At 36.3% G+C, this 70,348-nt stretch overlaps 8 protein-coding genes and 1 pseudogene across 12 annotated transcripts in view; 4 read left to right on the top strand and 5 right to left on the bottom strand.

The window, feature by feature from the left end:
* Positions 1-2,736: 2,736 nt before the first annotated feature.
* LOC132292711 (transcription termination factor MTEF18, mitochondrial-like) lies at positions 2,737-5,315 on the bottom strand. Its single transcript, XM_059790391.1, has one exon. It carries the CDS (start codon positions 5,052-5,054, stop codon positions 3,312-3,314), a length of 1,743 nt encoding a protein of 580 aa, XP_059646374.1. The 5' UTR covers positions 5,055-5,315; the 3' UTR covers positions 2,737-3,311.
* Positions 5,316-5,595: 280 nt separating this feature from the next.
* LOC132289114 (myb family transcription factor PHL5-like) lies at positions 5,596-8,779 on the bottom strand. Its single transcript, XM_059789911.1, has 7 exons — positions 8,040-8,779; positions 7,775-7,967; positions 7,624-7,700; positions 7,475-7,514; positions 6,621-6,675; positions 6,388-6,460; positions 5,596-6,012 (listed from the first exon to the last, which is right to left on the bottom strand). The coding sequence occupies exons 1-7, from the start codon at positions 8,583-8,585 to the stop codon at positions 5,815-5,817; spliced, it is 1,182 nt and encodes a 393-aa protein (XP_059645894.1). The 5' UTR covers positions 8,586-8,779; the 3' UTR covers positions 5,596-5,814.
* A 4,450-nt stretch (positions 8,780-13,229) lies between these two features.
* Positions 13,230-16,284, top strand: LOC132292727 (KIN17-like protein; annotated as a pseudogene).
* A 3,478-nt stretch (positions 16,285-19,762) lies between these two features.
* Positions 19,763-21,577, top strand: LOC132284912 (uncharacterized). Its single transcript, XM_059787058.1, has one exon. The coding sequence runs from the start codon at positions 20,707-20,709 to the stop codon at positions 21,292-21,294; it is 588 nt and encodes a 195-aa protein (XP_059643041.1). The 5' UTR covers positions 19,763-20,706; the 3' UTR covers positions 21,295-21,577.
* Positions 21,578-27,955: 6,378 nt separating this feature from the next.
* LOC132292759 (protein EMSY-LIKE 3-like) lies at positions 27,956-45,164 on the top strand. 4 transcript variants are annotated; one of them, XM_059790393.1, is made up of 10 exons: positions 27,956-28,253; positions 40,175-40,377; positions 40,472-40,581; positions 40,681-40,924; positions 41,044-41,220; positions 42,082-42,150; positions 43,388-43,627; positions 43,821-43,892; positions 43,977-44,040; positions 44,736-45,164. In XM_059790393.1, exons 1-10 carry the CDS (start codon positions 28,226-28,228, stop codon positions 44,927-44,929), a joined length of 1,401 nt encoding a protein of 466 aa, XP_059646376.1. In that variant the 5' UTR covers positions 27,956-28,225; the 3' UTR covers positions 44,930-45,164. The 4 variants fall into 4 exon arrangements, with proteins under 4 accessions (XP_059646376.1, XP_059646378.1, XP_059646379.1 ...); XM_059790394.1 differs by having other exon boundaries at positions 27,957-28,253; positions 43,824-43,892; XM_059790395.1 differs by lacking the exon at positions 43,388-43,627.
* LOC132292743 (uncharacterized) lies at positions 45,006-51,282 on the bottom strand. Its single transcript, XM_059790392.1, has 3 exons — positions 50,790-51,282; positions 49,901-50,624; positions 45,006-48,685 (listed from the first exon to the last, which is right to left on the bottom strand). The coding sequence occupies exons 1-3, from the start codon at positions 51,146-51,148 to the stop codon at positions 47,495-47,497; spliced, it is 2,274 nt and encodes a 757-aa protein (XP_059646375.1). The 5' UTR covers positions 51,149-51,282; the 3' UTR covers positions 45,006-47,494.
* A 4,505-nt stretch (positions 51,283-55,787) lies between these two features.
* Positions 55,788-57,294, bottom strand: LOC132292805 (uncharacterized). The gene has a single exon (XM_059790397.1). It carries the CDS (start codon positions 57,143-57,145, stop codon positions 56,048-56,050), a length of 1,098 nt encoding a protein of 365 aa, XP_059646380.1. The 5' UTR covers positions 57,146-57,294; the 3' UTR covers positions 55,788-56,047.
* A 2,256-nt stretch (positions 57,295-59,550) lies between these two features.
* Positions 59,551-63,662, top strand: LOC132292848 (non-structural maintenance of chromosomes element 4 homolog A). Its single transcript, XM_059790400.1, has 7 exons — positions 59,551-60,060; positions 60,197-60,277; positions 61,034-61,283; positions 61,372-61,462; positions 62,421-62,637; positions 62,747-62,838; positions 63,236-63,662. Exons 1-7 carry the CDS (start codon positions 59,892-59,894, stop codon positions 63,494-63,496), a joined length of 1,161 nt encoding a protein of 386 aa, XP_059646383.1. The 5' UTR covers positions 59,551-59,891; the 3' UTR covers positions 63,497-63,662.
* A 507-nt stretch (positions 63,663-64,169) lies between these two features.
* Positions 64,170-70,348, bottom strand: part of LOC132292822 (enoyl-[acyl-carrier-protein] reductase [NADH] 1, chloroplastic-like) — a 6,891-nt gene continuing 712 nt past the window's right edge. Inside the window, exons 2-14 of one of the 2 annotated variants that reach the window (XM_059790398.1) lie at positions 70,140-70,222; positions 68,873-69,187; positions 67,676-67,785; positions 67,521-67,576; positions 67,334-67,418; positions 67,193-67,240; positions 66,668-66,742; positions 66,407-66,518; positions 66,223-66,274; positions 66,080-66,131; positions 65,926-65,983; positions 64,898-64,996; positions 64,170-64,542 (exon numbers count right to left, since the gene is read on the bottom strand). In XM_059790398.1, coding sequence (XP_059646381.1) covers positions 64,391-64,542; positions 64,898-64,996; positions 65,926-65,983; positions 66,080-66,131; positions 66,223-66,274; positions 66,407-66,518; positions 66,668-66,742; positions 67,193-67,240; positions 67,334-67,418; positions 67,521-67,576; positions 67,676-67,785; positions 68,873-69,149 — 1,176 coding nt within the window. In that variant the 5' untranslated portion in view covers positions 69,150-69,187; positions 70,140-70,222 and the 3' untranslated portion in view covers positions 64,170-64,390. The remainder of the gene's footprint in view (positions 64,543-64,897; positions 64,997-65,925; positions 65,984-66,079; positions 66,132-66,222; positions 66,275-66,406; positions 66,519-66,667; positions 66,743-67,192; positions 67,241-67,333; positions 67,419-67,520; positions 67,577-67,675; positions 67,786-68,872; positions 69,188-70,139; positions 70,223-70,348) is intronic. The other variant, XM_059790399.1, reaches the window with a different exon arrangement.

Genomic DNA, 70,348 nt, shown 5'->3' on the forward strand with positions numbered 1-70,348 from the left:
GGGGAAAGTTTTATATTTAACACTCATACCCTAAGAATGCCATACTCGAGGTGAAGAAATATAGATTACATATTGGGTCCCACTTAAAAGCTACTTAGCTCATCAATGGATGACCCTGAACCACACGATTTGAAGAATTCAAAGGGCACGTAACTTTGGATAGTTATGTAAATGAATGGTGTATACACATTATGTATAACTCTCCATAGGGTAGATTAGAAATTTGTTAGAGAATCTCACGCGCAATCAGCTACAGTGGAGAGTATTATTCTTGACAAATTAGTACTTTCCTATAGTACTAATAATGATAATTATGAAATATTTTTTTTATTCTCTTTTTTGTTTTTTTAAATATTTATGCAAGAAATTACATTATTTTTAAAAACTTAACAAATACATAACTAAAAAGTTACAAAAAGTAATATTTTATAGAATAAATATTTTGCAATTGCCATGTTATCCAAATGGTTGGTTAGAGCCGTACACCCCCCTCCCCTCTAACCCTAATCGTAACATTATTGCCATTAAAAAAAATAAAAATAATCATTTTATCCTTTTTTTACCAAAATGTCATTTCTTATATATATTTTGACTTCTAAGTGAATTATTTAAAAAAAAAAAAAACTGAAGACCCTTCTATAATTTCATACTTCATCTATTTGCTCTTATAAAAGTGTAACGACTTAATATTATTATTATTATTTAAGTCATGTTTGACAAATTCATATTTTTTTGTTTTGAAGTGAAACACTAAAACATGTCTAGTTACGAATTTAAATAATATAGAAACGCTTTCAAAAAGAGATCAAAATTGAAAGTATCAAATTGATATTTTTTATTGCTTCAAAATGTAGCATAAATACTATAGCGATGAACAGTACCAAAAAAAATCTTTAAAAACTTTTTTTAACTATTTATTTTATTTTTAAAATTTACAATACTTTTTTTATCAAATATGTTTTCATATTATTACTTTTAAAAATCTTGTAATAAATATTACAAAACATATTTTTCATTACTATTGAACACACTCCAAATCAAAGTTACTTCTATTTTGGATCAAAACAAAAGGGTTCCATAATTTCGTATAAATTTTGACATTTCCACTAAATAATGTTATAGTTAAAAATGTCATTTTATAAAATTTTATTTGTTTAAATTACCCTAGTCACGTTCTTAGTGGTCACATTTGACGACAAAAAAAACCTAATTAAGTTGTGAGAAAAACATAAAGAACAATTATCCCAATTACCCTTTTGTTTACTTTATGAATATTATTTTCAGATTTCAATGAATCAATGAAATAGCCTTTCCAGATAAATATATATATATATATATATATATATAAAATAAATAAATAAAGTTGTCACTACCTTTGTTCCACAAGAATCCTATTACACACCACAATGTTTTTATTTCCCCTTCTTTCTCTCTAAACTATGAATCATTTTCTAGCTTCATCGCTTGAAAAATCATTTTCTGACTTCACGGGACTCCTTATGTCCTTTAAGTTGCTTCACAGTCATTAAAATTTCATTCACCAATAATATGGGATTGTTCTAAGAAACTAAATCCTCCCATTCCAATCTCATGGACTCTTTTTTCTTTTTTGGGCAAACATAAGAACATTGTGGTATCTTTTTAATTTATTTTTGACCTTTCACTCCCAAAATGAAAATATACACACACAATGAGACAAGAGAGTAGCAAAGTTTACGCATTTTATTGAAGCGCGTGAAATAACTTGTGGAGGAAGACTTCAATCTTTGTGAGTTCCCAATCAAATTCAAAAAGGTCAAATCCTTCCCATCTAAATATAATAACGAATTGACCAAGAAGTCCCCATCTTTCTCACTCACAAATATGACCTCCCTCACTGTTTTGAGGCTAACTCTGTCTTTTTATCTCAATGAGCCCACACGACCTATAGGTCCCAAAACAAAACCGTTTAAAAAATCAGTCACAAGAAGGAAAAAAAAAAAAAGGTCAGGGGCTCATTTTCCATTTTTTGTGATGAGCAGATTTCCCTCTTTTTTTTTTCATTTTTTTTTTTGTTTTTTTCCTTCTTGTGACTGATTTTTGAAGACGGTTTTGGTTCTTACGGAGTATAAATTTTGCATATTTCTTAAATTTCAAATTAATCTAAATCATGGTGACAGAAATGCCCTTACATTGTTGGGCTGTCTGTGTCAGACCCAGACTGTGGGCCCACATCTGAGCTGGTTTCAGTAACTTATTAGACTAAATTCTTGCTAACGATTACTAGGCCAAGCCTTTTTATGCAAAGGCCCAAATAGTTTCTTTCTTCAAGAATAAATGAAGGACCACGCAAACGAATACAATACTGTGGTTTGGTAATGTCTCATTTATACAAACTAAGCAAATAAACGATTTCACCGTATAAAATCTCCTTATAAGTAAAAGTCTATATTACTCCTCTGAACTAAAATTTTAGCAAACAAATACTAAAAAATAAAAAATTTCAAGACACTCCATTTCATCAAGTTATGGTTAAGAAATTAACAATGGAAGCATAACTTGATGAAATGGAGTGTCTTGAAATTTTTTATTTTTTAGTATTTGTTTGCTAAAATTTTAGTTCAGAGGAGTAATATAGACTTTTACTTATAAGGAGATTTTATACGGTGAAATCGTTTATTTGCTTAGTTTGTATAAATGAGACATTACCAAACCACAGTATTGTATATATATATATTCTTCTTCTTCTGACAGGTTTTGTGCAATTGATTTTAAGGGCAATCCAATAATTTAAAGATATTTTTCAAGGTCACGTAACAAAAATTAGGTTGTCGGAATGCAAGTTGTCAATACTTCATAACATTAACTCTATTCAAGGGGTAAATTTTAATTTATGATAATTCAAGAGGTTTTGTGTAATATAAAAAAATAAAAATAAAATAAAAAACCAAAATGCTATGAATTGATTAATTATACAAATCCATCCACCTATTCTTCTACTTCTTCTTCTTCTTCTTTTCTTTTAATTAAAAAGAAAAACTTTATATATGATTTTAAAGAACACCGAGGTTGACTGTTGTCCCATAGATAGCAGCTGGAATTTTAACAGCACAAGAAATCAGGCCCGCCGAATCAGAAGACCGCTGTGCAACTAAATGTGTGCAACTTTTATTCAGTTTTGTATGACTTCTTCTGATTAGCCGGACAACTTAATAATTTCTGGTATGGAAGAACATTGCTTGCTTCGAGTTAAGAGTAGAAAATCATGTAATGTATACAACCACCAAAGCATTCAAAATCACATATAATGTACTCATAATTTCTGATGATTTTTAATCAGAATAAATCTCTGCTTTCAGCTTCTGCCAAACTTCAGGGCCTCTAGGGTGAAGATTTACATAACGATTCATGAATATATTTTCCGAACATGCCATAATAGTGCTCAAAGCCAACTTGGGTTCTACAGTCCCTTGATCTTTGAGCCAATTATACATTGATAACCTAAGCTTAACACTCAGAATTGTGTAGTTAAGACAAGCTGGATATGCCACTAAAAATGATAAGGGATAACCCAGTTCATTTACAAAATAATCAATCTTCATTTTAATCACCTCCTTTTTTTGGTTAAGAACTCGAGGGCATAATTTGATCATATCCGTAACATCCTTCTTATTCAAACCAGCATTCACAAAACAATCAAATCTCTCCTGAAGTTCTCCTAGTTTGCCATGGAACACTTTGAGAGTTTTTCTCATTTCATTCGAGTCTTCAGCAAATCCCAAGTCCAACAAGAACCTAATCCTCATCATCCTTGACCTTAGGTCCTTTGGCAACGGTTTCACCCTTGTTCCCCAAACCCAATTCTTCAGTTCTTGTGGGTTCTTTTTGATGATTTCACAGAGTCGCTTCTTCCTAGCTTTCAAGGTAACTACTACGGTCCCGACTTTCTTTAGATGACATGAACCCAGCAATACGGGGTGTGAACGAACAATCCTCCCAATCTCTTCAACTTCCATCTGAATTTCGATCAAAAAGTGATAGCAATGTCTCAAATTGCAAATGAATTTCTCAAGCTGGACTTGTGGGAACTGCAGAAACATAGAACATATCTCATTCGTTGTGGCACCAAATTTCATTAAGAACACAACAACTGAAAAGGACATATTTCCAGAATTTTGGAATAGAAGTCCGGGATTCTGACAGATTAAACCTTTTAATTGCTCCTCACTGCAACCCAATTTGCTCAATAAGCTTAAAAGCTCAAACATATGGCTCCAATTATAAGAATTCCCCTCTAATAAATGACCCTCAATAAAACCATATTCGATCCCAACACACTTCAGTTTTTCTAATATCTTAGGAAGCTCCCTATTTGCATCCCCAATCAAAAGATAAGGACTTGAAGAAACAATCTTGATTATAGTAGACTGGTTCAACCCCATTTCTTCAAAAGCACCAAGCTTGGACCGCAGAACACCATCATCATATTTAAAAACTTCGGTTGCTTCCTTGTAAATCTTTCCGATCTTATTCGGTGCAATACCATAATTACACAAAACATGAAAATTCTCTAGCAAAGTTCCATCATCATTCAGATAAAACAAGGTACGAGGCAGAAGTGTAGAATACTCGGAAGGTTTTAAACCAATGCTCTCGAAAAAGGGTTCAAACTCATTAATGGGGTGGAACCGCAACAACCTGCTTATGGAGCGCCTAACATCCACTTCAGTCTTGACCTTCTTTAACAAATTTTCAAGAAAAAGTGGTGAATTTCTGCTTATATTCTCAGCATCCATTAATTGCAAGTTTCTAGTGGAATGCAGGTACTCCAATAAAGCAGCTTGGGCTTCTTGCCGAGAGGCCCGAGAGGCTTTGCGAGCAGAAACTTCATCCAATTTTTGACCATCCTCAGATTGAACAACTCTTTTAGTTCTGTAATACCTAGGGTATTGAGCAATTTGTTGTGACCCAGTCACCCAAATGCTTGTTTTTGATGATCTAAAGTTGCTTTCATAGAAATTTAGAGAAACCCATTTGAGCACACAAGGTATTTTAAGTTTCAGTAAATGGGTCATGGATGGCTATGAGATTTTCAGTGTATGATGCAAAGGAAACAAAGAAGGACAAGTCTAAACAATACAATAGCCAAATATGTATAAGCTCTTTAGTTGATATCTCACCTCAAATTTTGATGGGTTTCTTGGCCTCTCTGCTACTGTTAGCTAGTGCTTCTCTGGCAGCCATTTGAGGAGTGCGCAGAAACACTAGCTTCAAAAGGGTTAACGCCGTTTACTTCTTGGGGGGGTTTTTCTAGGGCTTTTTATGATTAGGGTTTGGGGGCGCTGAAGAGAAAGACATTGGAACGACGCTTTTTGGTTTGTTTCTTTTAAACTAGAGAAAAACTGCGTCGTTTTGGTCTAGTATATTGTTTTTATTGGTCTGTCAAACTTAAAAACCCATAATGACTAAGTGTACCTCATTGACTTATGATCATTAACCAAAAGCTAAATAAATAAAACAAAAATAATAAGAGTAAATGAACATGTGCATTATACAACCATATATATGTAATTAAAAGTCAAATGAACTGAATTCTAGAAGATATATTATGCACCAAATTGTTTTCATTTGAAGTTTTAGGTACATTCACCATGTTTTTCTTTGGAAGGATGTAGTAAATACATTGCTTTTGTTTTCTTATCTATATATAGCAGCAAGTGTGGCTTCTGTAGTAGGAAGAGCTCTCATTAGAATCCCCATGGCCATGACTGCTTGCTTATTTATGAAAAAGTCAAATTAATCGGTACCTATGTGCTTTTGGCAGCTAACTTATCTTCAATGGAGGTGGGTATTTCCAGAACCTTCAGGAATTGAAATTTGCATGTCTACAAGACTAGTTGATGGGTCATCCCGGGATTTGACACCCGAATTCTGCATCTCAAACAAGGTCTCGCGCGTTTTTTGTTGCTGGTTGAACATCATCTGCAGCTGCCTCCCCTGTTCTTCAATCCTCAATTGCAAGTCTTGCTGATTCTAACCCCCCAAAAAACAAGAGAACATTTATGTTGTGGGAATAAATTTAAGTACATGACTGGAAAACCATTACTTAAAACCTCTGCATTTCTAATTCTAAGCGATTAGTCATTTTATCATTTTTATGGAAGAGAAAATGTGGATAGTTTGACCATTTGCACTAGTAGAAAAGAAAACATTGGTGAAATAGAATTAGTTAGTAGTGGTATTGTCATTGTGTATCTTAGGAGAAGATGGTGATGTAGGATTTTTGGCCGTTTTCATGAAGAAAAATCAAATGGCAGATTTTGATCTTTTATCTAGTTTTATTGTCTAAAAATTGTAATGAGACTAACAATTAACTAAATATATCCCACAGAAAAGTGAACGACATACCTCTAACTGCTGGTGAAGACGCCTCTGCACATCCAGTTGCAATTGCAGTGCCTCGTTGATTTGCAAGCCACTGCTGAAATTTATGAGAAGTCAGTGTCAGATCAAGTTCTTATGTAGTGTATGCTAACAAATAAGTGGAAAGGAAAAAATGCCAATTTTTTTTTTGGTTATAAAATTTGAGGTTGGAGCTTCAATTCATAATCAAGACTGGAGAGTTTCATCACAAATATTACAATATTGTGGCAATCTGTACTGCATCATTCATGTCAGTCCTTTTCTCGGATTTTGCTGCAGTAGAAAGAAAATAAAAGATATATAGTTCAGTATCAGAATCAATTCGTAAACTAGTTAGATTGAATCACTATGGTTTATAGATTTTAAAGACATAACTGGCATAATAAAGTCTGCATCTCATCACATGTAAAACTTCAGCCAAAATATTACCTCTACTAGAATTATAACTGAAAATTTATCTCTTAGATTATACAAAGTTAAGCAAGTTTTTTGGGATTTGGGAACGAAGTAACTCTCTAAAATGGTGCAAGACCATGTTATAATTGTTTTCGTTTTTCTTTTTAATAATATATAATCATCTTTAACTCTACTTAAAATCTTAACCTAGGAAGCTCCTTGCCAATGCTTGATGTCTCTGATGCCCATCCAGTGCTGTAGAGATGGGCATAACACTGAAACACTGATCATACATTTTCTCATCCCGAAAAAGCAAGGCCAGCCTAAGAGGTGTTAATTTCAGTGGGATTAACCGGCTTTATAAAGATAATACACAAGGCCAGAATAAGCTAAAGGTTCTGACATAGAGGCAGAATTTCGAGAACATGAATTGCGTAAAAATTTATAAAATCTCAAGAAGCATGATTAATTTTGTCAACAACACAAGGAGAACTCACCAAAACATTAAGTAAAGATCTCATGACAAATCGATACAGACATGTAGACCAGGATATATAGAAATGAAACGATCCAACTTTTATTACACTAATGTGCAAAACCAACAGCTCAAGCAGATCATAATAAAATATAGCACTCTCTCTTCAAGAATCATCAGAGCTAATTAAGGAGCTTTTACCTTCTGCAAAATGTGGCATGTACTTGGCAGCTCGATATTTCTACAAAGGAAATGGACAACTAAAGTGAAAAGAGTGGATTTATATTTCTATACAGAAAATACCAAAGAAGATCTGAACAACAAAGTTCGTTACACACATATATTAGTACCTGCAAGTGACTCTTCACATGAAACATAGTCAATCCTTCTGAGCCCATCAGCTTCAGTATTGCCTTTGGTGTTGCCTCTACAATAAAGGAGAGACACAATGAATAAATGTAATTTTCCTTCAACAGATCAAAGCTATATTAAGTTACTCACTCTCGGCACCACCAAGGCGATTCACACACTCAACAAACCGATCATGAAGATTATGTGTCCATCTAATTCGTGTTTTACTCGGGAAAACTGCTCTGAAATGACCAGAGTGATCAGAAGCAACAGAAACATTTCCAGGAGATATTGCAGACTGCCTCAATAGTTCAAACTGAAAACCATTCAGATTATTTGAGGCCTGTAGGAACATAACAGGTATGATTAACAAAAAAAGGTTTGTCACACGAAGAAGAATAATACAAGTACTTACTCTAAGATGCTGATTTTGATCGAAAGGAATTGAAATATGCTGCCTATCTGAGATCTCAATAAGATCACATGACTGCTTGTTCTTGAGCTGGAAAACGCGTTGGCTCTCAGTAAGATCAATGGACGGACTTTTGTAGGACTTGTCTGAAGAAGTGCAGTGTTGAGTGGTATAAGAGTGAGATTTCACAGATGACTGTTGGGAATTTTGAGATAGGGAATTGGGAGCAGCAAGCTCTGGCACATTAATGTAAAAAATATCCCTGGAAGATTGATATGGTGGGATATGCAGATCATAATTCCTGGACAACTGGGAGCTCAGAGGGAAATTATTACCAACTTGATTCTCATATTTTGGAAAACTCATCAATCTTTCAGTTGAATAAAAAACAGAAGATAGTGAACCTGTACGGCTCATAATGGCACCGGAGGATGAATTGGCATGCCCAAAGTTTGGCTGTTGTGATCCTCCGGAGGATGAATTGGCTTGCCCATTGTTTGGTTGTTGTGATCCTCCCTCATTTGGTGGTGCTCGAGTGAATATTCCCATGTCTTAATTAAAGAGTTAAGGCTGTTGTTGAGTACGAAAACTTTTCTGTTGGTGAACTACTCAAAATTATAGTCATTCATGGGTCCATGGTTGCTGAATTCATTCTTGGCAATCAATCTTCTGTGTGTGTGTATCTACAAAATGATCAAAACTGAAGTCCAACAATATATTGCTGGCTTTTGAATTACTATTAACCAGACCAATTATATAGATTGTTTGACAAAACCGAAGTGTTCGTCTCTCCTTAGTAAATTACGACTTTAATACAATGAAACACCAGAAACATAAAAGCAATTTCATTATTAATGTTTTAATGTTTATTATATTTATTGGATACAAAGAAGGTTGTCAATATTATTGTATTTGATATCACCATCACAAAGTGTTACTCTCAGCTATTGCGTTTTGGGTAAAGAGGTTAAAAAGATTAATTCCTTTGTAAATATCACCATCTGGTTATAATTGAATTCCTTTTGATCGTCCAAACACATTATACAAGATTCTTTCAGGTAGTTCGCTTCACAAGTCTAACATGAATCATGTTGTTGAAAATCATTTTATCATTTCAGTGCTATCTAAGAATTTCAATCCTTATTATTATTATTTTTTCATTGGCAGGAAATTCATACCCTCACCTATGGGAACTTCAACTCTCACCCACTAGGCTACAGTCTCTTTGGGAATTTCAATATAAAAATATTTTGCATAGTACTTTTACCTCCTATTTGAAAAAATGTGCTAAGAACACCCCTATTCTTTTAAATTTTGTGTGAAAAGATCCTCAATCAAGCATAAAGTAATGTTGTAATGTTCGATTTGCCCTTTTCGAATTTGAGAAAATGCTCCGAGGGGGTGTGCATACTAATAATCTAATAGTATAAGTGTGTTATGTGCATATTAACTATATTTAACCCATTTTAAAAAATTTTCTCTCACCTTTTCGAAAAAATAAATTCTCTATATATTTCCACTACAGTGTATTCTCCCTTAAAAAATAAAATAAAATTTGTATTGTCACAATTGTTAGATTAGTGTACAATATATCATATGGAACGAAAACTTTTGTTCTTAATAATTATAAAAAAGAAAACAAATATTCCCAATTAAATTTTAATATAGTTATCAATTTTCATTAAAATATATAATTAAAAAAATAAATTATAGATACTTATTCATTATATATAAACATTATGCATTTAATTTTTCAAACTTTAGAATTTGTAATAAATTATCAGAAATATATATATAATTTTACATAGCAACAAATGAGTATTCAATCTTTTTTGGGAAAAAATAAACAAACAAATGGATATTTAATCACCTATTGTCATTATATTATTCAAATCATGATAAATTACGTTCTCAATTAAATCTAACTGTTAAGATCAAAAGATTCAAAATAACAATTGATTATAAAATGCAAAAAATACTCATATAATATGTTTACAATGCGTATTACACCCTTCATGTATTTCATCATTTCATAAAAATGATTCTTTAAAAAAATAATATATAACTTAAAAGTGTTAGGAGGGACTTATTTACGCCAAATTAAAATTGTAAGAGTTTTTTTTGCACACGAAGGGTGTGATACTATACTATAGAGGTGTTTTATGCATCGACCATATATATATATATATGTATGTATGCTTGTGGGGGATTTCCTCTATATATATATATATTTTTTTTTTTTTAATTGATATTTACACACACATGCCTCCACCAATCCTCGAACTCCTAACTTCCTTTTAAAAAATAAGAACCTGTTAGACCACTGACCTATTGATAATTTTATCTGTTTCTACTTTCAAACCGTGGAAACAACGCTCACAAATTTAACTAAAGAACATGATGCAAGCCATGATGACAGTCCATCAAGGATTGATGGTAACTAGTTATATTTGAATTGGTGCATAAGGTAAAATTAGCTAAAAGACAGTAAAAATATATATTTATAAAAAAAAGAATATATTTTTCTCCTACATGAGGAAAAGAACATAATGAAAAGACAAGTGGTGGTAATACCTATTAAGGCAACAGTTTTCATGAAGTAATAAAATATACATTTAGATTTAACCTTTTCGATGGAGACTGCCTAGTGCCTACCAATGCAGTCTTGGTCGTTTTTCATTTCAGAAGGGTACCTATATCTACGTCCAACGTCTTAATCGAATTCTTTCTTGTTAAACAATCTCTTTCTAGTTAGGAGATTCTCTAGAAGAAATACTGAGGTTTTGCTTCAAACGGCACAATGGTATTGGGGTGGATGGTGGTCCCGCTTTCTCATGATTGATCGATCATCCTGATCAAGCATTCAAGACTAGAAAAATAAATATAAAATTATGAACATTCATTTCTTTTATACTTGGAATGAAAATGGTAGGGTAAAATAATTAAATAGTTATAATATCATTACTCATTATTTGTTAATTATTTCTCCAAGTAAAAATATTAAAACACCCCATTTTGGACTTTAAAAAAAAAAAATTTGAAATTCACTCACAAACAGGTGAGTCAAGTAGGTAAGGCTATTTTTTTTTAGGATAAATTGCATTGACACTTCCTGAAATTTCGGTCAATGTCACTCAGATGCTGCTCAGCGATTTTCTTAACAATGACATCCCATGTGGTTTCAAATGTCATATTTGTCCCTAATTATTTAATTCAATTAATTTACAAAATAATAGCCCTGTTAATTAACGAAACCACCTTCATCATTAAGTCTATTTTTCTACCATAATCTCTAACTTTACCCCAAAATAATAGCCCTGGTGGTCGATGAAGGGAAACGTAACTGGCGGTAGAGGAGATAACAACTAAAGCAAGTTAATTCACAAACCTTAGGGGGGGAAATATTGCCGTGTGGTGGTGTTGTATTTGTGATTGAGATGAATAAGGGAATAAAAGTGTGTGTGAGATGAGAGAAGATAATGGATGGGAATGTTGAGATAAAAACAGCAATTGTTGTTTTAAATTCTATTGTGGTAATGGCTGGTGGTGGTGGTGGTGATGGTGTTTAGGTTGGACGTGGCTGCTTATTATTATTATTTTTTCCCTGTTGTGGTGGCCATGGTTGATTTTAATTTTTTTTTCTACTCTGGTGGTGGTTGTTGTGGTGTCGTGGTGGTTATGGTAGTGTTTAGGTTATCAGGGGTGTTTTAAAATTTTTATTTTTATTTTTTCTATTGTGGTGGTGGCATGGTGGTTATGGTAGCTTCGGGGTGTGTTGGTGTTGTCGTCTTAGCGTGGTGGTGGTGGTGGTGTCTTGGTGTTGTGGTGGTTCTGTTGGCGTTTGGAACGTATAAGTATGGATTGGGAATGATTGTTTTCAAATTTATTTATTATTATTTTACAATTTTGGTGTTTGGATGTGGTGGTTATGGTGGTATATAACTATCTAGCTATTTCAAAAAAATAATATAAAATAAAAATAATAATTTTCTTTTTTTATTTTTTATGTTGTGGTGATAGTTATGATAGTATAAGTATTATTTTATATAAATTATATCTATACCTATGGAAGAAATTGGTCCATTAAATTTAATTAAGAGATTAAATTTATAATTTCATAATTTAAATAGAGTTGTTGATAAATCAAAGGGTTAAAATGTAATTTTATATGATTTTTGAGGTTAGGATGGGATTTCACTGCATATTTTTAAAACCTCAAGAGGTGTCAATATAAAAAAAAGTTATTGATCATTTGTCAAGTAATGTTGACCAAAACCTCTAAGAGTGTAAGTGCAATTTACTTCTTTTTATATATATATATATATATATATATATATATATTTTGTAATGGAGAGAATCCTTTGGAGGAGTAGGTATTGAATGCATTGGGCATTCCAAGCTATAGCCGGCCAATGAAGCAAGTGGCATAAAGCTCACATTCGGGATCAATTCCACAGAGTGGGAGGATTTTTTTTTTTTGTTGGAAAGAAACTCTCTCTATTGTAATTTCCTTTTAGAATGATATTCTTTTATGTGAATAGAGAGTCCTAATATTTCGAATTAAAATTTCTTATTAAATTATTTTTATTATATTTTCTTTTATATAAATATTAATTATATATATATATATATATTCATAATTAGTATCAATTTATCATAAAAATATAAATAATAAATAAATTTATAATTATCATTTTCTAAAATATTAACTTATGATTAGAATTTTATTATTTAAAATAAAACTTATTAAACCCATATTAAACTTTTTTAACATATTAAAAATTAATAAATTACTTAAATAAAAAATACTTTCTTTTTTCATATAATATATTCATAAAAAATTAAGAAATTAATTAATTTTTTTAAAAATTTTGTATTTAAGATATTTATTTAAACAATTAATATTAAAAATTAAAGATAAATTTATGCAAATTTAATTTAAAAAAAACTTGTCTTTAAATTAGTCTGAATTTTTTTCATAATTTATTTTAATAAAAAAATAAATATAATTCAATAAGAAATGACATTATAATTTTTTAATAAAATATAATTTAGACATTAGAATATTACTTTTAGAAACTTTAAACATAGTTAAGGGTTTTATTTATTTATTTTTGGCGGCACTTTACTCTAAAATTAAATAATCTTTCCTAAAGGCCATTTTCGTAATCTTTCACTTACTCTTACCGTCAAGATCACAAAATTGATTGGTGTTTGAAAACAAACCCTAATCGTCTTCATTCAGAAACCCTAATTTTTCTGTAGATTTTCAAGTTTCGTTTCTTGTTAAAAAGGGCACGTGTCCAGTGCCAGAACTGGTTAGTTTTTCTTCATTACCATCTCGAATGTACAATTTTTCATATATAATGTGTAACTTGATTGATGACTTTTTTATATTTTTAATGACTTCTAAAGCATTCCGATTTATCTTCGTTTCATATAAAAGGTCGCATTGTTCAATTTCTGTTTCAAAGGATAAATTAGGGTTACTTTCGCTGTTTAATTCAATTAGGGTACGCGAGCAGCATAAAATGTTGTATGGTTCAATAAAGTGCGATTTTCTTGGTGTTATGAGATGGATAATCCCGTTACTTTCGGCTCTTAATTTAAATTTCACTATGTGGACTGCATGAATTAGATTCATGATGATGTAACTGTTCACTGTTTTCAATTTCGCTATAAGTTATTGGGTTTTTGCTCTCTTTAAATAGCCATTAACCTGATTCCCTTGTGTATTGGAAATTTTTTAAAAATTAAGTGACTATGAGATCTTGAATGATTCTTTCCATTTATTTACTTGTTGAAAGCATCAGTCAAGCAATCATGAGAAATGAAATTGCCTCACTATTTGCCATCGTGTTGGAGATATGGTTTTTAATTTTCTTTTCGAATTTCTTGCTGCCATACATTACTTGATAGTTTGGGTATGGGATTTGACGGACAAATCCAAACCAGACACGTCGATCCTAATATATATAACGATAAGGCAAGAAGTAGTTCAAATGTCATAGTGGAGAGATTTTCCTACTTCTTACATGAAGAGATGGTAAAGTCTTTTTCCACTTCACCTTATTTAAGTTAAATTTCATTCAAGTATTTTCTCAAGTAATAGTAACATCCTGAATTACAATGGAAATATAATAGAGTCCAATACTTAGTGTTGTTCCCTGCATATTGAGAGTGTTGGGAGGGACAAATTCGATATAAACGTAACATTTGATACCATCTACACATACTGGTAGTCTTTAGACATGGACCTGCAGTTTTACACTTGATAGCATGATCTTTTACCATTGCATCAAGTAATATCCCTTAAAATTGTATGAAATATAATGATTCTTGAACACTGATGATGCAGCTAGACTGGAACTTGAGCCAATCTCAAACACTATTGCTGCACCACCTAAGCTAGCTCAAACAGGCTTTACCTCTGTTCAGCTCGTTGACATCCCTATTTCCGGTTATGTTATTTGTATGATTTTAACATGAAGATTTGGAGTGAGGGCTTGTCTTTACATCGATGCTTAGAAACGGGCTTTTGGATTTTTTCTGATTTGGTCGCCCAATAATTAGGTTGGTTTTGGAAATCTATATTAGGGTTTCTTTAACATTGGCATAAAATTATGAGGGTTTTCTAAATTTTGCAGCCAATCTGTGGAATAGTGGTCTGAATTGATCCATCCTGTTCTTGCATTGACAAAGTTCTGGCTTTGCTTGGGAATTTCAATGGGAAAGAACAAATTTTTAACACCCAAGGCAAATTGCGAACCAAATAAAGGCGAAGGGTCTCCAGAATCTTCAATGATACTGCCAGATGTGTCAGAAACAGTGCAGGGACGAGAACGGCTTTAAGTGCCATTGTATGAGTGAGACTCACCAACGCCAAATGCAGGTCTTTGGCCAAGGCCCTAACCGAATCATAGATGGCTACTCCAAGGAGTTTGAGAACACCTTCCTTAAGCACATGAAGTGCAGCCACCGTTTTAGCTGTATCGCAGCCACCGTTTTAGCTGTATCGCAGCCACCGTTGTATACAATGAATATAGTTTGGATCGTCATCATATTCATATGAATTCCACTCAGTGGACTACGTTGACTGAGTTTATGAAGTATTTGGGTCGAACTGGCAAGTGCAAGGTTGAGGAGACCCCGAAAGGGTGGTTTATTACTTATATAGATAGAGACTCGGAGACCCTTTTTAGGGAAAGGATGAAAAATAAGCGAATTAAGGCTGGTGTTGTAGAGGAAGAGAAGCAAGAGAGGGAAATTAGAAAGCAAATCGAAAGGGCAGAACAGTTAATGACCGTGGCAAATGGGGATGCACAATCTTTGGGCTTTGCACTGCTGCCACTGCTAAAGTCAGAGGGTGGTTAGAAAATTGCATTTGCACTTGGTTCCTCTTCAAAACAAATTGAAAAAGAAAAAGGCAAGAGCTCCAATTTGGTATTTGAAGAGGCGGAGAATGATGCTAACAGAGAGAAAGTCAAAGACAACGGCAAATCAGTAAAGGGTTGGGGGAGGTAGTAAATCTGCTTTGGATGATTTGATGAGAGAGAACGAGAAGGCAAAGGCGCAGACTAATAGAAAGGATTATTGATTATGTGAAGGAATCATTGTTAATGTCATGAGCAAGGCACTGGCTGAAAAGGGGTTCTATAAGCAAAAGGGTGTTGTGCGTAAGGTGATTGATAAATACGTGGGGGAAATTGAAATGCTTGAAAGTAAGCGAGTGCTAAGGATTGATCAGGAAGAGCTCGAAACAGTGATTCCACAAATTAGGGTTTTATTGAGAATAGTTAATGGGGCATATCGGGGACCAAGTGCATGCTTGCTTGAGTAGACACAGAATTTTTGTGCCAAGGTGCAGATTGAGAAGGGTTTATATGATGGCAGGGTGCTCCAGTCTGTTGAATATGAGGATATATGCAAAGTTTTCCAGTGAGATCTTCATTGGTAGGTCATTGAAATCCATGATTGCAAGGCTTCATTATGAGTTTAATTAGGATGTTGCTAACTGTGCTTCAATTCTAAGTTTGTGAGCCTTGACTTCTGTAAGGTTAAAATTGTCTTTTTAGTATCTCATTATTTATTTGTCATAATTCACTGCATGCAAACAAAACATAGGTCATATGCATACGCCTATACTGGCTTTAATCATGCATACATGTATGTGAATTTGTGAACTTATCACATCTCCATGTGCAAATGATTGCTGGGATAAGTAATTGAAGCTTTCAATAATTATAAATGTTTCCCTTTTCAAGAACATTACTAAACAGACCAAAAGTGTGGGCAGCCTATATATGAGCTCTTGGTCTCAATATGGATGTTTCATTTTTCATTCAAAAAGATAGATGATTCAATGAATCCTAACAGCTTTGCCCAACAAAAAGGTAAGATCTTATTTTGATATTTACGTTGTTGTCCATTAACTGTTCATGCTCTGTGTGTGTTTGTTCTTGTGTTTATGGGCATTCGGTCATCCATGATTAAGCAACACCGCACCCCTCATCTGATCTTTGATCAGCCTTTATTAGGGAGCTCTTGGTGATCCCTGAAATTGTAATAACTGCTTGATAAATCATATTATCATGTTTAAAAATAGGTTAAATATTGAATTGAAAATGGGTACAGGTACAACTAATAGATTATTATTTTCATTCGTTCTGGTTCAGCTCTATTTCTTACCATACGAGTTTTGTGTTTTTGTCCATCCTTAATGCACTCTAACAGATTAAAATTTGTTAGATAATCCAGTATTGAAAGTTGGAACAGTTTGTGAAAATAAAAGTGCAATGGAACAGATAAAAGATGACACCATGATCATCTCCCTTAACCCTTAGACACGCTGTTCATTATCTACCCTGTACCTTTCGTTGCCACCATGATATATTCCTCAAAAATACATCAAATAATGAAATTTAGTCGTATTGATTATAGTATTTCTGGATTTTCATGATTTTTTATGAAGGCAAAAGATGAGGATCATGATGATTGATGGGATTGTTGAATCAAATATTTTGAAGGTTGAGTCCATCTGGAGGATGAAGAGATTCCATTTACTATGTTACACATCAACATAAATCCTCTGTTCACCGATCTAGTGCTCTCAACTAGCACTCAATTTGAAGATTCAAGGGGGCTGCATATTCAAGTACGGTTTTATGGTTGGAATAATGATCACTCAATCTGATTGTGGACCTGCATAGTGTTCATATGAGAAATTGCTTATATAGAAGGTTTTGTTTAAAATGTGACAAGTCAGTTTTGTCTCCTCTCCTGTTAAAGTGAAACGTAGAGGGTTCAAGTATGTGTTGTTTGCGGGAGTTATTTGCCATGAAAAAAAAAGACCAGTTTTATCTGAATCGAGTATGCGTTTAATTGTAGCATTTTCTTTTTGCACCATAGCGCAATTGCGTTCTGAAAGTTGCATATTTTTTTATCAGTATTTCCCATGTCCAGATCTTCTTTATCTAAGCATGTTAGACATTTTAGCTGTACAAGCATTGGTAATGTACTGTCAATGGCATGAACCGTTTGTTGAGGCTTCGTGGCAAAAAAGTGTTTGGCAACTGTTATTCTTACCGGTTCTGCAGGGAATATCAGACTATGTACAAGTTCAGGAAGGTTTAGAAAGTGTTTTTACTATGAATGCGGTGAAGAAACAGAATGAAAAATAGGAGTTTATAATCTCTTAAGACCTAGAAAGCTGAAAGTTTGAATTCTATTAGGACTTTTATGATGGTGACAAGTGATTCGAGGGAATAACATAAAGGAAAGTTGATGTATTCCAATCTTCCAATGTGAAGATATATATCTGTGTACAAGACTAAAGTAGGCTTAGTGTTTTACCTGCTTTCCTTTCTTTTCTTTGTTTCAGATTCTCACCCAATCTTGCTAATGTCAGCAGAAGCACCCTACTACTTTACCTTCTCTCTTTTTTTTTTCACTTTACAATTTATTATCTCTACACATTTAAAAATTAGTCCCTCTAAAAGAACAGGAAAATTTAGATTTTACATTTGAGTAGGGGAAAAAAATCTTGTGGACATGTTTAAGTGTGATTGGAGTCATGGACCATTATATGCCTTGATTTAGTATCATCTTTTTATTCTATATCGTTTTTGCCAAAGCCATATCAGTGCATGCATAGCATTTGAAAAGAAATAAGGGATGGGGTTAGGAATTCAATTAGGACTATTTCAAGGCTCAATTAATAATAGGGTAAAGTGCAAATAACCCCCCTGAACTATGGGGAAATTTGCAACTAACCCCCTGAACTACCAAAAATGCAAAAAACCCCTCAAATTATACAAAAAAGTTGCAGATCACCCCATCCGGTGACCGGCCGTCCAAAAATGAGCGCGTGATTCACACGCGACAGACAAACTAAGTTTTTTGGACAATAATGCCCTTCTATATATGAAAATACCAAATTATCCTATAACCACCACCACCGTCGTCTACGACCACCACCACCTTCTGCAACCACCAACATAACCACCACCACCGTCCGCAACCACCAACATAACCACCACGAAACCCTCCTGAACTCATGCCAAAACACACCGTTAAACGAAATCAAACCCACCACCATCACTACCACCTCCATCGGCATCTCAACGGCACACCACCAAACCCAATCGAACCAGTACACAAACCCACAGCCACCACCCCAATCCCGCCACCACCATCACCCGTCATCACCAACCACAGCCTAACCTTCTCTCCATCAAACCCATCACACACCGTGAAACCAAACCCCCACTAACCCACTGCCATCACCCCCTTCAATCACAATCTCTGGTTCTCCCTCGGGAACGAAGGCGGTATGGAACTGCTACTCGGTGGCGTCGAATTCCGGTCTGATAGCGGAGCACTAGTATGGGCGGCGATGGATCCGTATGCGAGCAACGAAGCTTTCAATTGCAGCAACGGCGATCTGTTCAAGTGGAAGCACTTGTGGAGAATGATTGCGGAGTAATTTGGGGTCGATGAAAACGAGAAGTGGGTGACCGTCCCGATCGGAACAGGGAGGTTGGTGGATGAGGCGAAGCTCGGCCGCTGTGCAGCTAAGCCGCAACCAGCCCATCGCCGCGAGTTAACCATGGCCGAACCAGCCCATTGCCGTTCAGCCCACCTTGCTCGCCGGTCCTCTCCACCATCCGAGCTCATTCCAGCTGTCACCGCAAGAGACGGTGGCGGGGCAGGCGCAGGAGATGACGGCAGCGAGATCCCAGCGGCGACGAGGATGATTTGGGTTTTGACGCGTCGACTCCGCATCGTCACCATAATCGCCGACTTACCTCCTCTTCCGTCACCATAATCGCCGCCGCCGCCACCATCTTTTTCCTTCATTTTCTTCATGATTCAATCTCCAGCCTGATGCTTCTCTCTCTCTTCAATCTCCAATGTTATATATATATATAAACACATATATATAAATTCAGAAACACACCAGAAATATATATATATATATATATATATATATATATATATATATATGTTTATTTATTATTTTATTTCTTTATATATATATATATATAATCATAAGGGCAATTCAGACTTTTTATTTTTCCGGTTAAGTCGGTCACCGGAATGGACTGAAATGCAACAAATTCATAATTTAGGGGGTTTTTTTTAGTTTAGGGGGGTTAGTTGCAATTTGTCAATAGTACAGGGGGTTATTTGCACTTTACCCTTAATAATATTTGAGTTCTGTTTTGCTGTTACCCTATACAATTATTAGAAACCTAGCTGACTAGTGTGCTATTCTAATTTTCTGCAAGCAACAGAACTTTGTTTCATTTGAAAATTAGGACAAACCATAGAGGATCACGATGTTGATTGCATTTTTTTTTCTTTGATGTTCCCAAGGGATATGGTAGTAGTTGTTGGAAAACGATTGATATTAAGTAGTAATAGTTGTCTCAATTACAACATTTTATTATTGAATAGTGACTAAATATAATACATATTTATATATCTAGACACGTTTATATCTCATTATTGTACAGTATTTGTTAACATTGAGCTTGCAATTTCGGCGAAGAATCAGCCTTGTTTACCTCTTCGAGTTACTCCCACTGGATTTCCTTCGTCTTTCTGTGTTTTCCTTTTCTTTTTGAATTACTAGTTTAAAGAAATGTGCCTCAATTTCATAAAATTTTACGCGGCTCTTTTATTTGCATGTTCCTCCTGAAAATCCCTTGGGGATGTTTGTTTGTCACCGATTGCTTTACAGACACAGTCCAAAAATCTTTTCCAATGCATGTAATGATATATAAGGTTTCACAAACATGGTGGTAACATCTTTGGAAGCTATACTACACTACAAATTTGGGTTCTAGTCCATTTGGTGAGTTTCCAATCAAACAAACACATAGTCCAAACACCTTTTGAACATGAGACTTTCCTTCATGAGTTTCATTTTTTAGCTCTGTAACCAAACAAGTTGTAGCACCCATGTTTAAGCCCATTGTATGGTATAGTATATATGGTTCAGGAGAGATAAAAAGGAGGGGTAGGGTAGGCCACACTACCCATAACAGCAAAGTGGTTGGCACTTTTATTTAAATCACCTAACATCAAGTGGCTATTTAGAAATCAAGACCCTTTATAAAAAACCATTTGAACAAGACACCATTATTTCCCAGTCTTCCCACCCAACATGGATGGTCCGTCTCACCAAAAGGCCTTCCATTCTCTCCATGTTTTCTCCGTGAAGTCACCACCATCTTCTACCTTAAGCTCCATGAAACTCAAAACCCTAGTTCACACACTCATCTTGTCACGTGTGTGTCGCGTGGCTCGTGCTCTCTCCAAAGTAAAGTCCATTCTCATTGAGCTTCTTAAGGAAATCCCACTCTCTCACTTCATATACCCCATGAAGATGAAGAAGAAGAAGAAGAAGAAGAAGAAGAAGAAGAAAACCTTTGGTTCATTTCGAATGCACTATAACTGGTGCTCTTCTCATGTCTTGCCAATGCCTCTTGACAGGTTTCCTACAAGCCATGTTTATTATGATTCTACATGGAATTCTATTGTTTCTACCGAGTGTGATGATAGTGCGGAGTCACAGCTCTCCGGTTACCTCCATTGGCTCGAAGAGAAGGTTCGTGACAATTCTAAGACAGAGGACATGAACGAGATTGATCGGCTCGCTGATATGTTCATTGCAAACTGCCATGAGAAATTCAAGTTGGAGAAACAAGAATCTTACAGGAGATTCCAAGAAATGATGGCTAGAAGTGTGTGAGAAGGGTCTTTATAACTATTTTCTCTTTTTGTTTCTTATTGACTTTTGTTACAATTTTTTTTTTTTTTTTTGTGTACTCCAAGATGGGGATTGGAGAATTGTAGATGATGGGGGGTGTGGAGAATTGTTCAATTCTGGTGTTTATTGTTATGCTGGTGGAAATTAATTAAGCTTCTAAATCCCTAGAGCCTGGTAGTTTTCTTGAAATTTTGACTTATTAGTGATGGATTTTGGATAAGTTTCTGGTGCTAATTTTGAGTAAAATTTGCAGGTATTAGTGCTAGTTTTTGTGGTATGTGTAAAAGTACTATAACACCCTGTGTCTTTACAGATGACTAGTGCATAAATTTCCCATTCAAACAAAAAAGACGTTAGTTGTCTCTAGTTTTCTTATTGGCCCTCTATTTATTTTTTTGATATTGAAAGCACCAAACTCAGTGTCTCACCTAATACTACAATAGTGAAGGTTTTGGTTTTGAATGATTTGAAGCAGTGGTTTGTCATGCCAATTGCAAGTATGTTGAGTACGTGTCATATTATTATTATAGTTGTTGAAACCCATTTTTGTTGTGATTCGCTTAATAATCATTTAGGTCCATCCGCAAATTAAGCTTAGCCTAAGTAGGACCAGGTCGGCCCCTCCTTTTTATATTAATTTTGGAATAAGTTTCTCTCAATATGGGGCCCCTTTTAATGCGCTTTTGATTTCGAGTGAAAAAGCTGTAACACACACTAAACTAAAACAGTGCGTTAATTATTAATTAATTGAGTATATTTTATCCAGAGAAGTGAAGTGATTTACAAAAGTTGAAACGGCGGATTAATTAATTTTATAGATCATTATCCATATTTACTATATTTGACTGTGTTATCATGTATATTATAGTTCAATTATCATTTTCTTGCAGGGCTCAATTATCAATAAAGCACGATTATAGTTCAATTATCACTAGTCTATATTGCGCAGCAGTTTGGATCACTATCAAAACTGAATTGGTGGTACCGGATAGAACCAGCTATATTATATATATATATATATATATATATATATTGTTGTTCCATAAATACTTCATATTATGATTTGGAAAGTAACTAAAAAGTCTTCTTGCATTATGCATCATTTCTCACTCTTTACCTGCACTTGGTAACCCCTTGGTTACGAATCGAATCTTTGTAGTTTCAAATGCCTAAATATATATATCCTGTTCTTTCTTATGCACTTTCACCATAAAGTATACAATGTTTGTGAATATTTACACATGGCACTGTCAATAATGCATTGTCATTTCTTTTACTTTTTAAAGTGAATAGTGAACGTTCGAGTTTTCAAAAGAGCAAAGTAGTGTATTTGAATTTCTTACCAATGACAAAAAACAGAAAAAAAAATAATAATAATAAAAATAAAAGAACTACTTCATCTTATGCTTTAGAAGAACTAAAACCAGTCAAGTGATGCTTTTAGGCAGAGTTGTTTCGGATGCAAAGTGGGGTGCTGAGGCATCAACAATGCTTCTTTCATCTCCAGTGTTTCTTTATTCCAAAACTTCTTTTCTTGCTTTTTTAATATGTGTGTGTGTGTGTGTGTGTGTGTGTGTGTGTGTGTGAGAGAGAGAGAGAGAGAGAGAGAGAGAGTTCAAAGAATCAATCAGCAGAGGCAATTTGGTTCCTTTGGTCTCCCTGTCCTTGATTCTATGAAATTGCCTTTGCATAAAAGTGAAAGCCTCAATTTTCTTGGGATTTTATTCCTATTTGGATAAGTGTTTAGAGTAGGAGAAGATGTGGGGTTGTCTTTCTACTTATCATCTAAAATGTTGTGGCCTGTATGACTCTTCACACCTTAAACTGGAGCAATAAAGCTAGTGCGGTACATGCCTACAAAGGGCTCATTTTAATTAGGCATGAGCATGGTTTGCAATATTGGTCAATACGCGATCTTTTTTTAAGTTCGATACGTGATTCGTATCGGTCAGTTTACACTGATTTTGTCCGAATCCGTTACACCGCGATCGCGACCGTGACCGATACTGCAAACCATGAGTCAAGTGCAATTACTAAAATTGAACCTAGTTTTAAATGAAATCATTCATTTGTTTTGATACTTCCAACCAATAGTTGTAATTTAGTAGTATCTCCTCTACTTTTAAAAATAAATTTATGAGTGTTCAAGTCTTTCAGGGACTTGGAACATATTCGGTTTCATTCACTTTGACAAATAAAAAATTTAAAAGGAAAGTAAATTGCATGGAATTGGAATTGAAATTGAAATTGGAGAAAAAATAGTTTAAACTTTGAATTGAATTTTCTTTAATTCAAATTTTAAGTCATCAATTCTACGCATCCGAACATAACTTTAGACTATTTGCGTAATGCAGCATCTCAGAGTTTAAGAAAGCAAAAAGGCAGTTGTCGATGCTCGGAGGAAGCCCCAAAGTTTAAGATTGAGAAATGATGGTATAGAAAGTAATGGTGCTTCTTTTAGGACTACCTTTTTGCAACATGCTTCTCCTACAAACCCACTATCAAAATTTTGAAGAATAATATGATACGTGGTACATGCTACAAGTCTACAAGACTCATTATGATTAGGTGGAGCCCATTTTCATCAACTCGGATCCATGGTAAGTAGCAGTAGGCCCAATAAGTAGACATAAATACACAATAAGCTATTATAAACCAAGCCCATAACTAGTACCGGCTCAAACTACGATTCGTGGCCCAAATATGGGACTAAGGATGCTCTCTGTCTGTTGTCCAATTTGCAAATAAATTAGAGTTGATGTCTGTCAAATCAATATTTACACACACATACTCCGTGTGTGTGGATCATTGTGTTGAGGGTAATGATTTGCCACCTAAATCACCCTGAAATTATTTTAGAAAACCGAGTTCTTGAATCCTGGTCATCATAAGTGAAGGGCAACGTTGTAGCTATATTTTGGGCAATAATGCAAGTTTTAAGCAATTTAATTAGAATCCAGGAACTAATTAGTCACAGTTGGACTAAATCATTGCTATTTTCCATATAGAATGGAAGGGAAAACATTTTATTGGAAACATTTTTTTGGAAACTATTAGAACAATATATTTTAGTTTTTCCATTGCTCATAATTCATTATTGGGTACAATCCGTTCTTGAAACATCTACATTATTTATCATCAATTTTTACTAATCAATAATCAAACATAATTTGCCCTAAGCCATAGCCACGTTGGCAGAGGTCTGGCTTTAAAATCACACTCTGAGGGAAAAAAATTAAAAAAAACAAACATATTTCTTAATCATAACAGAACTAATTGCCAAATTAATTTTACATGTTTTCTTGTACACTCTTGAGACATGCATGCCGCAGGTCATAGTCATATAAGTCTACAATACAAATAACAAATCAACGCTGAAAATATATATATCTATATATATAATCAAATAAAATAATAAAGACTATAAATAAACTGATTGTTACTGGAAAAAGAAAGATTAGAACAAAAATGAAGACCCAAGAAAGATAACTTCTTCCCTGTTAGGATCCTACAAAATTTGGTAAAGATGATCAAAGTTGCTAGTTCTGGGTAGGGTTGGGGACGCTTTGCGGCGCCGTCCTCAGGCTTTGATCAACAGATTTCTGAGGATCTTTGGTGGCTGCAGCACTCAGCTTGTGTAGATCTTCAAACACAGCATCACTACTTGTAGAGAACAACAATTTCCTTGATTGGTATGATCTCTTTTCATGGTACTGAATATGTAATGAAGAGCACATGATGATCAAGATCATGTGAACTAGAATCAAAGAACATATCATCAGAACACCCAGAGTTTTGCAGCTGATCTTCATCAGAGTACTGATCACTACTGGTTGTGTGAACAAAAAGATGGAAGGGTGAGAGTAGGTTATATCTATCTATCTATCTATCTATATATATATGACAGCATATATGCATGCTCGCTGATCTCACTGCATGTGGTTTGTCACGACCTTATGATAAAATATATATGTACATATTAAAATTTTGAAGTGTAACAAATGTTTGTGTTTGTGAATAGTTAATGAAAGAAAGCTAGTATATATATAGATCGCTTAATGAAAAATTTCCCTAATCTTGAATTGGTTGTTGCAACTTGGAAGCAGCGGATCATGTGATGCTGAATTGACTATTACTAATTTACTATATATTTTCTGACTACAAACACAGATTAAACTATAAAATTCATGTGATTAAACACGTGAATCCTAATCACCAACTATGCTTGTTATAAATTTATGTGTGAATTTATAATTAATCAGTTCTTTAAATTTAATTAATTAGATTTTTTATGTGTGAATCTGTGGTACTAGTACCACTGCACTAGTCAACCGATTTAGTTGTAAAGGTCTTCTATTATTCAAAGTATAGCATGTGTACAATCTTTTAGCCCCATTACTTTTAGGGTCCTAGCTGGCTTATCACCTAAAAATTATTATTTTCTTTGAAGGATCTTCTTTTTCCAATATCGATATACATATGGTTGAATATGTAACATGGAGTTCAAGAATTATATATTGAACTTTTTATAATAACACCCCATCGATTATGCATCTTGGTGAACAAAAAAAGAAAAAAGAAAAAACCTCATTATAGCTAAATGGGACTTGTTTTCTTCAACCAAGTTTTTTTTTTTTTTTGGAGAATTCTTCTTCTTCAACCATGTTGCATTAGAAAAAATAATAACAATTTTGGTGCAGAAAATGTTTGTATTGATGACAAATTGTGGCACTATTCAAATTATGTCCCTCAAATAAAGAGAAGTGATAATCAAAATAAGTATCCACGTTTTGTCGGTCAGGTATACTCTGATCAAGTTAGTAATCGATCAACGTATGTTATACCTTTCAAGTTAATTGGTTAACTTTATTTTTATAAGAGATGAAGCGATGACTACGTTTGAGTCTGAAATTCCTCCCATTCCCTTATCCGCTACAATTTTGAAAGAGATATTAATAGATCTTTGTTATTGTTTCAATTCCCTCTCCACGTCAACTTAATTATCAGTTTGTTTGTCAATATTCATCACTGAAATCTTCAGTGCCAAACATCGCCTTATGATAAGTGTATTATGCTTGTCCCTCATCTTGTAGCTTCTTCAATCTTCTCTAAATTTAGGTGAAATAATGCATTGTAGTGGGAATATATGACACTGTGACCTAACTGTACCTGACATTGAAAATAGCATGTCTGTATCTTTTAACCACCAAGTCTTAGCTGGTTCATCTGCTAATGTTTCATTACTCTTACTAATAATTCAATTATATATTCATCAACCATCTTCTTGTTTTGTTGATTAACATTTAACATGGAAATCAACACCTTTATATAATTTACTCCCATCACCCATCTTGGTGTTATTTTTTGCGTCGGTAACTACGGTATGTTCTTTAAATTTTAATTTATATATAGCAAAACTACATTACATTTGTTGAAGTGAAAATCAGCGCGATTTAGAACGACAACGTTTACCTGTAAAACAATAGAAATTATGTCACCTCAATTGGCACCGGTGGGATGCCGACCGAGAATCCTCGGACAATCAAGTCCTTAGAATTGTATAACCGAAAAGTGATTCTGTATTAAATGTTCAGGAGTTTTTTTTTTATCTTTTGTTTAATAGCCATCAACTATATTTATGGTTACATTGTGATCTAAAAGGTTACGTAGATGTCGATCAGAGAAATTCAGTTTATCGTTTCTAACTAATTTTCTCTATCTTTGTTAACTCAATGATATCATAGAGTTTTATTATACTATTTTCTAAGAAGTTAAAGGAAACAGTACGATTAAGATATTGATCAAACTTATAGATATTTTTTCCCAAACAACACAGTGTGGTGGTAAAATTCCCATCCAAAAAACTTCACGGACATAAAGATTATCTTCTAGCATGAAATCCATAAAGATATCTAAATGAAAAAATAAAAATGAGATATTTATAGAGAAATTGGTGTTATGTTTAGGTTAACTCGCATTACCATCGGGTGCACATGTTCGGCCCGAACAATTAGTTGCACCAGTTCGACCAGGCCGGTTCAGTCACGCCCCCATTTGACCGGTGGCCCTAAGAGTCAATCTTCTAATGTGCCTGCCACTCCCGATGAAAGAACTACTTTTGGATTTAATTTTTTATTTACATCTTGACGTTTATATTGTTTGGTAACCATTAGAATTAGAAGCGCTTTTAATGGTCAAATTTAGTTGAGAGTGTTTAATAGAAATGGAATATTTTAAGTAATTTTTTTTTATTAAATTTTTTATTTTTTTATTTTTTATAAATACAATTATACCCTTTAATAAAGTTATTATTATCAAGTATGATAACATCATTATTAGAGGATATTATTGTAAAATTATTAATTATTTAAATATAAAAAATTAATGGTTAAAATTGTTACTAAATAAATTAAAAAATAATTTAATTGTAATAAGTATTTACTATAATATGTCATAAAAGAATTTTTTTTATTCTAATAACAATTCCAAACGTACTCTTTAAAAAATCAAAGTTTCTACTATTAAACCTCATCTTCACCTAAGATCATTAAGTGGGCCTCCTTAATCGGGGCGGAGGGGACTGTTATGCCCTTCTATTTGGGCCTATAAAATCCCGCAAATCAAAGCCGACTTGAAAAAGACCAAAAGTGGCTTTAAATTTCCCCATTCCCTCCGTCGATTGTCCCATTAGGTTCTATATATATACTCCGTATACAGTTTATGTAATTTGTATACGCCCTCTCTCTATCTCTCCCTAACTGATAATTTTTGCGACTTTCATGTAATAAATTCATTATTTATCCATATTCTTCTCTCGAGTCGACTCCTGAATTTAATATTCACGTCCAAGAAACTTGACGCAGATTCTTCTCTGACTTTATGGGATCGTTATACTCGGTGGAACAATCTTGTTATGGACTATGAACTCGCCGACAGCAGCGGTGAGCTAATCATCATATTTTATTTATATGTATATAAATTGATACACACAATGTGTTCCTTGAAGGTATCGAATTATTCTCCACGGTTTGTTTCAAGATTTAGGGTTTTGAATGTGAATGGACTTTAAATGGGTTTAAATTTTGTGAAAAAAGGGAAGAAGAAGAAAACCTAGTTTCTAAATTCGTTTTTTTTTTTTTTGGTTAAATTAGGGTTTACAGACCCTATTATAGATTTTTTTTTGTCTTGGAGATAATTGTATCTTCACTTCTTGCCACTATCTTCTCTCTTTTTTTCGCCTAACTAGATGACCAGGAAGATCTTTTTCCCGTATGGCATTTAGGGTTTGAAGTTTTTCTAGGAATGCTTTATTTACTTATCTTGATCTTTTGAAGTTCTATGAGTATTTGAACTTATGTACAACTGGCAACAGAGTCCCACATGCCAATTAGATGAAACTTCTTCTTAACACCCCCTCCCAGTGATCAAGAATTTTTGTCCCCAAAGAAAAGTGGAATTTATTGGAATATTAACCATGATTATGACCCATAAGTTAAGTAGTTGATTGAAATATAAACAACAAATAACATTTGCAAACTCAAAAATAAATGTCAAAAAATCATTTGAAGCCTACACAACTCAAATAGTCATGTAACTTGTAATTCGTTGGACTGAAAAGATTAACACCCCACAATGCTATGTTGATTCCCTGACACCGCCCCTCGTTATTCATCTTAACTGTGTCTCTTGCCATTGTGGATAATAAATCTTTACTTTACGGCAAGAACGATACAGAGTGATTTTTACCATTGTGTAAACTTAATCTTACTACTGGACAGAGTGATTTGGTGTTGGTTAGGTCTACCCCTGTTGATTTTCAATTTGTTATAAGCTCCTCTTTCTATGTATATCTCTCTCCTTTTCTGGCAATACAATGTGCCACAGAAGGTCTTCTCTCGTGCGGGTAATTGTATACTTGCAGGGTTATTTTTTCCTTCTTCCTCTTTTCTTTTTTATTGTTTCGAAGTAAAAGGGAATGACTAATGTATAGTAATATGTTGATCATTAAATCTCTACCTCCCGTGTGTGAGAGGGGAGGAGGGAGGGAGAATAAACAATTATCAGTTCTAACTAAAATTTTCCCCACGTATGTCTGGTCCGACAATTATTGTGAAATGACCAATTTCTTGTGATATCTCTTTTAGAAGAATGTTCCCCCCTCCCTTCTTTTTCTAGGTTAACTCTTGCCCAAAAATATACTCAAAAAAAATATATGAATTATGATGGTTCTTCTCAGTAATTGTGAATTAGCACAATTGAAGGTGCTAGAAGGGGATAGGAAGTTTAGAACATGTGGATGAATTTACTCAAAATTGATTTACATCTCTCTCCATAATTCATACTTCTGGTTAGCACATGGGTGAGATTTAAGTTGCTAAATATTTGGAAGAAGGCATTGCTAATATTAGTTCCTTAGCTGGAGGAGGAATTATGACTTCACGGGTGTCCGTTGCAAGAAGCTTCCATTTATTTTCATTGTGTTGTGTGCCATTTTGCTATGAGTATGATAGCTTTGCGATCATATAGATTTGTCTGGTATTGGCTGCTTTCATCGTGTTGGCATGCAAGCATTCATGTTGTACTTTGAAAAGTTGTTCAGTTTGCCCACCATTCATGCCTTCATGGTATGTTTTAATTTCATGCCTTTAGTTAGACGTCATTGATATTTTTCACTTTGTGGTAATTTGCATTCTCGCCTCATCAGATACAGTAGTGAGTTTCTCACATGATATTTCCTAAATCCCGCAATCTTCTTTTCCTTTCTTCGGTGCTCCATAATATTTGTCAACTTTTAAAAATTTACTACATGAAGTTTCTCATGTTACAACAATAGCCTTTTATGTCATGGTTGCATACTAGCTACTTGCTATGTTCCTTGAACTGTTGCATACCGGCCATGCTCCATGCTTGGTGTACAGTGGCATTTTGTAAATATTGTGATTTTTTTTTTTGTGGTAACTTTGTTTATTTTTCACATAATGACTGTTCAGAAAGGAGTGATGTTATCTTCCGCAATCTTGTGAAGTCTGTCTATACCAGCACTAGGTTAGCCAAGTGCGATCAGAATTGGCCTACATTATACCTTACTCCTTTAATTGTAGTCTAGGCCTACATTCTCCTTGTGTTACTTACACTACAGCCTCTCGTTGCAGAGTAATAAACATGTTTGTTGCAAACTAGGGAAAAAAAAAAAAAAAAAGTATGTTGCCTAACTTTTGTGCTCTCAACGGCAGACTTACTTGGTTGCAGGCACGGACCTACGTTAGGCCCAGTGGGGGCATCTGCCCCCACTGAATTTTTTCTTATTTCTATTATATACCTATATTTTTTGTTAAAATCTGAAGACTGCCCCCGGTTAATTTTTATGGTATTATACACTCACCCCCACGAAAGTTTAGGTCATGAAAAAAGAGTAATCAATTCTCTCTCTATTACCATGTCAATGGTAGAGCCACAATCACTCAGCTTTTTTGTTATTTTAGGTTTGCATGTCTATCTTTTAATGATTGTATAAATGCCCCTACAGAATATTTATCAAAAAAATAAATGCCCCTACAAAATTATAGAAATATCCTTGGTCCTAAAATCCAACACAAAGACGAGAGAGAGAGAGAGAGAGAGAGAGAGAGAGAAGGGAGGAAGAAGCATGTTTAGCCAACTTAGTGACTAGGTCTGTCTAATAGCTTGTATTTCTTGTTTGTATTTTTTATAAAATATTATAGTAATAGAAATATATTTAATGACATTGAAAATGAGGCATACAACATTTACAAAAAGTGAAAATTCATCGAATACAATTATAAATGTATTGAATAGAAATATTTTCAATTAAAATTTACGTATTTGTATTTATTATATTGGTTAAAAAAATTCCAACTCTGCCCCACTAAAAAAAAAAAAACTTCTGGGTCCGTCACTGCTTGGTTGTGCCCTAGATAAGCACCACTGGGCTACTTCTGTGAAGGGATGGCAATTTCCCTCGCCCCGCCCCAATGGGGCTGATTTGGTAGCCCTTTAAATGGGTTTGGGGCAAGTATGATAAAATAATTAAAAAATCGAAACAGGTTTGGGGCAGAGGCGGATTTAGTGGCAAACCCGACCCGACTCGATTCTATATGTACCTTTAAAATATATATATATATATATATATATATATATATATATATATATATATATATATATATATATAATTTAATATTTTTAAGACCCTTGTTACTTTATTGAAAGTCAGTTAATATATTAATGTTTACTACTTATGCTGCGTTTGGTGTGTAGAAATGAAATGGAATGTAAGTGGGAATGGAATGAGAATGAGACATTCCATTCTATTGTTTGGTTGTAAATATGAAATGTGTAGGAATGGAATGATAATAACCATTCTAATGTTTGGTTGGACCAATTTAAAATTTAGAATGGAATAAATTTTTAATTGAATTCTCCAAAATATCCCTCTTAGTAACAAATAAATTAAATTAACAAAATGACATTCTCCAATAATTTTTTAAAAATAAATGGTGGCAGTGGTGGTGGTGGATGGTGGAAAGCGGTAGTGGTGTAGGTGGTGGTGTTGGAAGGCGGCGGTGGTGGCAATGGTGGAAAGTGGTGACAGCAGTGGTGGTGGAAGGTGGCAGTGGTGTTGGTGGAAGGCGGTGGCAGTGGTGTTGGTGGAAGGCGGTGGCAGTAGTGTGGTGGTTGTGGTGGAAGGAGATAGTGGTGTGACTATGGTGTTGGTTGAAGGCAGTGGAGGTGGCGGCGGCTGCGGCGGCGGTGGAAGGTGGTGACGATGGTGGTGGTGGTGGGGGTGGTGGAAGGCGGTGGCGGTGGCGGTGGCGGCGGTAGTGGTGGTGGTGGCGGTGGTGGTAATGGAAGGTGGTAGACGGTGATGGCGGTGGTGGAAGGCGGCGGCGGTGGTGGTGGAAGGCGGTGGCGGCGGCGATGGTGGTGGTGAAAGGTGGTGGTGGAAGGAGGCAGCAGTGGTGTAAAGCTGTGGTTGTGGCGGTGGCGGTGGTGGAAGGTGGTGGCGGTGGCGATGGTGGTGGTGGAAGGCGATGGTAGTGGTAGTGGTAGTGGTAGTGGTGGTGGTGGTAAAAGGCGGAGGTGGTTGGTGGTTTTTGGACTTGGAATATGAGGGTTTTTTAGAAAGTCGATTTGTTTAAAAAAATTACTTGGGAATGGAATGGCCATTCCATAGGTTTCGTTGTAGAATAGATTTTCATTCCAATGGAATGGTCATTCCCATTTTAAATTGCATACCAAACAAAGGAATGGTTGGAATGGGCATTCCATTCTTGCACACCAAACGTAGCATTAGTGATTTACAAGCTGGGCCAGCTTATTTTGCAGCCCAATTTGAGCACAATGGGCTAGTTTTTTTTTTTACTAAATAAATTTTTTTTGATAAGTAAAATGTATTAGAAAGCGTTCAAAAGGGGAACGCGTCCCAAGCTGTACAAAAACAAAACGGAACCTATGAACTCAAAGAGCCCAAAAGGTCCACAATATCCTCAAGAGAAGTATAATCTCTCCCCAACCCCAACAAAAAAGAGTAAAAGTAATAGAAAATTTTAGCACCCCAATGGAAGACTCCTTCCCATCAAAAGATCTTTTATTCCGCTCTTTCCAAAGGCTCTACCAAACGTAAAAAGGGGTCACCCTCCAGAAGTCTCTCGCCTGAGCCCCCACCCATTGGCCCCTCCAAATATCCAGCAAATCCCGAGAAGTCCGAGGCATGACCCAATGAATACCAAACAAATGAGACTCCAACAGTCATGGGCCACAGGACAATGCAACAGAAGGTGATCCACTAACTCCCCATTAATTTTACAAAGACAACACCGATTAACAATGATATGTCTTCTCTTCCTCAAGTTGTCCAAAGTCAAAATCTTACTCCAAGCTGCAATCCACACATAAAAGGCTACCCTAAGAGGCGCCTTAGACAGCCATACCATCTTCCACAGGAAGGTGGTACCATTAAAACCAGATAGGCACACAAAAAAGGACCGGACCTGGAACATCCCCTGTGAAGAAGGCACCCAAATCAGGGAATCTGCCCCAGTGCCCTCCACCTCCTGTCTGTATAAGAGAGCCAACAAACCAGTGACATCATCTAACTCCCAATCTTGAAAAGATCACCGGAATCGCACATCCCAAGACAACCTCTTGCTATCAAGGCAATAGCAGTCAGCAACCATAGCATGTTTGTCAACAGCAATCCTGAATAGCCTTGGGAACAGAAGAGCCAATAGCCTATCCTCGCACCGGGAGTCCTCCCAAAACCGAACATTCCTTCCATCTCGAACTCTGAATTTAATATGTTTGGAGAATTCATCCCACCCCTTCCCAATGGCCCTCCACACCCCCACTCCACTAGCAGACCTGACTGGCCTAGCTGACCACCCCCCTTTCTCCTCCCCAAAGCGCCGCGAAATAACCCTTCTCCATAATCTATGTCTTTCTCTGCTGAATCTCCAAAGCCACTTGCCAAGGAGAGCACTGTTGAAATGGGCCAATCTCCTAATCCCAAGTCCTCCCAACTGAAAAGGCCTGCAAACCTGCTCCCATCTGACAAGATGATACTTAAATTCCTCTCCATGACCCCCCCAAAGAAAGTTTCGTTGAATCATCTCAAGTCTTCCAACAATAGAGGTTGGAATCTGAAAAAGCGAAAGAAAGTACGTTGGGAGGCTTGACAAAGTACTACTCATTAACGTAACTTTACCACCCTTGGAGAGAGATTGCTTTTTCCAACCAGCTAATCTTCTCTCGACCTGCTTAATCACCGAGTCCCAACTTCCCACCCTTCTGGCCGAGTCCCCCAGCGGCAAACCCAAATACGAGATAGGGAAGCGTTGCGTCCCACACCCTAAAATAGTAGCCAGAATGTCCACCTCCTGAACCTCCCCCACAGGGACAAGTACACTCTTACCCACATTGACTTTCAAACCAGAGACAGCCTGAAAGCAAACCAAAGCACATCTCATATACCTCAACTGGGACATCTCTGCCTCGCAAAAGACAATAGTGTCATCCGCAAAAAACAAGTGAGAGATCTCCATCTGCTGAACCGAATCAGGGCCGATCTTGAAGCCCCTAATGAAACCCAAGTCCACCGCCCTTCTCATCAACCTACTAAGGGCCTCCATAACAATAATAAACAGGAACGGGGAGAGGGTGCCCCTGCCTCAGGCCGCGAGAACTGCCGAAAAACCCCGTAGGAGACCCATTCACCAACACCGAAAATCTGACAGTGGAAACACATGTAACAATCCATTTCCTCCATCTCTCACCAAAACCCATCCTCTCCAACAAATAGAACAGGAAATTCCAGCAGACATGATCATTGGCTTTCTCGATATTCAGCTTGCAAAGAACACCAGGAACCCCACTGCAAAGTCTAATCCACACATTCACTGGCAATAAGGGCGGAGTCCAAGATCTGTCTACCCCCAATGAAAGTATTCTGAGACTCAGAAATAACTCCATCCAGAACCTCCCTCAATCTAAACGCAAGGACTTTTGCATTGAGCTTATAAATGCACCCAATTAGACTAATTGGTCTAAAATCCTTAACGTTAGAAGCGCCACCCTTCTTAGGAATAAGGGCAATAAAGGATGCGTTCAGCGATTTCTCAGACCGCCCCGTGGAATGAAACTCATGAAAGGTGCCCATAACCTCTTGCTGAACCACCTCCCAGCTCTCCAACAAAAATCTCATAGTAAAACCATCTGAGCCTGGAGCATTATCACCATTACAACTCTTTAGAGCCTTCAGCACCTCCTCCTCTGAAAAAGGATAAGGCAGAAATAAAATCAAAGTGAAGACCATCAAGACGTGGCCTCCATCGAAGAGGCTCAGAATAAAGCCTTTTGTAGTAAGAGACAATACCGCTTTGCACCTCCTCCTCTGTAGTCAAGACCGTACCGTCCACATACATCCGCCCAATATGATTGCTCCTCCTATGAGCATTAACAGTTCTATGGAAAATTTTGGTATTTCGGTCTCCCTCTTTGAGCCACAAGGCCCGAGATTTCTGGCGCCAAGGAATTTCCTCCAAAACAGCAATCTCCATGTATTTTGCCTGACAAGCTGCTCTCCTAATGTGATGAGATTCAGAAAGAACACCCTACCCTTCCAATCCATCAATCTCAGCAATATCAGCCAATGTCCTATTCTTCTTCCACTTCAAACTCCCAAACACCTCCTTATTCCACCTTTTGAGATTATTTTTTAGAAGTCGAAGCTTTCCTGCAAGAATTAAACTCGACGTACCCACCACCAGGTTCTCCTCCCACCAAGAGTGCACAGATCCCTGGAAATTATCCGCTCGAAGCTACATGTTCTCAAATCTAAAAAGAGTGCTACGAGATCTAAAACCTCCACTATCCAAAACCAAGGGGATGTGGTCCGATGTCACCCTAACCAACACAGCTTGAACAACATCCGAGAACTTTTCCTCCTAGTCACTTGAAATCAAAAATCTATCAAGGCAAAAAAAGGGTTGGTGTTTCCCTTCCACCGGACCAAGTGAAAGAAGCTCCCTCAAGAGGAAGATCAATAAGCTGATGGCCATTAATAAAATCAGAAAAGTGCATCATAGCCTGAGTCCACGGACCACCCGTAGATCTCTCCGCTGAGGACCTAACCATATTAAAATCTCCTGCCATGCACCAAGGAAGAGACCATCTCCCCTTCACCCCACTCAACTCCTCCCACAACCCATTCCTCACACCATCATCAACCGGCCTATACACCCCAGAAAAGCCCCAAGTGAAACCATCCTCCTCCATCACAAAGGCACAAGACAGATAAAATATCCCTCTACAAACATCCACCTTAGCCATTCATCTCCTATCCCACATAAGGAGAACACCGCCAGATGTCCCAACAGAATCCAGCGCCTCCCACTCAACAAACCGATTACCCCACAAACTCTTCACCACACGATCAGTTATAGAATCAATCTTTGTTTCTTGGAGACACACCAAATGCACCCCCTATTTTCTCATCGCCATCTTCACCACCTTTCACTTACCCGGATCATTGAGACCACGGACATTCCAAGATAAAAGTCGTAGCTTCATGAAGAAACAATCACCCCCATCACCCCCTTACCCCTCCCTCCCTCCTTAACAATACCCCTCTCCTTCTCCTCCTCAATCAACCTATCATAGTTTTCATCAGTACACAGGTTCCTTAGCTCCCTTTCCCTTCTCCGCGGAATAAGGTTCTTCTTCTTCCTGCTCCTCCTTCTGGAAAATTGAATCATCTCCCCCTCTCTACCCTCTGCCGTGGCCTGAAGAATTGCTAAGGCCTGATTACGATTGCCCTTGCAAAAGACACCCAACAGATCACTAGTGGCCCCAATATTAGCTATGACCCATTCCTTTCCAATATCCTCACCTTCCTGCCTACACACTTTGCTGCCCAAATCCTCTGGATGAACAACAGCCAAGGGGTCCACCACCCCCAAATTAGCATGACCCTCCTCCTCTCACAAAATTAGATCAAGAGAACTGCCCTGTTCCATCCTGCTCCATCTTCCTCACCTCCCTTGGCCTCCACTAACTCCTCAACATGTGACATCCAGTCCTCACCATAATCCTACACACCTTCCTGGATGAAAGGGTCCGGGTTGTTGTCAACAGTTTGATCATCAGGCGAAAATCTGTGCTTCTGCAGCTCCTTCACCAAAAGAGAGGCTGATTCATCGCTGAGGGAAATACGGATATCTTTGCCCACACAAACAGTCACCAAATCAGGCACAGGACCTTTCAAACAAGTCAGTGGGCCACCTTTCAAAGATGAACACAGCCCTTTCGTTCCACCCAAAAGAGGCTTGGCCGGCCTACCCATCTCCTCCCCTGAAGAATCATTGAACCGAGAAGAGGAAGAAAACTCCGAACAAGTCTCAGCAATCCCGACGCATAACCGGTCGTAATCCCTGTCACCAGACAAACAAACCGTCCCATCCCTTTCTGACGGCCCAACAACCCCAAAATTAGAGCCAACAAGCGACAACATTTGTTGCCTCCCATCAAGGACCTCCCCCCCCCCCCCCCCCCCCCCCCCTTCTCAACAACTCACAAGAAGGAGTAGAAGTAAAGATAGAAGGTGACGGAGAGTTCCGAACTTGAGGGGAAAAGGATATACCTAGACACGAATGGGGAACCTTACGGGCGACCCACTTTTGTTTGTCATTTCTGGTCCATTTCTTACTGGGTTACTTCGAGAAACTCCAAGAGAGGCCATCCTCTTTCATGGAATCACAGTCGCCATTCTCATTATCACCCAAAAACCAAGACTGAAGAAGATCAAACTTATTACCCGAGAGCCGGTTCTGACAACACGTTCCATGCCGAAAAGTCTTTGGACAAGCCCCAGCCCCCTTCGTCATGCTCAAGCTCACCTTCACCCAGTTCACCTTCTCTTTCCTCGACCAAGAACGTGAGGCCGATCTTCTCTGTGACGTGTCCAGAGGAGGTTCTTGAATATCAAGGCTGTGAGCCGCTTCTGAAATTGGTTTGGGCTGCCCACCTTGAAATGAGATTGGAAGACAATTGTTTGGGCTCATTAAACCACCCTATCCTTAGCCAATCTTGGCTTAATCTGAGTTGGTCCAGAAGAAACAAGTGGACCAGAAAGCTTAAGTCGTTCATCCCGCTTAACGGGCTTTGAGGGTCGCCCCGGCCCAGAAGATGGCCCAGACCCACCCCACTCACGCGTAGCCTTCCCAGTCACTTTTGAGCCCACTGTATGAGCCCCCTGGATAGGCCCAAGTCCAACTACGTCTGGCCCAACAGAAGCAGAATTCAAAATACCCCAAGGAACACGTGACTCAGCATGTGATGGAGCAGTTGTCTTCCACTCACAACGGGCGTCATTTCTCCTCCAACCACGTGTCACAAAAGCATCCTTCCCACTACCACTCGCCTTAGGCGCGTGAGGGCTCACACGTCCCTGACCTTGAAACCGGCTGTTCTGCACCGCCACCTTTTGGAACTCTGGCTTAGGTCCAATCCCACCACTAGACGTGCGTGACAGACGGGAGATAGCTGACGCCGCCAGTGGTCCTATATCACCTTTTTCGGTACTTGTCCCAGTCAGTGGGACCTTGGTCGGAGCAATTTCTTCAGATAACGAGATTCTGAACGCCCACCGTCCATCCTCCACAACGATACTCGTTGGAATCACACCACTGTTAGCCACAATGATCACAATCCTTTCTGTGTCGCTCATCTCGAAAGCCTCCACATCCCGAAAACCTCCACACGCATCACCAATGGCGACGAAAAGCTTCTAGCACCAAAGATGCAACGACAGGCCATACAAAATGACTCGCCGGTTGTTATTCCTCAACCTCAACCTGGAGCACCCGACCCTGTAGTACCAGAGATCGATGAAAAGTTGAGCCTCACCCCAGGATTTCTTGCCCCAGTCCAGAACCTTATAAGCCTCCAACGCCGACGGGAATTGGAACAACAAAAGCCCGTCCGACAGAGAGTTAACCCTAACCCCGCCCGAGATCAACCAGGTCTTCGTGGCCCAATCTTCAATATTCTACAAAGACCCCACCTCTCTGTCAAATCTCCCAACAAGGCAGGCCCTAAGAACACGTTCTCGAGAGGAGGTGCTGAGATTGTCCACCGTAAACACATGATCCCTAGGAGAAGGAATCCGTTCCACCTCCCCTTTCAGATCCAGGCGAGGAAGACGAGCAACCTCCAAATAAGACAACTTCTGACCGTCAAGCGCTTTCATGAACAGATCCTCAAAACAACAGACCAACAAAGCCAACAGAGAAAGAGAACGTAAGAAAGAGAAGTAGCAGAGGATTTCTCCGGAGTTAATGACTCCGGTGACTGGTCGGAGCAAAAGACTCCGGCCGCATCTCTACCATGAAGCAGTACACTTCATTATATTTTTTAATAGGATAACAAATAAAAATAGTAGAAATGAACCACACTGCTTTTTTTTTTTTTTACTAAATAATAAAAGTGTCATAACCCACCCCCGCCCCGCAATTAATGAAGTACGCGGGGCTGAGTTGGTGCTTTGTCTGTCGGAATAAGGGCGGGAATGGTATACCAATTACAAACCCGTTCCAGAGTAGGGCCGGAGTTGGTATATGACAAATTTTCTAACGAGGCGGAGTAAGGTTCAGCCAACCCTGCCCCAACTTTGCCCCGTTGCCACCCTTGAGTTCTGCATGCCTATGGGTGCAAACTCAGGCACCTTGTAATGGAATAAGTTATTATGTAAAATGTGAATGCATTTACAAGGCCAAACCACAGTGGGTATATTTAGTAATCAACTCGAAAACAAGTCAAGTGTGGGTACATTAATTGCATCCCCTAGGAGGATGAGATTTTTCAAAGAGGGCAGTAATTTTGTGATGGATGGAGTGAATAATTGTCCATCCTGATCACCCAATGGTGGGAGTAGAACCGACAATTAGCAAGATGCTTCTTTTCGCATATCAGAGACACTTGAAACTTCAAATATAGTCTCCCTTTCCCAAATGAGTTATGCTGTTAAAGATAGCTTTGACATCTATTTATGATGTTTGTGCACAAATATATAGCCTATTGACCAATATCTGGAAGTTTTTCTTCTTCATGAGACAGCATTTCGCAGTTTGTTGCATTAATCAGGTTAAACCTATATTGAACAAGAGTTTTAGCCCTACAGCTGGATATTAGAAGAAGTCTTGTATTTTCAAAACCTAAATATTTGGAATAATTCTTCAGTTAAGATGACTAAACTGCCAAAAGGGTTTTTTTTACTGTTACTGCAAATATTGTTTTCACTGTTATCTCTTTTCTGTAGAAATTTTCATGTTTTCTTTTGAAATGAATACAGGTACTGATGATGATCTTCTGCCATCACGTAGTAATAGAATTCCGAGTGGGAGCTGTGCTGCAGAAAATGGAAGATCTGTTGTAGGTTCCATGCCATATCCTAGGATGTATAGTGACATAGAGACCCAAATTCATAAGCTTGAGCAAGAAGGATACAGTTCAGTCTTGCGAGCTTTTAAAGCGCAGTCAGATGCCATTACATGGGTATATAATTTTCTCCTTTCACCTGTTTCCGTATATTCTTTTTATATCCCTGCTGATCATGTTTTGAATGTTTCATGATATGCGCATTCATCAGGAGAAGGAAGGTTTAATAACTGAACTAAGGAAAGAGCTAAGAGTGTCAGATGACGAACACAGAGAGCTATTGACTAGGGTTAATGCTGATGATGTTATCTGTAGGATAAGGTTTTGAAATTGTTTAATTTCCTGGAAATAGTTTACTAGATCTGCATTAATTCATCACTTCTGCCATTTGATGGTAATCATGTTGGGTAATGCAATCAGAGAATGGAGACAAGCAGGTGGTAACCATAACGCCACGCTCGGCATTCCTCAGCCAATTCATGATCTGATTCCCAGTCCAACTGTTTCAGCATCACGCAAGAAGCAGAAAACTTCCCGCTCTATGTCATTTGGTGTAGCATCGCAAGGTTTACACCCTCAATCGATTCCTGCATCCATGCAGCCATCACCTGCAGCAGTAAAACATGGACCAGCATTTGGAGTTGGAGGCAAGAATTTTAGACCAGTAAGTTGATTATATGTGATATGAGTGCAAAAAGGAGGGGGAAAAAAGAATTTTTAGGTTGAACTTCAGAGCTTTTTCCTTAATAGGATCTGACTTTGCCTGGGTTATTTTTTATGAAGTCCATGCAGTACCCTTCCATGGTTTCTACTGGAAGGGGTCAGTTAACCAATCAAAGTTCTTCTGGACCTGTAACAAATGAACCTGCTGAAGCTGTAATTGGAAGGACAGTGATGACAAGATGGCCTGAAGACGACAACTTCTATGAGGCTGTCATAAAGGATTACAACCCTGTTGAGGTATGTTCAATATTTTAAAAAACTGGTTGAGGCTTACCTCCAAGATGATCGTAATGAAACACATTGGGCCTTTAAATCATTACTGAGATGTGTGCTTCAAGTGTCCATTTTATTTTTCAATTTTGAATAATTATTTTTTATTCATTATGGTCTGGATAAAAACTTCTTTACATATTTGTCCCTTTACTCTTCCTCTTGTTGACATTCAACTCAATGCTCTATTACCATTTTTTTTTTCCCCTGGAACTTCTATTTACGATCACGTGAATCAATTTGTTTTGGCTTCTCAACGATGTTTTTTTGCAAATAACCATGTTTTATATTAGGGATTATTACATATAAATGGTGCTAATGACCCATATTTACCATTTAATGGAGTCAAAGTCTCATAATTTCGAAAAAATGAAGTTGACCAAAATACTGACTTGGACATGGAAAAACATTGTTTACCCTCACATAGGTACCGCTTTTAGGCACATAGGTACCGCTTTTAGTGCACGGAGGTACCGCTTTTTGTGCATTAGATACCACTTTTGTTTTGGGCATAGAGGTACCACTTTTTGTGTATCAGATACCACTTTTTTGTGCAGCACAAAAAGTGCTACCTGATGACAAAAGGTGGTACCTGCATGCACAAAAAGTGGTACCTATGTGCCTAAAAGTGGTACCTTAGTGAGGTAAACAGTGTTTTTTCATGTTTTCATTTTTTCGAAACTATGAGACTTTGACTCCATCAAATGATAAATACAAGTCATTATATTTACATCTTTAGAAACATCGACTTTGTTTAATTATAAGCTCACATGTGTTCAATATTCAGAAGATTTTGTACCTCACTATTTTTTTGATAATTATTTTCAGGGCCGACATGCCCTGGTCTATGATATACATACAGCAAACGAGACCTGGGAATGGATTGATCTCAAAGAAGTAAGTCTCATGCATTGTCATGCACAAGATTACAAATTATTTGCCTCTTTTCAAATAGTTACTTTTTGCAGCAATTATGTCGATAATGTTGAATTAGTTTTTTTTTTTTTTTCTTTCTTGATGAGTAAAATTAGTTAAATTTTTTTTTTGTATTTTGGCTGAAACTACTTTACCTGTATCCATCCATTTTTTACTTAGCTTGTAGGCTAAACCAAGTATTGGCAATTTGGCATCAATACTAGCCACTCAAAATCTTGGTAGATTAAACAAAGAACTTCATAAGTTTTGCATCTATGTTTGATTTTATTTTTTTATTATTTTTAATGATTTCCTTACTTATCTTCTGTTTTCTGCTTTTAAAATCCAATTCATTTTCAAGGAAATCCGTAATGTCAATTATGTTCTTGTAGTAACTGATTTTCAACCCAAAGGTGAATGATGATATTAATATTAATATGATTATATGTTGAACTTTTATCAAGATTTACTGAAAAAATTTAGTTGTCATAACTGATATAAAAATTGTTAGTGGCTACCATTTCATCTGCAAAATTATAAATTTGGAATTAAAGTTGTGCATTCTGCACCTTTTCAAGTTTGCAATATTGAATTGTATTCCAATGACAATTTCAGACCTTGCCTGCGGCAGTCTGAAGTTTTGGACTTTGTAGAGCATAATCTTTCCGCCTAAGTTTCTTTCCTTTACTTTTTTTTTACCCCTTTATTTTTCCAGCTTTTTTTTTTTTTTTTGGTGGGGGGTTAATAAAAGTTTCCATGGGATAGAACTGAAAATAGGTTCATGTTGTGTGCATGAAGAAGAGTGCATATACACTATTCAAGGTAGGTACAACATTATTAATCCCATTCCTTTTTGTTTAAAAGACCATTCTGGCCATGGAAAGGTACAAAGCAGAAATCACCCATTATCCATATCATCAAAAACAATCTGGCTGTTTCAGGAAAAAAGAAACTATTGGACAGTAAATAAGTAACCTATCCTTCAATGATCTTCTGGTACTTTTATTATCATTCCAAGAGAATTATTGTAAAGACAAACATAACTTTTCCTTTTAGGTCCAGCCACGTGCATGATTTGAGATAAATCTGGGACCTTTTTCCTTTTAAACGAAACAAAACTTTGTATTTCAGGCATTTAGTTATTTTTTCATTTTACTTAATTGGATTTCCCATTGACAAAGTTGTCGATAGGAGTTCTATAATATCTTACTAATGTCAGATTCCTCCGGAGGATATCCTATGGGAAGGTGAGTGTCCAGGAAGATCCCATCGTGGGGGTCATGGTGGTCGAGGCGTTGGTGTTAAGAATTCTATGGGCCATGGGGTTCTGGGTGCTGGAAGCAGGAGAGGATCCAAAAATGATCAATTTAAAAATGAATTCACACCATCACGGAATGGAATTGTGAAGGAAGTTTCTGATGATATTGAAATACTTCACACAGAAACATTAGTAAAAGAGGTACTTTTCCTGATGATCTTTAGGCAATTCATATTATAAATAGTTTTCTTATGACTAAATTAAAGATATGTTAATTGTGACCTTGTATAATGTAATTTGCACTGAATAGACCTATGGGCGCATCATACAAGCTATACACATTCAAATGAGTTAGTGAACCACATCACACCATTTAAACATTTTTTTCCTTTAGCAGGTGGAGAAGGTTTTCAATTCTAGTCATCTTGATCTGCTTGAGATTGAAAAGGCAAAGAAAATGCTTAAGGTGAGAACTGGAATGCATCCTACAAAATCCTTACGTTCTCCCTTTTGTTTTGCATCACGAGCTTTGCTGTTATTGGTAATGCAGGAGCACGAACAAGCACTGATTGATGTGATTGCAAAGCTGGCAGATGCTTCTGATTCCGAAAGTGGTAATAAAAAATACGTGTGTACATAAGTAATTCGTTTGTTTATTATTGTGTATTCTTGGAATTTAAATTAAATCCCATGTATCACTATAAATTTGTGAAGCAGTTTACTTTTTATTGGCATGTTCAAAATGTTAGCTTGTTTCTGTGCTATCAACAATGTTTCCCCTTTTTTTTTTTTTTTTCTTTTATTTTTAGAGAACGTCTTTGAATGTGTTGTCAATTTTATGCGTGATACTGTGGAGCATGGTTTTATATTTGATAATGACAATCCACATTTTTGGGACGGTTTGTAAATGAAACTTTGCAGCAGTAGAATTATTGGGAAAAGAAGTTCGTATGCAGACAATAAAAAATGGATTCTGATTGCCAACTGAATAACTTACAGAGGTTTTTAAATGCTTGTTTGGTGAATTTTATGCCCTACCTTTTTATTTTTTTGGCCCTGATAAAGAAGCAGAACAATAATTTAAAAGAAGATAGGTCCGCTCCCTCTTTGGTCTTCTTATGTAAATGTGACATTTGGTTGTAGTGGTTGTATTATGTGCACTTAAAAGTTTTTTTTTTTTTTTTATCAGCCTGCCCTTTGCATCGAGTGATCATGGGAATTATTTTATTTTAATTATTTTATTTTTCTTTTCCCAATTCAATGAGCTGAACAGATGTTTGTTGTACGTGTTTTCTTTGCTTCAAACCAGATGAAGGGCAGCCACTCTCTCATGAACATGCAATGGACAGAAACATGCAATACAGTGGAAACCAGCATCGACCCAATCTCCAGGCCAAGGCAAATGGAGCAAGCGTTTATGGTTCTGAAGTTGGCAACCAAATGGCAATAATAGGTCAAACTGTATCGGACAACCAGCAAGATGATTTCATCGATGACGTCTGATTATTATTTTATTTTTATTTTTTCTCTTCTTCTAGTTGGTGGTGTTTGGAGGTTGAAGCAATGGAATTGTGCACTATTTTATTTATTTTTTTTTTTTTTTTGTAGCTTAACCAAGTTCTCCAACCTGTAACATGTCTTAATTTATGTCCACGCACTTGGGAGTGCAGTAGTCCAAACTGTGACCTATTGGGTAACAAAGTTATTTGCAGAGTCAACATGGTAGCTTTTATTGGAAGATCTCCATATCTGGTGCAATTTTGTTTTATTAGCTTCTATGATGATGAAATCTAGCTTTGGATAATTTTACCACAGATCCAGAACACTATTATCGAATTCCTGCAAATCAAATCATGTATAAACAAAATTAGCAACTGGGTTGATGAAAACATCTTAATGAACTAGGTACTCTCAGCTTTGAAGATCCAATGAGCAGTGAAACCTTCTCTAGCCCCCATAACACAGAGTTCTAATTTTAGGGACTGAAAAACAGTTATTATATGAGAACAAGGTAACAAAAACAAAAAGGTAGCACAAATTCAGATAACCTATGACTTTTTCGGAAGAACAAAGAAATTGGTGCACCCGTTCAAGTAACAATAATAATGACAAATTCCTGCTTCAGATTCCGTTCAACATAATTCTGGTTAGAATGATTCCATTTAGATCCTAAGATTTTCACCAAAGAAATGGAAAGGTCGCGAAGAGGCTGTTCATATAAAGTTCCATAAACTATAAAGCACATAAGAAAAACAAGATCAGTTAAAAATCTACAACAACAATGTCATTTCAATTTTTGATTCTTTTGACCGAAAGGGAAAATATTCAAAAATCGCCATTTTGCAGTTTCTTCTAAAGATGATAGTGTTTTTCTTGCTTTTTTGGATTTCTAAGACGTATAGTCGAAAACTCACATAACATCAATGACAATAATGTTTATGGAAGCAGTTGAAATGTGAAAGAAGAGAACGGCTTCTTCTATCTATCTGATGCGATGCAAAATATATACGGAGTGAGTGTTTAGGTAAATATCAACCTCAACCAAGTAATAATCACAACCATCATAACTTTGAAACTTGGAATTCAAAACCTGCCGCTATATTCAGCCTCAACTTTAACTAAGGACTCCAGACCCTAAAACCATAAGGTGACATCCGGACAACTTAGTGCCATTTTGAAGAGCCTTGGAAACACTAGACAGGACCTCCTCAACCTCAATCTCTCCAGAACTACGCTTCATACTCTCATCCACAACAACACGTAACACTGCTTCCATTCAAAACAAAACATCAATATATAAATCCATCAACCTAAATATGTGAGAGAACCCCAAAAATTACCTTCAATACAATATCTTATTCTCTTGAAACGATAACTTTCCATTAAATTAAGAGTTACGACTAAGAATTTTATATCTTCTTTTAACCATAAATCAAAATATCAACAAAACTGAATCAACCCATCTAATTTCTAAAAATCCAAATTATTTTAAAAATATATGAATGACAACCAAATAAAACCATACAATCATTCCACCGAACTAAAAACATTCAACTTATAAATCTCTCGCATGAAATAAGTACTGTTAACAACCGATAGATACTTCTGTCCATAATTCAAAGAAATAGTCAATCAAGTAAGGTATGTAGATAATGTGAGCGCAAGATGTACAACGGAACTTATTAAATCTAACTCTTGAAAATAAAAATAAAAAACCAAAAAAAAAAAAAAATGTTACTTCTATCTCATCATACTTAAATCATAACGAGCACCATAACAAAAAATCAAGGATTACCAATCAATTTTAATCACACAAAAAGCAATAAAATGACAATAGTTCCAAAATTACGGTCAAAAGATGACAGCATTTTAAGTTCCTATTAGCAGATAAGTAAACAAAGATCCATTGCAGACTCTGTACATGTACACGTATGTATAAAGAAAGCAAGGCCTACCTGTGGATCCATCAACACCTCCCGTGTCGTATGGAAGATGCAGCTGCCATGTCAATCATTCGTTGGGCAATCGATACTCAATGAGGCCCTTCATGAGAATTGCGCAACCAACATTCCAATGAGTACTTGGTTGGGAAGGTGTGGACAAGCACAATGACCCCCAAAATTGCCCTTGGCTTCCCCCATCAGGCTGGCTTGAAGATCACAGAGCAAAACAAAAGAAGGTAGGAATAAGCTATTTTATCTGATGGATGATGAATCTAATAAATAAAAAGCTCTTATTTTAATCCAAAAGCAAAAACAAACAATAATTTTTGATATTTTACATCTATTAGCAACTTCCATGCAAAGTTGGGCCTTTACCAGAAACTAAAACTGTCCCCAAGTATTAAAAGGAGAAACCAACTAAAGATGAACCAAACCCTTCTCAACTGAAACAGAATTTTCTTCATAATTGTGTTTCCAACTGTTCTACAAAATAGGAGTCCCAGTAATGATGTGGCCAAAAAGACATGCCAAAAGGAGTCAAAACAAAACAAATCTGCTGTTATAAAACAAATTCATGATTACAACTTAAACATTAACCCATACACATAATATACAGAGGCTGCAATTACTTCCTTGATCTTTTCTTTGGTTGTTTTGAAGCCACTGCCTCTGTTTCACTTACTTCCCTACTCCGTTTGCCTGAAACTGCCGGTTGGGTTGGAGGTGGTGCTGTTGCTCCCTTTGGTGGCCGTCCAACACTTCTCTTTGACGGGCTTCCCTGCTCCTTCACTTGCCTCCCTGCCGAACTCCTCCTGCTTACCTGCTCTTTCCTTACATCGCCCCTACCATTGCCACTTCTCTTCTGCTCAGTTCCTCCCTTGTTATTGTCAGAACTGATTGCAGAGTTCTTCAATGTATCTAGCAATGACCCGTTGTGCGAGGATGAACTTCGCCTCATTCGGTTCAAGAAGGTAGCTGCACTTCGTTTATTTACACCAGTTGTAGTTGTTGTTGTGGTATTCTTCTTCTCACTTCCAGGTTCTGAATGCTCACTGGGAGACCCACCCTTGCCTTGGTTTTGGCTAAGACTGGCTTCTGAATTCTTGTTGGAGTTAGTATTAGTACGACTCTTGCTATTTTTCCTTGAGCTTCTTGAACCTGAAACAAATCTATCTCTTGTTCTTTTCTTTGTGATTTGTTCCTCTGCTTTACCAGAGATTTTGTCAGGTAACTTCCAATCCGGAACTGATTTCTCCTCAGCCAATGCTGGTGTTTGCTCTCTCTTTTTATCTGCTCCTGAAGCCGACACTGATGCTTCTCTCTTTTTATCTGCTCCTGAAGCCGACCCTGATGCTTCTCTCTTTTTATCTGCTGCTCCTGAAGCCGATCCTGATGCTTCTCTCTTTTTATCTGCTGCTCCTGAAGCCGACCCTGATGCTTTTGCCGCAATTGAGCTGCGTTTACGGCAAACAATCATTGGCACTGACATTTTTGGTTTTAGGAGCAAAGGAGCAGACGGTTCGGGATCTGATTTAAAAGGCAAGGGGACCGGTGGCAGTGAAGGTCGTTCTTCTACCAACAGATCTGACTTATCCTTTCTTTGAGCCATCTCTTTTGAAACGAGCTGCCAAAGGTCAATGGCAGCGGCAGATTCTGAGGAGTTCTTTCCAAAGAAGACAATGGCATTATTGACGAGAAGCAGCAGATCACGAAAAAACTTGCGGTTGCAGCCCAAATACCAACCTTCTTCAATCCTCGTTCGTATTGTTTGGAGATCTATATGTTGCCGTATCAAGTTTGTATATGTTGGGGTTTCCTGAAAAGTTTTACGACAACATGTCAAAACGGTTTTGCATCATCATCCAAGAAAATAAATGCTAAATAAAATTAGATTGAAAATGTGCCCATGAGCCTCATCCTCATAAAGGATCACATGGAAGGTTGAAAATCCCTAGAGGGGCAATGTGGGTCTGTGAATTTCAAAAAGAAAAAATTATATATATACAAAACATTGAAATTAACATCAAATTTACCCAACTGTTCACCTATCAAAACACTCAGGCAATTTGCATCAAAATAATTAGTACGGCATCCGGTTAGAAACTTTATTTTCTAAGCAATTGATAAAGACCAAAGTAGATCAAATGCACAATCAAATTGGTCAATAAACTGAAACCCATAAGTGAGGTTCAAACATACTGATGTCATGGACTCGGGTTAACATTCGTTATTCTATAGCAGCCAAACACAATCTCAGGAGGACAAACATATGAATTATATCAACCGGAAAAAATAAAAATAAAAATAAAAATAAATAAATAAATAAATTTGACATTAGACGAAAACAAAAAAATTTAAAAGAAAAAAGAATTATCTATTTAATCCTTGCAATCACTTGTGAAAAAACTAATACATGGAAGATAAAAGATGTATGCATATTTTCACATCTTCCATGCTTAATTTTATCCATTGCATTAAGTTGCCTCCTACATTTTTAAATCAAATACATTCGGTAGACAAAAAAAATTGGAACCTCATAAATGAATAAAAACACCTCCACCTTTATACAGATGGTTCGGGTTTGACATTATCAGCGACAAATGATATCTCAATAAAATGAATTGGGATACGAACAAAGCGCGGGACCAGCAAACACGTAAATATCAAACTCGTCCCTATGCAATAAAAAGGCATCATTGTTATGACCAGCGAAGAGAACAAACATTAAATTGGGCCTAAATGTTGGTATCGAATATCCATGCATCAAATGGGTAATTTGGTAATTTGAAATAAATTGGTCCAAACCTCTTGTGAACTAACTGTATTCTAAAGCCACAAAAATAAAATAAAATAAAAACCAACACAATTTATTCTTCTAAAAGGAAAACATGCTAGCTTAGTTACTTTATTTGAGTGGGCCCAAATTAGTCTCATCTCTCATTTTATTTGTTAGAAGAACTTTTTTTTTTTCTTTTACCAAGAAAATTTTGAAATTGATAACATTTAAAAAAATATTAGTAATATATTTTACCTGACTCTCAAGCCGGCGCTCAAAGAGCGAGCCGAGCTTGTGAGATCGGATGGACTCGAGGAAATCAATCAACGGCTGTGACTTGACGGAGACCTCTTTGGTGGCGGGAGAGCGATCATCGCTCTCCGGCACCTCACCGCTGCTACATGCACCTGGGCGCAGCTTATCCCGTCCCTTCTTTCTCGATAAACTCGCTGAGCTCTGCACATCGCTGTTCTCCTTGGCCCCCTCCTCATTTCCACCTTTCGACTCGGCCACCGATTCCAATAACTCGGGCGACTCACTCCCACCACCCTCCTGTTCAATCTTCACCGGTTCACGAGCCGGTTCTTTCGCTATACTATCCGAGCTTCCGTTACACGAATCCTCTCCGGCCGGCTTGGCTGAATCACCGACCGGATCTGGTTTATCGTCACCGGTTTCAACTGGTTCCGGTTCTTTCTCAGCCCCTGCTGGACCGGTTTCGACATTCTCAATTTTCGGATCTGTCGAATTCGACTCGTTGACCGACTGGTTCTCCCTGTCAGATTCTTCACCGGAAACCGGTTTATCAGCAACCGATCCCGGCGATAACTTCTTCGGCTCACCGTCTTCGTCTATCTTCTCTTCCTTTATATCTCTCTCTACACTCTTCTCCAGATCTGATTTCTCTCTTTCTTTCTCACTCTCTCTCGAACTCTGTTCTCGTTCCTCTTTCAATCTCTTCACCTTCAATTGGAGAGACCTAACAAGTAAACCAATCGCAATCAGAACCTCTCAAATTCAAGATTCACAAGCAGATTTTTAACTAAAAATGGCAAAACCATAGTTTCGATTAAAACGTTCTGAAAAAACTGTGTGAAAAACATGTATTTATTTATATATGGGAGTGGACTTATTAGAGATGTACACGATGGAGAGATCGTAACGTTCGAGTTCACGTTTGAGTTCGGCGACTCGGAGTTTTCTCAACTCATCGAGCCAAGGTATAGTATTGTCGGTCCCGGCGTCGCCGACATCGTCCGATCTGGAAACGGTGTCGTTTCTTGTCCCGTTGGCCATGTATCGACGTTTGAGGTCGTGATACTTTTGTTCACAATTGTGGGGTGTTAAGAGGATGGAGGTAGAGCTTCGCTTCTGTATCTCAACGACAACGGAGTCCCAGCTGTTGGTGCCGTAACGGTTGACGGCGGAGGCTAGCAGGAGCTCCTCCCATGTCCCCCACGGTGCCTCCGGTTCTTTCTCTGCTGTGTCGTCCGGTTTGGCCATGAAAAGGTAAACAACGTCTATGTTATCCTTGTTATGTTTATCTGCTGCGATTCCTCCATTTTCTGCCAGGTTCTTAAAACTAGGGCTCCCTCCTCCTCCTCGCTACTTTCTCTCTCTGTACCATTCGGCTCGGCTTAGACGACACACTCTTTATCGCTCTCAATTACTATGCTACCCTCACCAGCTATGAAAATTACCTTCTATATTTCAGGATTTTAAATAAATAGTTATTGACTAAAATATCCTTATGGATGTTGTTTTATGATTTGGTAGGTATGTGTACATGCCTTGATGGGGTTAGATAGATAACAACTTAGAAGCCACACGATTCACAAGTCGCAGTACCCGGATCCAACGGTCCGATAAATTATGAGTCGTTTGGTGTAGGTGGGAGAGGGTTTGTGGTGTTGATACATCATTAATTATAGTTCTGAGATACACACATTTAAGTTAGGTTCCATAGTTTTATACATCATTGATTATATACATCATTGTATAAAATTTATTCATGATGAATCCGGTTATGTTTTTTTTTTTAATTTTTTTTTTTTTTTGAAAAATCTCTCCATCTAATTTTTTACTAGGCTAAAAATTTATAGAACAATAATATTTGTTGCGTTAGCAAATTTTTCATTTTTTTTTATTTATTTATTACTGAATAGACCATGGCCAACATAAAGATTAGGAGGTTCTAATCTTTTGCTTGATTTTAGATTTTTCAAGTTATCGGGAGAGTAGGATCAATTTCCAAGTCATATTTGATTTCGGTTCTATTTTCTAACAAAAGGTTAAATTTTGTATGGTGTTCCATATTTATGGCCCAAACCCACAAGTCATTCCATATTAACATAGGTTTTGATCAAATTTATGAAAGGGACTTTTAAAACAAGTCAAAATAGTCCATTAAGGTGAAAGCTAGTAAAGTCTGCTTTCAAAATTGACTTCTCACGAATAAAATCGCTATCTTGCCCCTATATATGTTTATATTCTTTTACATTCTCCTCCCAAAAATAAAAATGGTTCTTTTGGGAAATTTAACTTTTTAATAAGATATTTTTAGTAATTTTTTTTATTGTATCAAATTTATTTATAATGGATCTACAAGGATGGAATGATTTACTCTTTTCTCTTTGTTTTTTTAAGTGCAATAATAGATGGTTAAATTGATAATACTATCAAAATAATAATAATACTTTAATTTTTCAATTGAAATAATAAAAAACTATTGTTAAATGTAACTTTTCAATACAAAAACTCTTGGCTCAAGTGACTTTTACTTATCCTTGTTAAAGGTGAAAATCAAGAAAGCATATTAATTTGCTGTCCGTACTTAAACTTAACTTGTTTTAAGTTACTAGTAGCGTAAAAAAAAAAGAGAGAGAAGGTGTAATGGAGTGTTTTTCACTGGTCCAAAAAAATGTCTAATGGGAGTCTTATATTACATCTGTTTTATAAAATTCCATCTTCACTCATTAACTACTTATTAATGTATTTTATGTTTAGACTATATTATTCGGCCTAGCTGATACCGTGCCTAACTCTCAAAATAAGTGTATTCGTATTTGAATTTCACTCTTCTTAATTTGCCCAAAAAATATATACATACACATGCCCGCTTAGATTTTAAGGAAAAGTTGGGAAGGGACTAATTGTGTCTTTTTCAACCAAATGGTAGGATGTAAGTCATGTGGCTTAGGTCCTATTATTGCCAAAAGTAAACCAAACCAAACCAAGAAATGCACAGTGAAATTCTTCATATCTACTTTTCTTACCAAACATTTCTTCTTATAGTATTTAGTTTTTAACAATGTAACAATTAACAACATTAATAAATGAGGTAATTAGGAGAGGGAGAGCAATCAGGGAAAGGGAAATTATTTTAACTTTTTAAAAATGATTAAGCCTGTCACGAGGGTTCTTATTTCACTCCTTTTCAATGTTTTCATCCCCTCGCATATTTTTTATATCCATACAGAATTAAAATAATAATAATAATAATTGGAGTCCTTATCCACTATAAATTTATGGATTAATTTCATTGACACTCCTTCAAATTTGGTCAAATATTACATTAAAACACTATTCGAAAATAACTATCACTTAAATCTAACTTTACTTTTTCGTTTAACGCCGTTAGAACCGTGCGAAAAAACAAATGTATCCCTAATTTTTTTCATACATTTTATTTCAAAATATCAACAATTTAAAAGGACAGAATTGCCCTCACTAATTACTCTCACCTACCCACTCCTCTCTCTCACTTTGCTGGACCAACACCCCAATTCCTCCATTTTTACATTCTTCAAGCTTTTCCTTTTTCTGGTTATTTATTACAGAAAAATAATAATAAAGATCGAGAAAATAGAGAGATGAAAGTAGAAGAAAGAAAGAAAAAAAATTATATATATATATATATATATATATATATATATATTTGTATTATCTAGCTACTGTCAATCAACTTTTATCTTTAATCACGTTTAACATAACAACTTACATTATTTTTTTTTTTTTGGCAGTTTAACATAATAGCTTGCTCTTCACCACCATTGTTCCTTCCCAATTTCCCATCCTCTCTCTTCTTCCTCCTTTATCTAATTATATATGTATATATATATATACACGGAAGGATATTTTCGTGATATATTTTAAAGCTCCTTTGATATATTTTCTCTCTACTCATAAGAGACACAACTGAGCTAGTAAGTATTGTAAATATATATATAAATGAAGGATAATTGTAAATTTATAAAGTAAAAGGTATCTAAAGGCCCGTTTGGGAAGTGTAGTGTGATGTTCTGTACTGTTCTAATCTAGAACAGAACAAGTGTTTTGTAGTGTGATGTTTTGAAATGGGAACAAAATATGTTTGGAACAAAAATTTGGAGTGAGAATTTTGGAATGGAAATTAATATTTTTTTTTTGGATGATTAAATTAAATTAATTACAGAGCTTCATTAGTTTGCAAAACAAGAATTACAGAGCTTGATTAGTTGATTTAGGAAAAAAAAAAAAAAAAATTAAAACAAAACCCATACACACAAGTTAGCAGTTACAGAGAGAGAGGGGGCAAGCTTGAGAGTTGAGACCCATACACACAAGCAAACCCAAACACAGTGGAACAGTGAAAACCCATACACACAAGGTAGCTCTCTCTCTTATTGCATAACTGTACTTCAAACTAAATATTGACTCTACCGTAACAGGTCTGGAACAGAGTGAGAGCAAAGCTCACATCAAATAAGAGACCCGCCCCTCCTCTTGCATCTCTGGTCAAACAATATTGTAAATCAGTATATATATGTTCAAAAAAATGTCTCAAAGAAAGGTGGACCTGACACTTGACCGAAAGATATGGGTTTTGAACAATCTGAAATGAAACCCATTCTTGTAGATTTTGTAGTTTGCAGTTGCAGAGAGGGAGAGAGAGGGCAACTGATGCTTGTATATTTTGTAATTTGCATTTGCACAGAGAGAGAGAGCAAGTTCACAATTTTTTTGATCTGAAATTAGGGCAAGTTCAGAGTTGAGAACGAGAATAGAGATGGAGGCGATTAGGAGGTTGAAATGATTTGCCGTGAAATCGCCATTGGGAAGCGATTAAGGAATTTTTTTTGATCTGAAATTAGGGCAAGTTCAGAGTTGAGAACGAGAATGGGGATGGAGACGATTGGAAGGCAGAAAAATTTATTATTATCTTGCTACATTAAAAATAAATGGGCTTGGAACAACATAGAACACCAAATTATTGTTCCAGTTTTTGGGCCAAATATTGGATTTGTTCTTTGGTGTTCCGCTACTGTTGAGAACACAACAAGTTGGGCCCAAACAGCATGTGTTCTGAAAATGGGTACTGTAGCACTGTAGGGAACACTACAGCACACTACCCAAATAGGGCCTAAGTAATTTCAAACATCTTTCTAAGTCAACACATAGTCAAAGGGGGTAACAACAATATTCTTTTACATTTGAAAATTGTCTGACAACGTTTGAGGTGTAAGTGAAAAACGTACCAAACGTTTATAATATGAAGGTGATATTTGTCCAAACCTGCGGGAGTGTGGGTAAAATTAATCCTAAATTTTTTTATTTATCATTCTTTTTTCATACACAATTCTAGAATACAAATTTATGTTAAAGGGTTTTCATGACAACATTTTTCTGGAGCATCGCAAATAGATCACAGGACATAATATTCTTGTACTCATTCTATTTTTTTAACAACGAAATGACAAAATTACCCTATCATTTTTTTTTTTTTTTGCCAGCATTGCTATTCAAAGTCATCCAACAATGCCAATTCAAACTAACTAAACGAATTTTAAAAAACACGAGACAAATTATTTTTTTTATTACATTGTTCTCAATCATAAGCAATTTGATATGTTATTGTAATTTCATAAATGGTCTATTTGATGATATAATAATACAATAAAAAAGTATAAATTTATTTGTAATTTTAATTTAGTTGAGTTTGAATCATGCTACGTAGGATCATTTAATAATTTAATTTCTCTATTGTGATGGTGGGTCATGAAAATTTTGAGTTTGATAATTTGATTTGATGATCAATTTTAAAGACAACAAAAAACATTCAAAACTAAAGCTACTACTTATCCAAACTTCCGCCACCCAAAAAGACTCCAAACATAACCTTATGTATAAAACACATAAAACAAATTTACACAACCATATGGTCCACATCTTAATGACCAAACAAAAACCCAATTTTTTAACAAAATCACAAACAATTCAAAAACTAAAACATACGCCAATTGAAACCTCACCTCACTCCCAGAAAAAAGAAAAGAAATAAAAACTGAGTCTGAGTCCTTCCTAATGCAAACTATAGAACAGTAGATTGAATCAGATTACATATTTCCGGCAGTGTCGTCAGATTCAGGCACCAGTAGCCCCCATCAACGCCTTCTTCAACTCCTCATTCACGTCCCCTTCCGTCGCCTTACCGCCAAAACCATTTGATTCCGATGATCTCTTATCGCCGTTGCCCCTCCGATCAACTTTACCCCCAGAAGTTTTGACCCCTTCTCTGTACTTGCCAAAATCAACCACTCCTGCCGATTTTCCGCCGACAATTTCCAACCTCAGATCATCTAAAGTTTTTCTAAGTAACCCATTCTCAGCTTGTATAACTTCTAGCTGTTGCTTAACTTTGAAGCATGCCTCTGCCACTTCGGCATTTCCCGGCGACTGTAGAGTCGGTCCCACCTTGTTTGAATCATTTGGATCATCTTCCACCACGTGTTCGACCCCAATTTTGTTCATCACGAGCAGCGGAATCTTCTGAAACGAACTCCCAGCCGTCGGATTAGTCTTCGCCGCTAACCCCTCCTCTGCCGCCGCCGGGAATCTTACTCCCCAACGGAACTTCACGACGGCGCTCTTTCTCACCGGTAAGACGGTCCTCGCACTCACCTCCGTACCGTTTAATAAAGCTCCAATCATACTCGCCGCCTGAGATTCCGAGGGCGAAATCGTAATTTTATCGCCGGAGAACAGTCCGTTCTCCGTGAAGTACCCACTTTTCACAAGCGGCGTATCGATTACCTCCACCGAGGCATCATCTGCCGGCACGACGCCGTTTGGTTTTGCTTTAATGTTCTTCACAAAATCCGACGATTGTGACTTCTTAATCGAGAAGTCGCCGAACTGAGGCTTGAAGTGAACGAAGAAGCTAGGGTTTTGGTTGCCGATCAGATTGAACTCAGCGCTCATGGTCATGGAGCTCGAAATCGGCGACCCGAAGTGACCAGTTCCGGTTTTGAATACGAGACCGAAAGGATTGAGCGAATCATTGGGACGATAGGCAATCTTCAGAGAGGGACCTGAATCGAAGAAAGTGCCGAGATTCAAAGAGAGTTCTTTGGATTCACCAGCAACTATACCGGATTGAAATGGAAACCCTAGGATGTTGACTGGAACTTTGGCCCGAAACAGAGGCTTTTGGTCTTCACGAAACTTGATTGAAGCTTTCATTTTCTCAAACTCGCAACAACTGAAAACAATCGATTGAGTGTTAGAAAGAGAGAGAGAGAGAGTCACTGTGTCTGTGTGTGAGTGGGTAGAGAGAGAAGTGGTGGTTTTGAAGACGATGCTGCTGAATTTAGCGGAGATTCCGCTAAAATATAGCTGGACTTCCCATATATGTTTATTTGGATGGAATGTCAACATCACCCTTATTTTCTCACGAAATTACGATAGTATTAGCATGGGTGTGTGTAAATTTATAAAATAAATAGGGTTATGATTGTAATTACGTGGGCGATATATTCTTAATATTGTTAGCTGGTGGGAGTTTTAAATTTTTTAAAATTCAAATATATTTGATGAGCGTTTCTCAAAATTTGAAGAGCAGATAGTTTCTCAGATATGATCAAAAAAATAATAATAATAAATAAAATTAACTAGCCAAGGCTATACGCATGCGTACAGGAAGAATAAAATTTTAAGGGTTAAAAATCTAAGAAAAAGAAAATAAAAACAAAAACAAAATGTATAAGACAACTATGAAGGAGGAAAATTAAGGATTGATTGGAGGAACGGAGGCAAATTTATTGAAAAATAATGAAAAAAAAAAAAAAAAAAGATTGAAAAAAATCAAGGCAAATAAATAAATAAATAATTAGGGAGATTTTTATTAAATAATAACAATAATAATTGTAGAGAAGTCATAATGTAAAACTATATGCATGTATTCAAATAAATAATTACTTAATGGTCAGGCCATTGGCACTCATTTATTAAGGTTTCACACACACAATTGGTAAATATAAAATAAAAAAGCACACAATCAAAACGATACTTACTCGGTTTGACAAATTATCTAGTCCACGGGCCAAGAACAACAACTTTATTAGGCACTTTTTTTCTTTTCACAGTCTCATTTCAGTTTTTCTCTCTATAATTATTTTTTTCTAAACCCATATCTATTTATAGCTTTAAAACTCAATTTCTTGTGGGACTAGTATTCTCAAACTTGCTTACAAAGAGTTACCATATTAGTCTTCAATACTAAATAGCAGGCACAACTTCCTTCCCAAATATTCACCCTTTTTTTTCAAAGTCTTCTGGCTTAAAAAAATGATTAGGAAAATATTTGGCAGCTTCTCAATTCTATACACAAATGTTGTGTAATTCATTACCCAAGAGGGACTGGTTTGAAAGGATGAAAGGAATGAAAGGAATTAGTTGTGCTTTGGCAGTGGTTGATGAGGAAAAAATGTAAACTTAGGGTTGACCCGCAGCCATTCCTCTCCAACTTGAAGATATAGAGATATTGTCATTTAAGTGACTAAAGAGATAAGGTAAATCCCAATATCGCAACCAACTTCATCAACTCATCAACTCAACAGATGATAAGGGAGATCTCAACCATCGACATCGGCTGAACCAATTTAATTCCAATCGATAGCCATAAATAGGGCACAAAGCCATTAAACAAGGTATGAGAAAAAACTCCTAAACATTAGATACATGATTATTTGTAATATGATTACAAGCATTAAGTTGATCGTTTCGAGATGACGTCCTTTTGTGTTTGAAGATAAATGCTGCCGTTTCAGATCGTGAGAATTTTTACATCAACAATAGTCAAAGCCAAAAAAACTGCACGCCACATGCGCCAGGTTCATTGCGATACCCCATTGGCAAAAGATAGATATTGAAATCTGTAAATTTGACCCTCCCAAATATTTCACGTGATCAGGCTATATGTCTCCATTGGCTTTTTCATTGCTCCACCTATAGTAATGATCTCTTTATAGTTCCATCTTAAAGAAATATCTCATTACCTTGACTGAAACAGCATAATAAAATTGAGAGATACTCTAACAACATTGACCTACTCAAGACGAAGGACTATTTTCGCATTTCAACCTTGTGACCTCAGGTCACATTAGACTAATTTCCTTCGCCATGGAACAAAAAAATCATTAAAAGTCGAAGGAAATTAGTGATTTATCTTGATCAAATAGGCTCCATTTATATAGTTAGATAGAAAATAAAATTTTGTGAACACTTTAGAAGTTTTGTTGACCAAAAAAATATATATAAGAAAATTATTAACTTTCTCACAAAAATCACTATTATTCATGTAACCACACCGACCCTAGTTAAAAAAAAAAAAGAAAAAAAAAATTCCCCCATTCTTCGTCCTTTTATTTTCCTTCCTTTTTATAATTATTAAAACCAAACATCCCGCTGACATAAGGATTCCTTCAGCCTTGAGGCTTCCAGCACAAGTTTAATCCCAACTTAAAACGATGTCCGTCCCTGCTCCTAGTCACACCCAAACGTGTCCACTTACCCTCACACGTCCGCTCATATTCGTCAAATCAGAGCCGTTGATCTGAAGGAGTGCCCGCTGCATATGCATCATAGGCATATCGAGAGACTATTCAGAGAGTAAAGCCAAAATATTAGAGAGAGAGAGAACTATTTTTATAAGAGGGGGAGAGATTTTGAGTAGTGCGCCACAAGCGCGCTCGATTTCGATTTCAGTCTTTTTCAAATTTAGGTTTTTTTTGGCTCCCTCTTTTATTCTTCATGGTCTATTTTGATTTGGTTTTGAGTTCTTCTCATTCTCAAACCCCAAATCTCTTTCTCTCTCTTATTTTTCTCTCTCTAGGGTTTTGGATTGATTCCTGTAACGAATTCTAGGGTTTACAATTGGTATGTTCGTTAGCTTTCTCTATTTGGATTGAAATTTTTGGGAAGAAGAGCTATGGTTAGAATCGCGAAAAGGGAGCCAAGTAGTAGTAGCGGTGTTGGCAGTAGAAGAAGTAACAGCACAGCGAACGATGAAGCAGGTCCAAGTGATTCGCCACCTGAAGTTGTGGCAGAACGCAGAGTTCTTCGATCCCGTTATCTTGCTGTGAAGAATCTGATTATCGGTATTTCAATTAACTCTGCTTATTATTAATTTGTTAGTTGTGTATTTTCTATAATTTTGGATGGTATTTATATTTGCGTGTATGCTTTTTTTTTTTGTTGTTGTTGTTGTTTTGTAATGTGTTCTCTTTGTTGCAGACGAAAGAGATGATATATCAAAGTTTGACTCTGATAAGTTCAAATCGATCATCAATGAAGTGGAAAGCTTGCATCAGCTTGGTATGTATGAAAAATATTATTATTTTTTAATTATATTTTTCACTAAATGGTATTAACATATTTTCAAATTCAGTATTGTGTTTCTTTTGCTTCTTTTTGTAAGTTTACTGTCCATTTGTTTGGTTGCTGACAAATTTGAGAAAAAAGAAAATAATTGTTAATGTGAATTTTATTCTTTTATGTTGTTTGGTTTCTGAAAAGTTGGAAAGTCACATAAACTAAGACACATGTTGAATTGCTTCAGTTTAATGGAAGTCTCTTATGTATGCAAATTCCAACTAAAAGAAAATATGTGAAACATTGTAAATTATTTGCACTTCTTGCTTCTTCTTCTTCTTTTTTTTTTTTTTTCTCCTGAAACCATTAATCTACACAGAGCATCAGATATATCCACTTTTTTATTTTTTTTCTTTTTCTTATAAGTTGTTTTGGAATATTACTTTATCTGCCTTTTATTTGGGTATGAAGAGATGATATCTCCCAGGTTTCAGAAATTCTTCCATGGCATTACTGCGAGGGCTGCAAATTGAGTCATGTATTCATTTGATTTTCTAATGTAGTTTAGACTATTTGAAACTGAAACCCTAACATTTTGTAAGTTTGTATGATCTGAAATCAAAAACTAAATTGCTTGACCTTTTGAAGTCCATGTTTCCATAGGTTGTTCATTCATGCTGTTCCATTTCATTCGTGTAATGCATTGAATAAACTAGGAGTATTTAAACTTGCAATTTTGTTAACTTGATTCAATTTCAGTACAAAAACCAAGAGAACAGGTTGCAGATGCTGAGGCTCTGTTGGACATTACAAACACCTTGGTGACCTCTGTTAAGGCTCATGGTAATGAAGGAGTTACCCCTTCAGATTTTGTTAGCTGTCTGCTGAGGGACTTTGGGCAACAAGGTGGAGTGAGCAGCACAGAGGGTGCTGGGATATCAATGCAATGGAAGGATATTGGTCTTGCAGTTTCTCATGTTCTCAGGAGGGTTCCTGGATGCTGCACAATGTAAGCAATAGCAACACTTTTTTTAATTCCTTATGTTTTGTTTTTACCTTGAAATTTGATTATTACTGTGTTTGCAACTTTACTACAGGCTTGGACCTATGAATACTGAACTCAAGCAACGGAAGGCTGTTGTTCATAGAAAACGGTTGAGGCCAACAGAAAGTGCTAGGCCTGAAGAGGTGAGAATTCAAAGCTTCACTTCCTCTTTTGCCAAGAGAAGAGGAAGAAATTTTTTTCTTCAAATTCTCATCTGAAAAACACTTGCATTTTTTGCATTCAAACGGTTAAGAAGGTGGATTAGAATTGAAGAGATATGGTTTCGGTATTTGGCCTGTTATCAAGGTGGATTAGAAGTCATCTAGGCTTATTTATGTACTGAAACAGTGAACTATAATTTATAAATAAATAGTCCATTCATAAATTGGATTTTATGAAAGTCAATCAAGTCATTTCAAGGGTGCATACTAACACATATCGCTATGGTTTTCCTGTGTTTGTTTGCCATTTATTTATTTTTTTCCTTTTAATAAATTACTGTTAAATCTCTGCAATGAATGATCATGGGTTTATCCCAGAACCTATAATTTGGTAGGATAAAGTAGCCCTTCTTTCCCCCTTTTGTTCTAGTGTCTTTAGCATAATGTCTTTGTTCAAGTCAAAATTTATTATGGCTGTTAGTTTAGATATCTTTTAAATAAACTCACTCACTCTCTCCCCCACCCACGTGTGTTTTGTGTATATAGTAAGGTTTGTCTGAATTATTGCACTCCTTGTGTTTATATGATTTAATGCTCTATGGTAAAACATCACATAGGATTAGAATGAAATCTAGATGAGGTTGATCCATGTCAGATAGGAACCGAAAGTTTTGGTCACCTTTAAATTTTCTGTGTTTGCTGTCTCAGTTTTTATTCAGTCCTTCAATAGAAACCAAAATTACTGGTTGCATGTATTTCTATTTATGAACCTGAGGACTTGATGAACGTCACTTTTGCCTGTTTTGTATTTTAAAGAAATAACTAGTTTGCTATGTCAATTTTTTTTTTTTTTTTTCTTTCTATATCAGTGATTATGTCCGTACCTTTATCCTTGATTTATTGGGTAATCTTTTTAATTTACATGGACTTCTTTCTGTAGCTTGATAATACTGCAGCAGAAGAGCAAACAGACACCGATAAAAATATGGCAACTATGTTTGATATCTTAAGGAAGTATAGGAGGGTGAAGCTTGAAAATTTAGTGTTGAACAGAAACTGTTTTGCGCAGACGGTGGAAAATTTATTTGCTTTGTCATTTCTTGTCAAAGATGGACGAGCAGAAATAACAGTCAATGATAAAGGCTGCCATATAGTTTGTAAGATTCTTTACAAAAAAAAATTGATATTTTACTTTCATTCTACCCCTTCCCTCCTTTTCTGTTTTACTGTTTTTTTAATATATAATTGTGCGTGTTTTCCTATCAGCACCAAGGAACGCTCCTGCTTCCAGTGCAGTCATCTCAGGGGAGGCTTCTTACAATCACTTTGTTTTCAGATTTGACTTCAAGGACTGGAAGGTATTGGAAAAGAAAGTGATACATTCCAAGTATTTACAAGAGTTGTTTTTTTTTCCCATACATGTTGATTTAGATGGATAGTTACCAGGACTTTCTTTGATACTTCTGCTCAATAATTTCCACCATCCTTGGTGATTGAGCAAGTTGGATGGTCTATATTAATAATTTAATATGATAATTCCAGTATGTGGCAGTTTAGATTTCTTAGTTGGAATGTTTGACCTATTAAGTATTGACTCAATCATCTAATTGCAAGCCATGGTAGCATGAAGATCACATAATGAATTTTTGATGTGTTTACTGTGTATCTGCAATTATCTGTTTTCTTAGTGCAAGTTTTGTTTTTGTTATTTAGAAATTTGAATATTTTTTTTTTTCCAATTGATTGATTTCACAGTTGATGACCTCTTCTGTTGAGGTTGGGGAGGAGCTAATGCCAAATAGGAATCAAGTAGACATGTCAAGTAATTCTCAAACAGATGATGATGTACCTGAAGAAACTCAAACAGCTGCACCTACCACTCCTATTAGAAAATTGTCTAGGAATCGTGGCCTTGTTTTGCAAGAACAGGCAGTTGTTGAAGATTCTCCTGAAAGTGATGATCCTGCAGCAGCGAGGGCTCTAGCTATTCGGAAGGGCAAGCGTAAGCTTAGATGAGATATTTAGAGCCTTTTTCTCCATTCTTATTTTTGTACAAGGGAAACTATAATTAATGTTAGGCTTATTTAGTTTTGTACATTGAGGATCATTTGTGCACATTACAGTCCCTCTGAAATCTCTTGTTTGGTAGTATTTTGGAATAGTCCAAAAGACTTTGATTTCACTCTCTTTTGTTGGATGGTTCTGTGAGGATGTGTCATGGAATTTCTGGCCTCAAGAAGTTTGTAAGACTAAAAATAAAAGTTGTGATTTCAAAAGCAAGGCAAGTGCAAAGACAGGGCCTTCCTTCAAAGTATTGGTTCCTAAAGATTGAAATAAGACTTGGTTGAGAAGAGGTAATGGCTGATCGCAGTAATTCTCTGCCCAATGCTGACTGTAAATTCTTGACATGCAAAATTGCAAATTTTCCGGTAAATTAAATAGGAAGAGGGACCAAAATTGAATATCTTGTGGAAAACCTCTTTACAAACTATTATACCCCCCTAGAAGGCTGATTAAATGAGTCTAAAACAATACGAGGTTTTTTTTTTTAACCTAGGGCACTAAAAGAAGATAAGAGGGGTGCTCACCGTTCAACGACTTTGGCATCTTGATTACAATATCAAAAACAATAAAGAAATAGCTTCTAGAAACTTAAATATCTACTTTAAAGACAATAAATGGGAAATCAAATATTTTCCTGCTGTCCTTGAATACTAAATTGCATTTATAACAAACTCTGATGATGTTATATCAATAATAAACATTATTCGTACAAAAAGATGCAAATTATCCTCGTATCAATTCAGCTATTCTCAATGATAAGACAAAGGTAAAGGCAATAATTGTTTTTGCTAATCAAAATTTTCAATAGACATCACTCGAGATACAGAATTTGTTATCATCACAACTCTAGCTGTCTCTTGGAATGTCAAGATCTGCAAATGCTGGGCTGTCGACACCCACTCCCATTGCATTCAGACCATTGTCAACATACACAACAGCACCAGTGATTGCCGAAGCCAAAGGAGACGCCAGGAAGGCAGCAGCGTTCCCCACTTCCTCTGATCCATTTATTTATCAGGCTTAGCAGTTAGTAGGAGTATAGAGGATTGAAAGCATATACAAGTGGCATATATGAAATTGTTTGAAATTGTTTTTGGGCAATTATCACTTGGAACTCTTCAGGGTGCTTCCATGGCTTTATCAATGAGCTGTTATGAATTACCATGGTAACAACCACAAAGCACTACCAATGACATTGCACTTGCATATATATATATATATATATATATATATATATATATTGTGAAAGTTGCTCAATTGAACTGAAATATAACAAATATGAGATGGTTGGTTTAAGTATACAAAGGATCAACCACACGAGGACAAAGCTGAAGAGGAAATGGGTGGACGTACCTGCAGATAGTTCTTTCTGCAAGGGTGCATTCTCCGATGAATAATCGATCATCATCTCAATAAAACCAATGGCTTTTGCAGCACGGCTTCTTAGTGGACCTGATATATGTATTATTATATATTAGCATAAACATGCAAGAAAAGGTTTTTTAGCATTTGACATGTTTAACATGGAAGTCCTGGTAAAAGCCCTCTAGCAAACTAAATTTGCTATAAATGAGGGGGAAAGAGGACCATAAAAAGTACTTCATAGCATGAAAACCCCAATCAATTTCAAACTTCAGTAGCAGCTATCATTACATGTGTTATAGCGATTCCACTCTAAATGACTGGAATTTAATTTTAAATACACCAGGTAGAGAAGAACGGAACAAATTCATTTCCAATAAATGTCCGACACACATTAATTTATTTATTGGTATAATTTGACTAAGTGAAGCCAAAGAACTGGAAAATTAAAATAAAACAATTAGCTCTAGAGGAATATGTCTTGAGTACACCTCATCACCAGCTAGCACCTCTCTGGTCCACCCAAAGACAAATCACAGCACTACACATCAAGGTAGAGAGTTGCCTTTTCCCATCAGTTTGCTAAAAAGCAAGGACATAATAGTACTACATGCATTCTGATTTATGGAGCAATAGTGCTTCTATATACTGCAACTATGAACTAATGTTCCGTGATTGATAGCGGGGTGAAACAGAAAGCTGACAGAATTGGTGCTAAACCAACACCAACTTTCTCACTCTGGAACATGTGGTTCACTTAAGGTGGGATGAACCTGATAAAGCTCAATTTACTTTCAAAGACCCTTCCCATAAATCCATAGATCAAAAAAACTAAGATCATTGTATGATCTGTTTCGACAACAAATCTTCCAGTGGAATTGAGGATAAATGTCATTAATGCCCATGACCATGCATGGTAACATTTTTGACATCGAGAAAACAGTCCATGAAAAACAAAAGGATACGGTTCATGTCTTTAGTAATGCTTAGATTTATCGATTTGAGCTTAAGGTTAATACCTGCAGATATTGTGTTGACTCTGATTTTGTGTTTCCTTCCAGCTTCAAAAGCCAGCACCTTCATCAAGCCCAGAAGCAACAATCCATCACAATCACCAGAAGATGAAAGAGTCTAATTCAGTTATTAAGAACAAAATGGAGAAGAAAAACTCACTTTTGTGTCGCTCTCAAGAGCAGCCTTTGCAGAACTCATGCCTCCGCCATATCTACATGTAAAAGAGAATTAACCAATAAAAAGTATTTGTAGATAAGATGGAATCATGAGAGGTTGAATAAACAAGGCAATGTCAGATGTACCCTGGGATGATCCTTTCAGAAGCAATGTACGTCAGAGAAATTGAAGCACCACCTGTAATTTAAACTCAACCTCAAATTTCTTGGCGACATAATTGCTGACTGGTGCATAATCCGGTTTTCTTATTTAATCAAATAGCAAAAAAAAGAAGGATTAAATATCAGATTGGAAGGAAGAGAAATTTACCCGGATTAATTATTGGAACGAAATGCTTGAGTAAAGAAACAAAGGAATAACTCGATGCAGAGATGGCTGTGAGATATCCATACCTTGATGTCTCCAACAGAGGTTTGCTAACCTGCACAAGGTTCATAGTACCTAGTATCATGAAGATAATGAAACAACAGCATCCCACCCCTAACACACACACACACACACACACACACAAACACACACAAAAAGACAAAAAAAAGGGCAAAGAGCACACTAAAACAAAGAACAATTCACCTCTGGTCCATTGGCGAGTGAGTGCACAAGAATGTCAATGCTGCCAAAGTCCCGTTTCACAGATTCAACAACTTCCTGCAAAGAGATTACAACAGATAAATAGTTGCCCAGTTCCTTAACCAGTTAACCAAACATCATAAATTCAAAATTTTGTTATTTTGATATTTTGTAATTCTAAGTTGCTTATTCTAGGTCTACCTACTGTCTTGAACATCATATGACCATGCAGTGATCCAATACTTTCTTGAACATCATATGACCACGCAGTGATTCCCGAGCAAGCAGAGTATCACAATGCATGGTGAACCACAACTCGTTACTTCGAGAATCGAGATGATACGCTAGTGAAGTTTGATCTATGATTCTTTATGAATTTATTTATTTTGTAAATCGAATGATTGATTAAACTCAAAGATAATTTTTTTGAATTTATTTATTTCGTAAATGGAACAATTGATTAAATGGTAGTAATCAATTTGACTCTGCAGTCTGAAGCACAAGGATGGAGATAAAGAAAATGGATACCTTAACAGTCCAATTTGAGGACCCTGAATAGCGTTTGTTTGACTTTACCTGCAGCAAAACAACAAAAATATATTTTATTAAGGATATATTTGACTTCTACATAGTCTATTCCAGAACTATGCAAATCAGCATTCCAATTACATCTTCAGGAACATCCTCAGGACAGTCATAAACTGCATCTAGTGGATAAACTTTTGTAATCTCCATCAAAGAACCATCAGGCAACCTGAAACATCAAATTCCCATTAAGACAGACAGTTTGCAAACATCAACCACGACTCCATTAGCATTTGAGCACATAGATCAACACCAAAACTGCCACTCTTACACGCGTGATTCGTCAAATTTCCCACGTCGTAGGCTGGTCTCAAAAATGTTTAGTGCCTGTGAAGAAAAACTGGTTAGGAACAGAGTATAATTTTTCCAAAGCTAGCGACTTTTCCAATTACAACAGTACTAATATAATTAGATCAATTTACATACAGGAACCCATGTGCCAACGAGAATCTCAGCACCAGCAGCAGCAAGAGATTTTGCTATTGCCCATCCATATCCATTATCATCAGCAACACCAGCAATAAATGCCCTCTTACCTGCAATAATGCCCTTAATGAAGTCCATAATTGTCAAGAGTTCTTATCATTAAAGACGGAAGTTAAGCATTAACAGTACAACTGGAAGATATTTTAAATGGATTTGAAATGTCTTACTTATAATGAGGTTGTGTAACTTCTTCAATATTCCTTGCCATATATCCTAATTATGTTCATGATCTGTTTCTTTTGTAGAAGTACACATATATAGCACCTTATTTACATTTACCAAATTTTCAATCAATAGCCATCTGGCTTGATGGCAAAAACCTTCCTGCCAAGCGCGTATGCTTGGCAAGCCATTCTTTTTTCCCTCCTCGTGCTCTTTGGCCAGAGAGTGGAATGATGTTGCCACTTTTTCCACACATATCTTTTTCGCTGCTACCAGCATTAGTTTTACAAGGGCCATTTTCTTCCCTTCTTTTCTTTTTGTTAGTTTATTTTTCTTTTCTTTTCCTAGGTGAGAACTACAGTTAGACATTAAAAACTTGACATCTAAACAACCTGGATTTTCAGTTCACATATAATTCCACTACTGATACCGGTGAGCTGTTTTTCAACTTCTCATTTATTTGCTACTTTGATCGAGTACCAGACATTTTGTTCACATTGATGCTTAGTGCCACTTGCTATATATAAATATACCTCCTAATATAATGCTCGATTAATTTGTATCGGTTTAGATGAATCGTAAAAGTCAAAAACAGGAGAAACATAATCACCTATAGCACCAACCAAACTGAAACAGTAAGCTCCTAATATAATGCTCGATTAATGTGTATTGGTTTAGATGAATCGCAAAAGTCAAAAATAGGAGAAACATAATCACCTGTAGCACCAACCAAACTGAAACAGTAAGCTCCTGGATATAAACCTTAATCACAACTGCAAGAGCAGCCTTTAATACAGTAACTTTAAAGCACCCAAAAGAAACAACTAATGAAGGACAAGATAGTTGTCAAGGGGCTACAACCAAAAAGGGATCAAAACTACCACAACTACACAACCTAAGACCTTACAGAAAGAAAGGTGTTATAATATAAAGAAAAATTTAAAAGGAATCAAACAAAATGTAGAGATATCAGACCTCTTAGATCAATTGGTAATCCGGGGAGTGGTTTGTCCTCGCTTGCTTCAGACATTGCTTTCATAACAAATCTTTCACGCTTTGTGGAAGTGTGTGTGCAATTTTGGACCAACGCTTCTTTTAATGAGATGTGAGCAGAACTTGAGAGCCTCGTCCGAGATGACACTTTAACTTTGCTACTGAAAATTTCATTGCGCAACTTAGAAACTCTGCCACTCAAAGAAATGCATGGTTTAATTGTTTCCATGTGCATGCCAGGAGTAGCAGTGGCCGCCATTTCCGGTATGTTAATACTCCAAATTAGTAAGCAAAAATCTACACAAGAGATGAAAAAACAAATAATTAGAGGGCAAAAAGTACTCAAAATTTAAACAATTCAGCTGAAGAATTTTAAAAATAAAGATAAAGAAAAGAAGAAAAAGAAAAAGAAATTGAGAAGACCAAAATAATCAACACATTAAATCATAGTAAAACAAACCACAATGATATTAATCATTTTAAATGGATCACAACTTGGTGCATGGTTAAAACTCTGGCTATCAAGTGTGAAAATGCATTTTCAAGCCTGATGACAGGCACTTTCGAACATCCATGATTTACATAATATATCAAATAGAATTTGCAGACCAACAATTACAGAAAATTTCCTCCACTTCCCCTCTAAGTTTTTCCAGAATGTAAACCAATCCTGAAATGAAACATTAAAATGCATTTTCTTTTTCTTTTTCTTTTTCCATTTCCATTTTTAGCTAAGCAAGTGTTTCACTCTAGAAGGAGGGGGTTTACAATGGCGGGAACCTCTCTGATAATCAGGAATGGAAGCGAATGTGATGCATCCTGAGAAATATTAGATATAGATGCACATTGGACCAAATTTTGTGCAACAGTATTGGCTAGACTAGGACTTTCCTTGACAACCAACAAGGAAAATCTGCTAATCGGGCCCTAGTCTCCTTAACATGAATTCAAATTGTTAGGTAAAAGTATAATAAGAATAGTAGATAAATCCATCTAAACAGTTATCAAATTAAATGGAACAAATAATATAATATTAATTTGTGTATTCATAGGATTCATGTTGGTATTGCTCATAACAAAGTTTTATATCAGCTGTCAAGCTACCTGACACAACCCTCCTTTATCCGGGCTTGCGACGAACTGTGTAAATAATATAATATTAATTCATCTAAAGATATATCAAAGATTTTTAAAATTCATCTAAAGATATATCAAAGATTTAAAGAATTCATCTAAAAAATTGCAGCACCTGATTTGGATCAGGACTCCAGTCTTCTAAGGCCCGCAGATTTGGCCGCGCAAATTGCGAGTACAAGTGCTTAAAAGATTCACCTATAGCAGACCAGCAAGACACATACTTTATTTCCACTGCAAAACCCTAAAATTATATCTTATTTATCTAATCACCTAGAATGAACATATAGATATAGTTTCAGTATAGTAATATACTATAAAGTA

The sequence above is a fragment of the Cornus florida genome, unplaced genomic scaffold (genome assembly GCF_030987335.1).
Source record: "Cornus florida cultivar Cherokee Brave unplaced genomic scaffold, ASM3098733v1 CherokeeBrave_3.0.0_Hap2_Chr02, whole genome shotgun sequence".
Taxonomy (NCBI): domain Eukaryota; kingdom Viridiplantae; phylum Streptophyta; class Magnoliopsida; order Cornales; family Cornaceae; genus Cornus; species Cornus florida.

What these genes read in the sequence shown, in the direction of transcription:
- LOC132292711 (XM_059790391.1), bottom strand. Translation starts at nt 5,054, where the DNA reads ATGACCCATTTACTGAAACTTAAAATACCTTGTGTGCTCAAATGGGTT.
- LOC132289114 (XM_059789911.1), bottom strand. Translation starts at nt 8,585, where the DNA reads ATGGGAATATTCACTCGAGCACCACCAAATGAGGGAGGATCACAACAA. An exon ending in ATCAAAATCAGCATCTTAGA is followed by an intron (nt 7,968 to 8,039) that starts GTAAGTACTTGT and finishes ATGTTCCTACAG; the next exon opens with GCCTCAAATAATCTGAATGG. An exon ending in GTACAGATTGCCACAATATT is followed by an intron (nt 6,461 to 6,620) that starts GTAATATTTGTG and finishes CATAAATTTCAG; the next exon opens with CAGTGGCTTGCAAATCAACG.
- LOC132284912 (XM_059787058.1), top strand. Translation starts at nt 20,707, where the DNA reads ATGGATGGTCCGTCTCACCAAAAGGCCTTCCATTCTCTCCATGTTTTC.
- LOC132292759 (XM_059790393.1), top strand. Translation starts at nt 28,226, where the DNA reads ATGGACTATGAACTCGCCGACAGCAGCG. An exon ending in AGGCAAAGAAAATGCTTAAG is followed by an intron (nt 43,893 to 43,976) that starts GTGAGAACTGGA and finishes TTGGTAATGCAG; the next exon opens with GAGCACGAACAAGCACTGAT. An exon ending in TGCTTCTGATTCCGAAAGTG is followed by an intron (nt 44,041 to 44,735) that starts GTAATAAAAAAT and finishes GCTTCAAACCAG; the next exon opens with ATGAAGGGCAGCCACTCTCT.
- LOC132292743 (XM_059790392.1), bottom strand. Translation starts at nt 51,148, where the DNA reads ATGGCCAAACCGGACGACACAGCAGAGAAAGAACCGGAGGCACCGTGG. An exon ending in CGTTACGATCTCTCCATCGT is followed by an intron (nt 50,625 to 50,789) that starts GTACATCTCTAA and finishes TTTACTTGTTAG; the next exon opens with GTCTCTCCAATTGAAGGTGA. An exon ending in AGCGCCGGCTTGAGAGTCAG is followed by an intron (nt 48,686 to 49,900) that starts GTAAAATATATT and finishes AAAACTTTTCAG; the next exon opens with GAAACCCCAACATATACAAA.
- LOC132292805 (XM_059790397.1), bottom strand. Translation starts at nt 57,145, where the DNA reads ATGAAAGCTTCAATCAAGTTTCGTGAAGACCAAAAGCCTCTGTTTCGG.
- LOC132292848 (XM_059790400.1), top strand. Translation starts at nt 59,892, where the DNA reads ATGGTTAGAATCGCGAAAAGGGAGCCAAGTAGTAGTAGCGGTGTTGGC. An exon ending in GGAAAGCTTGCATCAGCTTG is followed by an intron (nt 60,278 to 61,033) that starts GTATGTATGAAA and finishes ATTCAATTTCAG; the next exon opens with TACAAAAACCAAGAGAACAG. An exon ending in AAAGTGCTAGGCCTGAAGAG is followed by an intron (nt 61,463 to 62,420) that starts GTGAGAATTCAA and finishes TTCTTTCTGTAG; the next exon opens with CTTGATAATACTGCAGCAGA.